Source organism: Ammodytes marinus (assembly GCF_949987685.1).
Source record: "Ammodytes marinus genome assembly, chromosome: 11".
NCBI classification, from domain to species: domain Eukaryota; kingdom Metazoa; phylum Chordata; class Actinopteri; order Uranoscopiformes; family Ammodytidae; genus Ammodytes; species Ammodytes marinus.
The window spans coordinates 14,739,524-14,805,243 of record NC_137215.1 but is presented as its reverse complement, the minus strand read 5'-3'; the positions used below and the strand labels follow the sequence as shown (position 1 = coordinate 14,805,243).

Sequence of the window (65,720 nt, the reverse complement as noted above, 5' to 3'; positions counted from 1 at the left end):
ACACATGGTGTCAGAGAGCATAACCTCCTATATTTATATTTCTAATAAGTGAATATGTTTTAATAGTGTTATAGTTTTCCTATTTGTAAAATGACTCATTCTGCAAAAGCAATATCTGGGCTGCTGAATGTACGCTCAAACGCACACACGTCCCCATCGTGTCTCCACTGTTCACACATTGGAGAATATTTTGTGAGGTTGTGGAATCTCTCCAAGATTCAGCAGCATTTTCTCAACTCCCAGCTGAGCTGTTTCAGATTAGGCTGCAGTGTGCAGAGATTTGGCCTTCGGCTTTAATGCTTACAGCTTCCTCTGGACTCCGAAGAGTTATGGGCCTAATAAAACTCGCTCTCTCTCTTTCCCCCATTCCCATTTTCTCCCTCTCTCTTGCAGGCGCTCGCACTCACGCACACACGCACGCGCGTTGATGTATATTATAGCTGATGAGAAATCCTGATGCTGATGTTATTTCCGTTTCATTAACCCTTAATAAATTAAAAACGGAATACTCCAGAAACACATTTATACAAAGGACACACACATAAAGACCCACACTAAGTGTCTGCATTTGAAAGTGCTTTTAAATCTTAATCTAAACACATAGCTTTTCCCTGAATGTTGTTATTTTGAAACGGATTGCTGACGAGCTTTCAGTGACAATATGTATGTGTTGTTATGCACAACATGAGAATATGTCTAATATATATGTAGGCCTAGCTGTTATTCAATGAGATGCCCCCCACCCCCTTGCAGTGTGGCAAAAGTAAATATGTTTGATACATTAAAACTCACAGAGACTGTGAGAAATAAAACACATCCGTTCATCCGTCTAGTATCGTCTGGTTGCGATCCATCTGTTTGTCTTGCAGTCTTATTTTTGTTAATTTCAAACCTCGAACATGCGTTCATGGCCGTGGTGCGGCTGTTATCAACTGATAAATATTCAGTCCCATGGTTTCACATTATAGGTATCGATATTGCCTCCACGTGGGCCTATATGTATTTCCAGGAAGGTTGATAGGCCTCAAGCTTGCCACCATTTGGATGTTTGCATCTCTTTTATTGACAGAGTGGACTGCACATGGTTAAAAGACACGTTCGTTTGGAGGGTGAAGACAATTCTTGGAGTTGACGCTGTCTTTCAAAATAGACGACACCTGCTTCGGGACGAATACATGCGGATTGGAAGCACGCTGCTCTGTAGAAGTTCGGCCTTTCAAACATCCACCTCCATTATTCTGTTGGTCTCAGTGGAAGTAACTTGTCTATGTATCTGCTCAGTTCACATTCAATCACTATTGGAACTAGGCCTATGTTTTTAATCATTTAGTGTCAGGTTCCCGTCCTTTTCTTTCTTTGCTCTCTTCAGTTTGTGTAGGTCGATGTCAACATTAACTAATTACAAAACTTATAGGCACGCTATATCAATATAGCCATTCATCTTTAATTACAAGTACTTTTTTGACTTGCACTTTTACTAAATGTAACGCTGCAGAAAAATGTTTTACATATAAGTAAATATTTGCAGTAGGCCTTAGGCCTAGGCCTATATGCTTTTTTTTCACCACAGGCCCTTACATAATGGGCCTGCAATGAAAGAAAATACTGCAAATATAGTCTATGTAAAACATTCTTCTTCGAGCTAAACAAGGTTAAGGAGAAGAAGAAAAACATGACAAAACAAAAAACAATAGTCTCTGGAAGGACGGATTCGTATTAAATTATTTGCACATTAAATAGCCTAATTATTTACGGGATAGCGGTTAGTGACGGTGGTATAGGCTAATTTAAAACAATTATTTTAATTAATAACTATAATATTTAACCTTGAAAAAATCCCCTCGAGCTGCAGGATTTCAGTTTGAGCGTGCCCTCTTCTTTATTGGTCAATATTAAGTTTTCCTGCTTCCGACCTGAGCCCCCATGTTATCTATGTATTGTTTTATTCATAAGAGGTCTTTGATGGTTTGATTGTGTGGTTTCTTATTAAGATTAACAAAGGACAGTCATCTTCGTTTCGACGTTTACAATGGTGAAAGCCGGAAATGATGCCACCTGAACGCCATCTCGGGCTAAACCCGGGTTGTTCATCCAATGAGATCCGCTAAAGCAACAGGAAGAAGCCCATTTCACTTTTAAAAAAATAATTCATTCATTCATTTGCTAATTCGTTCATTGCGCTATCGTTGCCATGTGGCATACAAAGGCCCAAAGCTATAAGGTAAACCATGAGCGCACATGACATTGGCTTTAGGCTGTGTGATGTGGAGGGATGCTTAATCGGTCTCCTTCAAACGAATATGTTTACTGGAGGCCGTAACATGTGCTCTGGGATGGTAAATAATACAGAGACGGTAATGCCCTCCAGTAGTTTATATATAACACGTCCATTATAGCTTAGCATACTGTATAATAAAAAAAAATTAAAACAAGAAAGAGAAGACATAAGGAGCATGTCCTGATACAGATGCCTTGGTGCTGGGCATTAAATAGCCAAAGGCTTTTAATTAGACATATTTACTATGCAATAAATGTGAAATCCCTGTATAGCACTAGGCTATTTACTGTATATTGGTACAGGACTTAGGGGGTTCCAGTGCAGCCTGTTTCAGCTTCTTTTAAGGAGTTCCATCTGCTATGTGATGATGCAAATACAGCCAAATGCACACTTTAGGTCAACATCTGGGTTGTCTATAGACTTGGGTTAAGTATGAAATTACTTGTAATAAATGTTACATAGAAAAATTGACTGGCTGCAACTTCCCTGAATCTGTCACTGTAAAGCAAAGCCTATCTGGAGGCATCAGAGTACACCTCTTTAGTGAGAGAAACGGGCCTATCAAATATTGGAACAATGATGGTAATGTGTCAGGTGCAGCAGCCCAGTGAGCCATCCAAGACAGTGTATGTAGGCAATATTAAAACTATAAACACTATTTAACAAACTGTTTGGCAAACAAGAACTATTGGTATCATTCATAACAGACATGTCATAGTTGGGGTATGAAAAAAACACCAAACATTAAGAATGACTTAAGACAGAGAGACAGCACGAACAATGAAAGGACCCTGAAACTAAATCAGCTGAATGAAATTCAACCATTTTATTATTTAAAACTGTGCTTTCCCTACTGTGGAATATCAAAATGTCCTTTGTGGAAAAAGCCTCGGGAAACATTAGTTATTTATACCGTATAACCTATAAACTATTGTGCAAAACTTACACAATTTACAATTTGCATTAAGTTTCACAACCATGGTGTGTACTGGTTCACTCACCAACAAAAGGCCACTCCGCCATGATTTACATCTACTACATACTCAAGGCCTCGCCTGTCCACAGTCACTCTTACATGTATTCCCTTTATCTCCCTTAAGCCTGTTATGAAGTCATGAACCTGAGATTAGGTCCACAGGCTTGAGGGTGGAAAAGAGAGAGAGCAAGAGACCCCATCTCTCCATGAACACAAAGAGTTTGTTACATTGTAGCTCATATACTTAACTTTCATCTTGACGGTATTGTGTTTAAAGGTTTTGCTGTGGGCCAGTTATTAAAGTTAAAAGTTGCTATGGTACTTTAAGGCCTGGTTGTTTATTGTCCTTTGCCACATCTTCTCCAAAACTTCAAACTGGCTTTTCTTCAAATTCTTAAGTTTGAATCCTGTATTAATAAAATACTCAAGGAATGCATTGTTAGTTTGTGTGTTAAGAGGCCTTTGTGAACCTCTACGACACATCATTTCCTGTGTGACAGTAAATCTCATTTGACATGCATATGTAGGCTACTCAGCAACACTTACTATCAACAGCACCTATTGAACACATTATATGGCCTGCCTATATAAGAAGCATCATAAGAATATCTTCGACCTCGTACATCAGAACAACACTGTGTGTTTCAGTGAGATGTCTTCTTGATGACTGAATTCACGGCGCAGGAGAGGTCTTAGACACATACATTTATTGAGCAGTAAACTAAATGGGAAAATACCCTAACAAGACAAGGTTTGTCTTATACTTCACAAGGAAACGGACGGTCAAGATTTAACCTGAGGACTCACGCTCGACTAATAGTACTGCTGCAGGCTGACAGCATGTTCTACCAAAAGCATTGGTTATCCTATAGCTTCTTACTTCCAGATATATGAGTACTACTCTCACTAGCCAGTCATTATCAATAGAATGTGAGTGATTGTTAAACAGTTGTAGGGAAATTGCTGTGCAACTTGTGTTGCTGTATCTAATGCTATTCCCACTTTAACTCTAGCTTGCTATTGCCAGTAATATATTCATAATGATCCATACCAGATATATTGATACTTCCCTTAGAATTCTTTTTTTTTTGTAACAATTCTCACAATTGTAATGATAGGCCTATAAAATAACCGACTCTTGCATACAGATGTTGAACACCATCCTTATTAGTAAATGAGCCTCATAAATTAAATCATTATCATAAATTAAAATGTATTATTTTCCCTTTAATCACAAGGCGTTTGACATAAATCTATATATGAAGAAACGTTATTTGATGTTAATGTATGCTACACAAAGTATGTGTTACTAAAGAGTGGATACATTGTTGCAATGTGTGAATATAATTGGGGTGTGCTGCTGCCCTGAGAACAATCACTAAACCACAATGTATCAGTAAAAAAACAAAGATGAGGGAAAAAAACAGACACCAAGTAGCATTCATTCTCCCATCTCAGATGAATTGCTGAGGGGTTTTAATTTAATTGGACACAGCCTGGGCACATAGTGACACAACACAATGGATAATAACCGAGAATAAAAAAACTATCTTTCTTTCTGCCTTAACACATTTTACATAAACGTAGCCTCCCTCATAAATGTCCAACATGGTCTTTGAAGCCTTGCAAGACTTATTTGTGCTCCTTCTATTGAAGATATGAATAAATACACTTTGAACATCTGGTGTTGTTTAACAGTTCAGAAATATTCAAGAAGTCTCATTACCAGCTGACAAGCATGGAGGATAAACATAAGATGAATGTGTTTTGTATTTGTGCTTAAAAAACGAATTTATACATAGCAGTAGTCCTACTGTAAGGTTTGTTTTTTACAATGTAGGCCTAGGTTTTATTCAGAATTTCCATAAGGTGTGTGTGTGTGTGTGTGTGTGTGTGTGTGTGTGTGTGTGTGTTTGTGTGTATGTATGTATGTATGTATGTGTGTGTGTGTGTGTGCGTGCGTGCATAATGTGAGAGTGCGTGTGGGGCTGGCCTGGATTTGATACGGTCTGAAAAACGTGCAGCCCAGCCTTTACTGTAGGTTTACTTAATTGTACTCAGCAGACCCAATCTGGGCAGGATCAAGGTCAAAAACTGTTTTCCTCAGTTTCCAAAGGACGTTTTAGAGGTGGTCTTGCCGTGTGCTTGGGGTACAATGAACAGATTTGGAGGCTTATTATTTATATCGAATTTGATGTTTCTTGTGGTAAATTTCAGGGCTTAGGCCACGACACAGCTAGGTTTCGATTACGTTTTTAATTGATTTTAATTGCCACATTTGAGGCTATAGGGTAACAACTTATTTGCTGTGAACCATGTAGCCTACTTAAAAGAGGGTATTACCCTGTGTATTTCAATTTGCAGGTTTCGTTAGGTCATTGGCCAAATCACAGCCGGTGTAAAATAGCAAGTATTTTAATTGTCCATGTATTTACCGAGCTGCACCTATCCGTCAAAGTCTGACTTTGACTCCCTCGCTTCACCTTTTCTAACGGAGAACAGCTCATCTCTGCTGGACCATAGCGCCGCGTCAGCGAGGAGACTGTCAGAGTACCGGGGACACTACTTCCAGGAGCCCCGGCGTGAGTATCATCCTCCACCGTGGAAATGGACCCTCTACCAGACGAACCATGCCATGCCCTCTTCGCCGCCACACGGCTTCAACTTGCCCGGGGAAACCGTTTATCACAACTGCCAGGGCTTACCATCCCCGCCAGATTCGATATTCAACACTGGCAAGGACTGCTTTCTGTATGGTGGAGCGGTTTACGGCGCATCTGATCCCCGTTTCCACGTGCAGGCGTTCGCCGGAGACGCGCAGAATTTCCGCGACCGATACACGGCGTTCAATCGGGACTCACAGCTCCTCTTCCCGGCAGAGCGGATCATAGAGCGGCACCGTAGCATCCTGCCCCCAGTCTTCGACCAGTTTATGAAAAGTGCAAAAGAAGCAGCGGATCCGAAAGAGGAGAGCTGCACACCTGCAGGGAGCCAACGGGAGAAAGAGACGAATGTGACCGAGTGGACGAGCTGTCACAGCGGGGAGAGCAACGAGGTGAGGACGGGCTCAGAGTCATCGCAGGCTGGGAAGGAGGACGAGGATGATGCACCCTTATCCAGCGGCAGTGGAGAAGACTTCAGTCATGCCCAGAGTAAGTGGACGTCAATATCCTTCTATAAAATTAGAGTTAGGCTAATTGGATAAGGGCTATTTCACGACGAAACCTTTGCAAAATCAGACGGAAGTTCGGCTCTTTTGATGTGCGCACAGTGTCACGAGAGGTGCATACAACTGCGCTATGCCTATCCTACATATTTCAATACATATAGGCCTAGCCAACATGTAAACTTAGCCTATATAGATATTAACCTTATATCCCAGGGACCCCCTCCAGTTTAAAGTAGAGTAGGGTCTACACAAAGAACAACGAATTAACTGTTGGCAATACAATGCTGTTGGGATCCAGAACAGGCCCAAACTGGGCATCCAATAGTATAGCCCAATTTATAAACCTCTGTCTGTGCTAAAGATATAGGCTTCTGAAAGCCTACTGAACATTGGTATTTATTTGATGTAGTCCATGGTCGCTTCACCGTATTTATTCAGTCTAAAATATTATATTAGACCTTCTACTTTTTCGCGGATGCAGGACTGACTAGGAGCGCATAGGCCCATACGTTGTTGTGTGCATGTCTAATATCTATATAGCATATACTTGCATCAATACAATATAATTGGTTTTGAAGGCTTTATTATAGGATATACACATGGCGTCGTGCTGATTCTTTTAAGTTTGAAAAAACTCTACTTTATTTATGTATTTATCATTTGACCATGTTCCGTATGGGTCTGTTTTATATAGGCTATGAATTAAGCCTTACACTGGACTGTGGCACTGATTAGCATCGCCATATAGGGCCTAAAGGTGGTTACTTATTTACAATTTAGGCTACACAATGCAATTACTTAATGTTGCAATTTTCTCCTCATTTGTTTTTTAAATTGCACGCCCAGCTGTTTGTAGTTTGCATGTTGACGTAGCAAACAGTCACATGTCTGTACTAACCACGCACGTGCAGCTTAAATAAGCACGGGTGTGCCTTTAATGTAATGGCTGACATACACTTGCAAACAAACAACCTAACCTGGAGACTTTGTAAGGAGAGCATTAATTAGTCTCATTAAAACAGCAGCACAGCATGGAGGATCATGTCAACTTCTTGAACCTATACGGTTTGGATTTAGACCTTGACATTCAAATTCAAACAATAAAATACATTTAAATGAAATTCAATGCAAACTGATTCAAAGGAGCTCTGTCCGAAGGCCTCCCCTGACCATTAAAACTTGGCATCTTGGGTTATGGTTGTCATGGGCTTATTTAACTGGATGTATTTCTTGAACTTTAGTGTCACACATTATTGTAACATTACATTAGGGATATCATTCTACTTTGCATCAGACACACTGGCCATTATAATGAATTGTATTACAATTCACTTGTATTGTTCTCTTCTATTTTTAGTTGAAGGTTACTCTCTGTTTCATCTATCTATCTATCTATCTATCTATCTATCTATCTATCTATCTATCTATCTATCTATCTATCTATCTATCTATCTATCTATCTATCTATCTATCTATCTATCTATCTATCTATCTATCTATCTATCTATCTATCTATCTATCTATCTATCTATCTATAAATATATCCATCCGCCCATCCATATATCTATCACAGTATCACTATGTTTGTTATCATTTCATGTTTGATCTTTTTGCCCCTCTCTTGAGCAGTGAAGAGGAAGAAGCGTTGTCCGTACTCGAAGCAGCAGATCAGACAGCTGGAGAGGGAGTTTCTGTTCAACATTTACATCAACAAGGACAGACGCGTGCAGCTGTCCCGCCTCCTGTGCCTAACAGAACGGTGTGTGCATGGCATGATATGATGCCAAACATCTATTGAATTCAATTTCATCTGAATAAAAGTTATATATTGCATTGGAAGGAAAATAATGAGGCCAGGGTGGACTGGACCTCAGTTTGCAGATTCACTGACTCACATACTGAAAGAGCTGCAGTCAACAAGCTGGAGCACACAGTTACACCTGGGAAGAGGAACCCATTCAACCTTGCTCCATTTGGGGGTGAGATCAGGGTAAATTGGGGTCAGGGTTATAGGCTGATTGTTACTACACCAGGTGTTATTCATCCTGCAGTGAAGTACCTCCATTAGTAAATGCTACGGAGAAAGGCAGTTACCACACTGGTGTGCCACACCGATTTTTGGCAGAGTGCTACTGAACCTATGGAAGTAGGATTAGCATGCATATGCAATAGTTTTGTTTACCATGAGGGCAGCCTATGTGTTTTCTTAGTTTGTTTGTTTGTATGGCTTTTATTATCTCATATAGATAGACCTACAACAATTAGTCAATGAATCGGTACATTTATTGACAGGAAATGAATCAGCAACTATTTTGTTAGGCATTCAATTGTTCACTCATTCTGTGGTTGTAGTTTCTTAATGGTGTGTAAGATGTGTTGTAATACATTTTTCAGTTTTGGAGGACACGTTTTATTTATTTTTTTACATTTAAATGTGTCACAATGGGCTTGGGGAATTTTCTGCCTTTTAGTAGACAAAACGATTAATGATCACAGATTAATTGCAGCCTCGTTAATAAGAATAATGTTGTTATAGCATAATATATATGTATTATATGTGATGTTGCTGAGAGGCGGCGAGTGTAGTGAGAAGTCAATGGCAAATGTCCCTTTTACACTATTCAACCCTGGGCTGACATCTGTCTCTGAAACGTTGTACACTGGGTAGTTTAAGAGAACTGGTGATGTTTTATTTATGAGTAAATATTTTTTTATTTTTAAACCTCACTGACTGTAACCAAATGTATTTGGCACAGGCAAATGCTATAGGCATTACGGTTCAATAAAATGTCGGTGAAGGCTGTCATGCAATCACATTCCTCAGGATTTTCTGCCGGCATTTTTTTTCCACTGTTCATTTTCAATCTTTTGTGTTCTATTTTTCAACTCAAAATCAAAATCACGTTTTAAAAAAATAACATCTATTCTTTGCCAATCCAGACAGGTGAAAATCTGGTTCCAGAACAGAAGAATGAAAGAGAAGAAATTGAAAACAGAGAGACTGCATTACTTCACAGGATTCAACCTGTTCTGATGGACATATGAGGGAGAAAGGAGTAGGTGTCAAACTGGGTGACATGCTCCGCAAACCTGGTCACAGCACTGTATATTATTCCAACCATAGGGAGGTTAACAGAGACAGAGAGGACAACTTAAACATTGAACTAATACATAAATAAACCCAGGTCCTTTCTGCCATCTAAGGAGAACTCCATGGCTCCCATTTAGGCCCCATGTCTGTCTCGAGTAAAGTAACAACTTGTTCTACTCTTATTCACTTTACTTAAAGAAAAATACATTGAGAAGGCTTCTCATGCCTCATTTGAATCTAACCTCCCTTTGAAGTCATGTGGACCCTGAAGAAGTCAACCCTCCTTCTGCTGCAGGCCTGTATAACCTATAAAAACGAAGGAATTAGGACATATATCATTTTCATTAAGAAATTGTTTAAAATAAAAAAAAGGACGAATCAAACACAGATGTACAGTAGCTCGTTATATGCTTGGCCGTGGAGCCTGATGTTTGGACACATTTCTGAGAAAATTTGATTAATTTCTTTTAATGTGTGTGTTTTGATGTTGACTTGCACTGCTGACAATCTAATAATTTAACCTATGTGTACAGCTTTTATAACAGATTTATTCCGTATCGATGTTACTATTGAAGCTACTTTTTTGTCACAAATGATGTTGCTGTTCATGTGAATTTGTTTATAACTGACATACCTTTTTAAGGTTAATAAAAGGCGATATCATTTTACTTTGTAAGTTCAAATTTTCTATTTAGCATTCACATATAATCATTTAAGGCAAGCAAATCATATTGCTTGGTTTACTTTGATGTTATACTTTGTGATAAGTTACATGTGATTACATATTGAATGATGTACATCTACCAATGAGTCATTATTATTATCTTCTTTTGTGTCAAATTTGTTCTCACATTTCTTTCAACATTACCCAAATTAGATTACAATATATTCATGTGATATATTTTAGCTTGTCTAAACTTCACATTACAATATTTGACAATATCTCTATTTCTTGTTTGTTTTGAAAGGGATATACATGACTATATAAACCTTGATATGGTTTAAAACAAACCTTGAATACATTTATTTTTGAATTATTTCTTGGTCGACACCTTTGTTTAATCTGTCTGTAAAATGATGAATGTAAAGTGTTCAAATACCGCCTTGTTAAGTCATTTTTCAAATATAGGCCTATGTACAGTATTTGTTTAAATATTGAAACAAACTACATTAACAGCGTTATTTTACAAGCATGTTGAAGCGTTGTCTGAGGCCGTATCCAATGTGTTTTTATTTAAGTGTTTTTACATAGTAATAAAATGAAATGGATGCCATGTGTGACATTCTCTTTTGCAACACAAAAGTATACCCAGAAGCACAATTAAAAAGTTTCCAAACACAACTATACTGACAGAAAAAGCAGGATATTAAGCAAGTCATTTCAGCCCCAGATTACTCTAATGTAACTCCTTACACCCAGAAGTCAAGATAAGAAGTGTTAAACTACAAAAGCAAATTTGTAAATAGCTTATCTGTTATGTGTTCTTTCCAGTTCTGACCCAGACTTTGAACGACACCGGACCAGACGGCAGAAACACACAGGGAGTCCAAGGCTGTATATGAACCTTGAACCGCAACCAAGCCACAACACACCACCCTCACACACACCATTGCCTCAACTTAAAGGACTTTTATTGGGGCAATACAGACAGTCTGCTGTGTCCCTCTTTCTCTGTCTCTCACACACACACTCACTCAGCCTGTGTGTGTATATATTTATGTGTGACGTAAAAAAAAATAAAAAAGGTGAGGGGGATGAAAGGGGAGATTGTGTTTCGGGATGGAACTAAAGGCACTCAACCTAATGGCCTACAATAAACTGGACCACAAGCCTGCTGTGCCTTCTTCTTCTTTTTCTTTACGCAGGACACATTTTAAACTTAACTGTGTTTGTATTTGATTTTATTATTGCTAAGCATTGTCCTGTTTTTATTTCCTAAATAATTTAATAATGTCAGAGGTATAGAACTACTAGCAGAAGCAGTAGAAGTAACACATAGGTTAATGTAGTGCAGATAGTAATAATAGTGGTTGTTACGACAGTAGTAGGTATTAGCTGTAACAGTAGACTAATAGTGATATGTGTTGCACCATAATTATTGTCAGATTGTGAATACGTGGCAGGAGTATATTGCAGTATTCTGTATTATGATTACCAGCAGTAATACATGTGGCAGCAGCAGCAGTTAGCATATATTTGAATAAACATATGTTGGAGAACAGCTGTAATAATAGCAGTATAAAAAATAGGAATAGCCAATACAGAGAAAAGGTGCTTTTAGCAAAAATAAAAAAATATATTATCAACATGTAATACATGATTTAAACCCCACTATAATGTAGTTTCATGTGGATATAGGATAAGTGTTTATTGATGTAGTTGTTAACAGCTGAAACTCCTGTTTTGGACACTGGTGTTTTAAGAAACACTCAGTAAAATTAAGTTGTAATTATATGAAACATATTTTCAGTTATAACTGTTGACAAATGCTTTAGCCTACATTAATACATTATATATATTGTATAGTGGGTTATAAACCATTTATTCAGTGTGTTTGTATACTGCTTATACATTTAAGGGGGAGGTAAGGTTTTCTTTCCTGGCAACAGAATTCGAATAGCTAATAGAGTAAATGCAATAGTAAAGTAAAACATGTCTTACTTGCTCACATTGCTCACCCTCTAAAACCGTTCACATCTTGCTTGTAGTAACGTAATGTGGGCCACGCTGCCTGTATCTTTCTATTACTTTCGTTTAGTCTGTCATATAAAAAGTTTGTCAGCCTACGTGACTCATTACACAGCTAGCACTCCGGATCCTTCGACAGCAGGTTGAGCTTCAAAGCACCTGCCACCTAGAGGAAGGTTCCGCAAGAACAGCCTCAAGGGTTCGACCAACCTGAACAATAAACGCTGATTAGTGTGTTTCTATTGTATCACTGGGACCAGTTGACACTGCTCATACTTTGGTGAAAATGAAAAAAATGCGCTTTTTTAAATAGCTGAAATAAGCGAAAAGTGTTCAGGGTTGGCTGCTTTAATAATGCCATGAATTATTTTTACAGACTTGCTCAGGTGGTTTCAGGGAATCTACAACACTATTTGCTACTGTGTTGTTTTGTGTTTAATGTTTGAGGATTGTTTGGGATTCTGAAGGATTTGACCCTCCATCTTGTTGGAATACACTCGCTTAAAGTCAGTCTGGAGTTGTGTTTGTTAACAATAATTTCACATTATTTCTCAAACAGGTGCACATCCTATCAAATGCAGTATGTCCTGTAATGTAGACACGTTAGTGCTTTCTTTAATTATGTAGTTTGGGAAGCCCTCCTGTTTTTTTCAGCCAGCAGATGGCGCTAGGAGTGCACGGACATGAGATATAGATCAAGGTCTATGTTAGGGGGTTGTGAGAAATATTTCCAAAAACGAAAATAGTTGGTTTGGTGTCCATACGCCGCGAGTCCATCCGGCTCTTTGTCATCCTCTCCATTCAACGGATTTTATTTTACTTTCACACACAAACACTGGCAAAATGACGGCGAAGGGAGAACACAAGTATTTATATTAGGCTAATTGGCATAGGGCCAAATATATTTATTGAACAGTAAAGCTCTCTGCATGTTTAAATAATATAGATATATAATAAAGCCACTAGTTTGTTTGACCAAATGATCTCAAAACTGCCAATTAGGCTATTCATAACAAAAACTATAATTGTGGAATAATCCAACGGGGTGTTAAATTATAATGTAGGCATAAGTAATTAGTTTAATGCAAACTTAAAGGCAAAAAACAAACAAATACAAAACTCACCAACATTGGAGATAGATTCACATGACATAGACGGGTCACATCTGCAAAACATCCAAAGACACTAAACTAGTTTTTTCGAATTTTGAAACTAAGCGTCTTTGCGCAAGTCATTAAATTGATGTTGGCATAGTCAATAACTTGCTATTTAGGTGAATCCAGCAAGTAAGTAAATTAGTAGGCTACATAAAAACAAATACACCTTACAATTTTGATTAGGCAACAGCCGCAACGGAGCGATAAAACCAATCCTAATCCAATTGAAGACAATAAGGCTATACTGTGATTTGGGGGTGGCATCAGTAAAGACACCACAGCTCCATCCAACATGAACTTCGTCTCCATTTTACAAGAAATATGCCCACACAATATTTGAATTCAAAACCTCAAGATCAAGGAAACCACTTGTCCGGACAAAGAAAAGCCAAAGCCCACCTCCGCTCTGTTCATCTCAATAACGATACACTTGGGGGCGACACACACACACACACACACACACACACACACACACACACACACACACACACACACACACACACACACACACACACACACACACACACACACACACACACACACACACACACACACACACAGTGTGAGATTGTAAACGACTCCCTGCTTGTAAAACAGTGTTTCAAGCACAGAGCTTTAAAAAACTAAACCTTTATGCCACATTCAGGCCCATCTGGCAGCAGGCGCATAGGCCCACTATCACGTTTCGCAGCAAAAAGAAACCTTAGATTGATTTCCTATACTGGATAAATACAGTCCAACCATGTGATCCAGAACACGACCAATGGGCAGCCGAGAAGAAGGTAAGGGCAGGAAAAAAAATTACTACCATTTTAGGGGAGGATGTAAGCCACTATACCAGCCCATCTAACGTTTTACAGTCGCACTTAAGTGTCTTTTTATTGAAATAATAAAATAAACATGTCGCTAACGAATTATTATTCCATGATGGGGCTCCAGACCGAAGAGCCGTACGGTGCACATTTCATCCCGGGTGGCTTGCAGGGTTCGACGGCCGGCTGCGCAAAGCCAGGCCGGGGAGCCGAGGAGGAGGAGGGGACCCCCGGCTCCCACATTCCGGATTTTTCACATTTTTCCAACAAACAAACGAGTTTGAACGGCTTTTCTCCCTGGACGAACACCTCCACTTCTTCCTCGTCCTCTTCTCCGCAGCTGCAGTCCGCCCCCGGCGCCTCCATCCCCGGCCTTTTTCATCCACATCACCTTCTGAGCCACCACCACCCGTACTACGGCCCGCAGACGCAGACCCACGCCGAGCACCTCGCGTCCACGGCGGCTTCCGAGGGCAGATTCGTCCGCTGCTGGGAGGGGGCGACTCCCACCTCGGAGACCTCTCTGTCACACGCGCCGGCCGCATATCCCGGGTGTCTCCCCGCTCAGGGTGACCTCTCCGATCCGAGCCCGAGGTATGAGGCGGTCAAACCCGAGAACTCACCACCACCGCCGCCACCACCGCCGCCGCCGCACGATAGCCCCGGCGATTCCAGCTTCGCCAGTCCGGCTGAGGTGGTCCTCGAGCGGCTTGGTACCGTGGAGGAGCTGGGGAGAAAGCTGGAGCCCAAAAAAGAGGACGAAGAGAGAAAAACACAGCAGCGTGAACCGGGTAAAGCGATAACTGAGTAATGTTTATTAGCATGTGCATACACACAGGTGTGTGTATGTGTGGGTGTCTGTGTGTGTGTGTGTGTGTGTGTGTGTGTGTGTGTGTGTGTGTGTGTGTGTGTGTGTGTGTGTGTGTGTGGGTGTGTGTGTGCTTTGTGTTAGAACATGGCCTAAGTAAGTGTGTGTGTGACTTTTATTGCCCTATAAATGTCTTGTAAACGGTCAAATATAAAACTTTATTGTCCATTAAAATAATTAAGGTGCTATTGCTGTTATTTAACAATTTGTCACCAGAGGCAGGTACAGGCTCGCGCTGCGTTTTCTGATCGGATATGAGCTGACAGTGGACTAACGAGTTTTCTCGAAATTGGTGCTGGAAGGTACTTTGGCCAAATACAAAGAAAAAAGAGCCTAGCATAAATACGCAAAAACAATAAGTGCTAGGCGTTTTACTGTTCATAGGAACATGCATGCAGCATTCCCACTAACATGTTGTATTATATTTTTTTCCCTTTTAATCTTACAATCCACAAAAGTAGCTTATTTCTAAATAGTCTGAATCAAAAAGTAATTACTGCAAAACTGGTTGGGACACAAAACAAATGATTTGGACTTATATAATTATAATCCTTTTAATAATTATAACAACAACAATAATAATACTAATAATACTAATAATAATAATACTAATAATACTAATAATAATAATAATAATAATAATAATAATAATAATAATAATAATAATAATAATAATAATAATAATAATAATAATAACAATAATAATGCATTGTATTGGCTGCTACAGATGTTTAAAAAATATAAAAAAATATTATAATATTATTTATTTTGTCCTGACATTACATTTTCCATGAATATGCTAAATTGTGTTACACCATAATAAATAGGCAACCAACCAACCAACCTCTTAGCTTTTATTAGGTCAGAAATTAAGTTTAAAACATTTCAAGGTAAGATTCATCCAAGAGTTTCAAGTCAAGTTTTGTTTTAGGTCATCTTTGCCAACCTGAAGTCCAGCCCATAACATAAATAATTAATACATTGAAGCTAAGCTTTCCTGTGTGTGGTGTGACAATATCAACCAAAAATACTTGTTGCTACTTGTTCCTGGTGCCTGTCTGTGTAGCTATCATTTCACAACACTCTCTGGCTCCTTAACTTTTTAAAAAGTGGCCAATAAAGTATTTCATTTCAGTCAAAGGGTTCAAACCCCTCCCCCTCCCCGACTGCCGTTTAATAATTCTGAAAATGAGGCTCTGCTTGGCTGCATATCAACTGCACTCAGACGTTTAAACCATCTTTATTGGGTACAGTCTGCTGTATTTATTGCCGCTAGCTGTCCTCCCAAAAAACATTTTCCGCCTAAAGGATACATCAGAAACCACAGGCTTAATTTTTCCAGGTGACATTATGTAAACTTATTGAAATGAAGGAAGGCTGTATAGGGGGTAAACAACCCCAATGCAATTTGTGAAAGGAGCAACATCAAAAAAGTAACAAAGTAAATAAAACACTGAATGTAACTGTGTTTTGAGTGTACAGGCACATAAAGCTTGTACCTGAGAATTACATTTTGTTTTTATTTTTATGCAAGTCATTAAACTCCCTGACACACACACACACACACACACACACACACACACACACACACACACACACACACACACACACACACACACACACTCACACACACACACACACACACACACACACACACACACACACACACACACACACACACACACACACACCCCAAAGTAAATATACTGCTCTGTGGTTGAAGTCAAAATCAATGCCCCCCTATTGTCTCTCCTTCTGCAGAAAATCCTGCAGCTAGTTGGATCTATGCCAAGTCTACCCGGAAGAAGCGCTGTCCGTACACCAAACACCAGACCCTGGAGCTGGAGAAAGAGTTCCTCTACAACATGTATCTGACCAGGGACCGGCGCCTTGAGGTGGCAGGACTCTTAAATCTGACAGAGCGACAGGTCAAAATCTGGTTCCAGAACAGACGGATGAAGATGAAGAAGCTGATGACTCGGGATAGGAGGGGCATGCATGATTGAATGACGGATTTTCGGAGGAGAAGGCTCAGCTTTTTATTTGTTTTTCTGTGAGGAGCAGGAGGTGAGGTAATAGCATGTGAAAGTGCTCTTAAGATGCCCTAACATCTTTGACCCCTCAACTTTCACGATCAGCTGTTACTATAAGCAAAAGGACTGTGGAGCGAAACATGGCTGCCTTGGACAACTGCAGAGAGTGGTGAAATTCTGCAGAGGGTGGGGGGGGGGGGGGGGGGGGCAGGATGTGTTGTAACACTTATAAGAAAAAAATATATATATATATAAATATTCCTTTTACTGTCTTCTGGTCTTTTCATGTTGGATCTTTTGAACTCTTGTGTAGAAGAAGTCTTCCATCTGCATGTTACAAAATGAAGACAGCCAACCTATAACCCGGGGTAGTTGTAAATAATGCTCAGAATGATATGTGGCAGATCCTAAAAAGTGAATCAAAAAAACATACCAGTTGATATCCAATACTTTGCTCGTTTTATTTTTGGGGTTTTTAAACACATCTGTTTTTGATAAGGTTGTATATCTCACACGTCTAAGATACTGAAACTACTGGACAGACACACACTTGACTTCACATAAATCGCCTGTGCTTTCTTCCAAAAAGGTGAATCGTGGTTTATGATTTAATGCTAAAACTATTGTCCTCGTAAAAACTGCTCCCAGTGTGCCTGGACGGCGGGACAGCATCACCTGAGGCAACTATCCAAGATAAATCACACCTGTCTGTTGTGGCCTGAACAAATGTTCCAAAGTGTTTGTTTTGATAGTAAAGTAAGATATTTGTGGAGAAGAAACAGAAGCTGGACACTGACTGGGGATGAAGTAGTTTTTCAAAAGAAACGAGAGACTGAGTGAGACAAAAATGAGGGAGGAATCTTTTGATATTCTTGGTTTTAAAATATTGGAATTCTTAAGTATTTTGCATGTTGTTATTTGACCTTGAGACACAAACATGTATAGTGTGGTTGGATTGTGGTCAGTGTGCTGCTTCTCAGCCTCATCCTTTCTGGCTTACAGAGTCATCACATTTTAGACAAATTTGAATGTGTGCCTACCACATGTCAAGCCTTCACACATGATATTATGCTGGTAAGTTTAGATTCCATGTGTTAAAAACCCACGTTTCTAACACATAAAATGGTTTTGCCACATGCAATAGGGGAAAATGCGTTTCAAATGTGATGAATTCCCATTTGTTCCTTTGCACAGGGGGAGGTTTTTTCAAAAGCAGACTTGTCACAGATGGAAAATGTCTTAGATGCTGACGGAAACATCAAACATCACGCTGCTGCAGTGTATAAATTCACCGCTTAGGCAAAATACCTTACTAAAGATGGATATTTTCTTTCTTGCTACATGTTACAATATGCTTTGGCATATTGGCTGTGGATTTTAGTGCTGCATTAAATTTACATCTCTTCACCACAGACGACAACTACCTGCGGAGAGTTAAGGATTTCATCGTTGAGGGAGTTGCCATAGTCTTTTCTGTGGTGCAAAAAGGGCCAAAAATGTCAAAATATGTTTTAAATCAAATCAGGTTAGTTGCAACATGCTGAAATCTGTATTGTGTCTACCCACAGCTGAATAGTTTATAACACACTGTGCAATTAAAAAACCTCAGTGTAAAAGATTATCATTTGTTCTGGAACATAAAAGTTTGTTAAGTTTAACTGTAGAAAATGGACACAAAACAAACCAACAAAAAATCAGATTACTAAAAATAAATAGGCTACAATATAAAAAATGGAATATAAAAATAGTTGTATGTGATTTTTAGATGTGTCCAGGTGAGTAATACTGTCAGAGGCCCATACACACAATGGTGTTATTCCTTTTTTTTTTTTATCTAGCTGCTGTTTGGAGCGATTCTCTGTTACAATGAACCCCAGTCTCCCCTATAATAATAACAACCAGACTTTTGACATTTTGTTCCTGAAAACAGTAAAAAGGCTTCTTTGTTTTTTTATTACTTGTGCATGAAGCCCAATGGGCATATGTGTTGTTATCGTTATTGTAATTGTCATTGTTGCTATGTTGTTACTGTGGGTTTAATATGGTCATGCCTTTAAAGCTCTTTACGCACACACACACACACACACACACACACACACACACACACACACACACACACACACACACACACACACACACCAGTCATGGCTAAGCTATGGTGTTACAGCAGTCTGATGGTTATTTCTCTGTTCCGCTGTTACCTCCTGACAGCTGCAGTCCGTGTGAGCCGAGGACGACACATACAGAGACGACGCACAACCTACTTCCACTATAAAAATGTATAGGCTACGATACACATCACCTTTAGATATTAAAGGAATATTAAAAGGGATAATCAAACGTGCTTTTTCTCACGAGGATGAGATGGACTCAAACAAACACATACACACACAAACAGCACCTTCTCTATGTGGGAGAAGAGGGAACCCAACAGGCTATGTTAGCCTACAGCGGCAGGCCTGCGCTCTGACCGGCACAGTGAAGATGTGATGAAATGATGCCTTCATCCGCTCATTTAGGCTAAACATGCTGCTCGTGGTGATTTGTTTTTGTTTATTTTAAATTAAATTGAAAATGGTTTACACCATCATTGGAAATTGTATGCGATCTGTCTGTTGATTGTATTGATCTTGTCAGTTCATCGTTAGGTTTTTGTGCAGCGGGTTTAGGTCTTTATTTGATAGGCTATTTCCAACACAACTGTATCGAAGGCCTATTTCCTTACCGTCCAGTAGGCTACGGCGTTGTAATATTTAATTACGTAGCAGCCAATATGGTATACTGCTAATAATATTTCATGTATAGCCTTTAGTATATATAACACTAAAACCAGCATAATATTACAAAAACAATACACATAATATGCACTTATTATTTAGGAGCTTATATCACTATAATTTAGGCTATAATATTATATTGTTACTATACTTTTTATATGACATGATAATAATAGCACTACGACATTTCACCACACACACACACACACACACACACACACACACACACACACACACACACACACACACACACACACACACACACACACACACACACACACACACACACACACACACACATATTTAGTCTATACACATATATAAAGGCATACATACATATAGGCTATATTATACAGTCATATTTAAATAACAGACGTAGGCTATCATTAGGTCATTATACTATTTGCAATGAATATTTTGATGTTTTGAATTACAGAGAAAGAGAAAATCAAAAAAATACTACACTGTCGCATTACTATCATTACGACTTAACTACATGATAACATAATAATACAAAAGGACCTAATAATGTAACACGTTATTCTAATAGCAGCGTACAAGCCTATACATCATTATTGTGGTATGGTCCAAGAGAAAAAAACTACAATAGTGGTATTTCATGTTTGATGTTTCGGATCATCATAGACCAATAATAGGATTGCTGTAGTTTTTTTTTAATTATGATTACATTATGCCAACGTCAAGGTGTTTCACTGCTCACAGGTATTTAGTCCGAGTTTGAGTCCACAGAGAGAAATTGTCTGCCTCCTTGTTTTGTCAAAGTCAGTGCAGCGCCTCGTAGCTTCCCTCATTTATTGCGGCCATATAATCAGCTCAGCGCTCATCCTACTGCAGGGTCATAAAGCAACAGCATGCATTTGGAGAATAAACGTGACTTTCCCCACACTCAACACAGAGACACACACACCATGAGAGCTGCCATAAAGTAATTTAGGCCAGACAGTCATCGTGACTATATGGTTTTATTGGACACCCTTTCCTGCCTTCGAGCCTCAACTGTCCTTCTAAATGTTAAAGTCATTGTCTGCAGATGAGCCCAGACAGCTTCAATCCCTTTTCTTCAGACCACGACAGACAAAACAAAGGGAATTTCATTATACGGAAATAAAACAAAAGCCTGATAGCGTTTGGCTGTTTTATTTTTATTTTGTATCATTATTTCAAACCTCAGACCATTGGTGTCGCCTATAACAAACGAATGGTCCAAACTTTAAAAATAAATACTGATTCGTTTCGGTTGCAGATAATTTAACACTGCAGTGTATAGGAATCTAATTGATTTTATTTCTGTTCCTTATGAATAAGAAGTAGGAGAGAAGCTTCTCGTCTCATTTGCTAAATTAAAGTGTCAGTGCTTGAGCGCGCGCTGTGTGAGTTATTTCCAAATATTGACTGAACGCTATAGCTTTATAGGCTAGTATTAAAAAGAAACTACATGAAGGCTAATAAAGGCAAAACAGTGATAGTATAATTATATTTATTTTAACATATCGTAATAACAAAATAAAATAACCTAATAAACTACACAGTTTCACCCCACTGATATAAGCAAGTCAGTAAAAAAGGCAAAGAAGGATAAGCCAATATAATATGTCGTGTTGGAACATAGCACTGGAATAAGTTAAAGAGACCATTTAGACAATGTCTTAAATCAAAAATATCTATATTAATTAATGGAAATGCTCCAAATGAAAATGGTTTTGTTTTGAATTTGGGAGAATTTTTGTCAGTGTTCTATAGAAACAAAATGCTAATTTCACGGCAACACACACCTTTCTATAGTAAAACCATGGACACTGATCATTTGGTTCGTCTCTTAATTTTTCCCAAAACACACAAAAAAATGATAAGTTTTTACTCAATGTAGCTAAGACCGAACTAGAGATCAAATGAAAGTAGCAGCCGCATCCCGAGGGAACTATAACAAGAAATAGCCCCTAGTTCAGCTGCAAACATTAAATAGGACCGTAATTGTAATGTTCAAATTAACACTCCCTATTAAATGCTGCCGCCAACACAAAGTCAGCAATAACACTGCATTCATTCATAGTATACGACTAAAATAACATGAGTATGCGAAATTAAGATATTTAGGAGACAAAGTCCTGCAGCATTTAGGCCCTACCGAAGCATCGACTAGGTCTATTTTTAGGAGGAAATTGTAGGCTACTAGTACGCCTATTGTAGGCTATAGGCTGCTATACAGCCTAATAGGAATTCTCTTTTAATATAGTAGGATACTTTAATACATTATTTCAAGGTTTCGTTTCAAGAGGGATACAAATAAAATGTGTAGGCCTGATGAATTAAATTATGATAATAATTCGAAATTATTTTTGTCAATAAACTGACATTTTTAATTATGTTTTCTCAATGTGACGCGGCTGAATGACAACATTTAAAAGGTGTGACTTGACCACGTAGGTCAAAAACAAAAACAAACAACACCGAGAATCAGCAGTTAGGCATGTACTTGCGGACTCTGGCCGCTGGGTGGAGGCGTTGTTCTTTCTACATGGCACGTCTCCATGTATCGGTTCTATGGTGTAATGGTTAGCACTCTGGACTCTGAATCCAGCGATCCGAGTTCAAATCTCGGTAGGACCTGACTTTTCTACAGCTCTCGGTTCCTAGATCGACTAGGAAAATAGATTAGCCACAGTCAAAATAATTCCTTCTGAATTGCAGCACATGTACTGAGTTACATTCCACCAGTGCTGCTTCATCTGTCAATTTACACAAATGTTCAGTGCATTAACTGAAGTATAATAAGTTTAATTGTAAGTTTTTTCCACTGCATTTATCCATACAATATTTATACACTGAAATTCATCCAATTTCCCAGCTGTATTTGCTTAAAGACTTAAATTAGTGATACAATGGGTTAATACCAAGAGAGAAGTGATATTAAATGACAATTTGTGAATGGTTATGATGCTTAATTGAATCCATCCTGGTTTAAAACCCATCCTGGTTTAAAAGGGTATTTTCTCCAATTTTACATACTTCTATAAAAACCTATTTTAAATGTGCAAGAAGATATATTATACCAAAGTGTTTCATATGGAAATGTTCAGAACACATTAGGCCTTTGTTTTCTGAGGTCTACTTATGTCCTAGACCATTGTGTATATAAATAATTGGCTGAAATGCTGAAAAATGAATTGCGATTTTTGAAAAACCTGGAAATTTGTATGAAAGAAGAACCTTTAGTCATCCTGTTGAATTGTTTTGGCTCTTGAAATTGCTTCTCCTGAGCTTCAAAAATGCAGTGGACATTTTCCAACACACAGTAGGGAAGTGCACACAACATGACTAATATGAAATTTAGTCCAGACGCTTTTTGGTAGAAATGTTGTCTCTACTTTCAAAAAACATTAGGAAATTAGACTGAATGAAGACTTTGAACCAAATATAATGATTCATGTGATGTATACTAATAAAAAAGGAAGCATCACAAAACATTTTTCAAACAAACTATTAGGTAAATATAAAAACAATAATAACAAACTACTTTCATACTATGTATATACTCTATGCACTATTTCCAAGCTAAGTGGTAGCTGGGGAGCTTCTGGGTCTTGCTTCTCGCGGTGTTTTCTAAGCCTGTAAGGGACTGACAGTATCACAAGAACATTCTCCGGAAACAGGAGGACCTCTAGTTTGAGATGATGTTTTCATTTTATTTTTTAGCTATATCTTCAGGGAGATATTAATCAAAATATGTGTGCACGCGCGTACGCCCCGGCGCGGCCGTAGACCCCAGAGGGAAACAAATCCTGTTCTACAATGGTGTATTGCATCTGGAATCAGCTGTATTAATACCTCCACTTTATTTTTAATCTTCAAGATAAAACCAACACCTTAAAGGGATAGTTCACAACTTGTATGGGTTGTATGGGGTACTTTGGCATAGTTAGTGTGTTACCTTATGGAGATGGGGGTCAGCACAATCATTTTAAGGAGTTTGAGGGAGGCGTCACTGTAGCATTAGTCAGCCTTGTACTGTTGCAGAGGGGGCCAGAAGAAAAACGTTTTTCCTCGACATATGTGAATGCTAACCAAAAATCTAAATACAAATTCAATTGTACGCTATACAGAGCATTTTTCTACAGCTTTAGTTAGCGTTAGTCTAGAGGCTGTTTGTCTGAGTGATACAAAGGGCTGTCTTGCGGAAACTTAAGCTGTGGAAAAAATCGCAGTGTAGCATACAATTGAATGGATATTTAAGTTTTACGTTAGCATTTATACATGTGGAGGAAAAACCTTTTTCTTTTAGCCCCCTCTGCAACATTAAAAGGCTGACTTCTGCTACAGCAAAGTCTCCCCCAAATTACCTATAGTGACTGTGCTGACTGCCATCTCCATAAGGTAACACACTAACTATGCCTAAGTACCCCATACAACCCCACTTCAAAAATACTTAGCTACCCTTTAAGGTCTCTGTAGGGCAAGCACATTGACCAATAGTTGGAAAAACAGAATAAAAAACATCAGCTATGGCTGAGAATTGTCCCCCGTCTTCTTTCATAGTATTTAAATATCCATTTTATTTTGAGCTAATTACTTTAAGATGAAAAAGTGTTGTAAAGCAGTAACACAATGCAAACAAATCATAAATGCTCTAATCATGTAAAAGGGCCATTCTCTGTATAACATTTGTAATGGAGGGCTGTATGCTTGTTGGTTAGATAGTTTGTGACCACTGCGGTGCATCGGTAAGAATGCAAAAGGAACGAGGATTATCTCTTCACGGATTTATTTAACAGTTCGCAAGCACGTACAGCGTTTGTGTGTGTGTGTGTGTGTGTGTGTGTGTGTGTGTGTGTGGTTCTGAAACAGAAACATAAAATAATACAATCAGTCTAAATAATATACATTATTATTATGAACAGGAGTTAAATGCTCTGGCATACATTATGTACAGATTAACCAATATGTACTAATTCCTATGTTAATCAGATGTGAACACAATTACAGTGAATCCTAAATAATACATAAGATGGCCCCAATAAGTTCTATAAAACTTAACAGTAAACATATGCATCTAATTAACACATATAAAATACTGGCCATTACGTACACGGTAAACTCAAATAACTGCTCTCACATTAAACAATCCAGAGCATGCAGACAAATGACAATATACACAATACAATATGAACTTGCAACCATGTAAATAATACTCACGGTTCTATGGACGCACACATAGCCATTAATGTCGAGCAAACACACTTTAACTGTATATTTCTCAATAAACTACAACAGCACTCTTCCAACAGCGTCTCTCTCCGTCTCATATGTCTGTTACTTTCGGACTAACGTTTCCCGCCGTAACATTCTAAGGAGACTCGAATCTGCCTGGCAACCGGATGCGCATTTGTGATTGGCTGATGGAAGTTACCGGGCGGATTAATAACTTCGGATGCCCGAACTGACCGTCCTTCTTTACAACATTAATTACCTTTTTTAAAAGGGCCATTCTCTGTATAACATTAATTACCTTTTTAATTCATGTAGGAAGTTAAATGTTGTAAAAATATGTGTCTGCTCATTTTCTCAGAAAGTAGACATGAAAAGAGAAAGCTCAACTAAAATGGTAGCGAAGCACAGGTGGATGGTAGTATTTCACCCCCTAAAATGAAATGTCAACAATTGTAATGAATAAAAACAAGAATGTTTTATGGCAGCTATACTTTCACTTGTATAAGGGAGGAAGAGTGGGGAAAAGCACTTAAGAAAGTTGGAAATGATCAAATATAAAAAGAGACATTGTAAATGCACCATATAAGAACTAAATGAAAGATTGTTTAAATTAGCCCATTCTGGAATGATGAATGAGACTCACTGAGCAGCACGCTCTGATAATGATGAGCAAAGTTTTTTTAGGATTCAGTGGCCATTAAAATGCCCTCACACATTTTCTTTTACAGCTTATTTAAGTCTTTCAGGCAGTTATTTCAGTTGAAATTTAATATGGTTAAATAATTAAGACCTTAAACACACCACTTTTGTTGCAGCAAAAGTCTTCCCTTGCAGAAATAATGAGTGGGAGTGAATATATTATTTCACTTTGTTGAATTAGGGAGACATTTGTGACTTATTTTAAAGAATGAAAATTATGAAGCAGTAAACTGGACAGGTGAGATTAATAACCCTTTTATTTATATTGGGCTATGTCCAATATACTATTTCATTATGAGTTTTACGTTTATGTTTGGCCTGACCATGACTTGAATGGTTTTGATCTTGTTTGTATATTCTCATCGTTTTTAAATGTAAGCATGCACTGCAATGTAAAAATGCACAGGTGTTGAGGGCAGTCCACTCAACAGCTGTGCCTATGGCCTTAGCTAATTGGGATCCCAATAAATCAAATAAAAAATGTCAGAGGCAAAATGATAATAATTTTGAAAAAGACAGCCTATGTAGCAAATTTGCCTAGGCATTTTTTGTTCAGCATTTAATAGAGGACACTAATATAAACCGCACACATGCAATGTCCATCAGATATTTTGGTTGAGTCTTGCCGCTCTCATAGCTCATTTTAAGCAGCAAAACTATATATGTTCAGTACCAGATGGGCAGTCAGGCTTAGGTTTTTCAGGTGGCCAGAACGATTATGTTGCTACATAACTACTGGATATGTAGAAATGCAACAGTCTGACGTAAAATCACCTTTTATGGCAGTGTGGTGTTCACAACTTGATTCTGCTGCCCCCAAGTGGCAAAACAATCTGTTCTCGTAGGTTTAAATACGTTACCTGTAAGACATTGTGATAATAATATTCCAACATCATTGCAAGAATATAACATTCATATTTTGCAATACAATTTTGCAATAAAATATAAGCATCTTAATTTAATTATTTTGCTGGGAAAATTCCCCTGACAAATAATATACAGAACATTTCTGATTCCTTTTTTTCGTGTAAATCATAATATTCATCGTGTGACAGAGAAATTGAACAGTGAATCTGATCTCAGGGGAAATTGTCTATTTGTATTTTTGTTTAATTGCTGCACAAACACTCAACCTGGACAGCTGAATGTAACAAGGACGCTACAGGACTGAACAGAGCAGATACTTCATGGAGAAACTTAGACCATTTAATGTGTACCACAGGATGAAGCATCTATTTGATCACATAAAATACAAGGAAGGCTGGCTCTGTGCCGCTCTGGAGCCGATGCACAAGTTGCTGAAGATAGAGAACAACTACACAGCCTACTGGACGGACAGCAGGGTGTTTTAATGGGAGATTCCTTCAGCTCTCCTGCCATAAAGAGCCATACTGGAGGTCATACTGTCCACCCCAATATACATCCACAATGACTTCCCTCTGTGCTGGGAGAGGAAACTCCTCCTCTGAGTGTCATTTCATTTAGCACATTTAAAGTGATCTTAGTGATGTAATATTTTTTTCTGAAAATTTGAGTCATGATTGCACGGTATTAAACTTATCTAGTTTAGTAGTTTTTGTAAATATAGTTTGTGTTTTTTTACAGCTGAAATGGCCATTGCAAAAAAATGTTAATTCAATAGTTTTGTTTTGTTTTTGTTTTAGGAACGATTACATATTCACATTCGTTATAGCCATGTCCGCTATCCATATCCCATTATGCATTAATGGACATTTTTAAATTTAATGAATTTGGGGTAAGATTAGGCTACATTGCAGTATTGCTTCATGTTGGTGTATTTGGGTTTCCTGTTTCCAGGCTTAAATATCATTCACATGACATTTTCTTTCCTTTAATTTTTTTTAAAATACTATAGGCCTAATTGTCTTAATCCGCCTTGTCTACAATACATGTAACATAATTGCAACGTAGATTGGCTCAAAGACAAATGTATTTAAAAAGGGTTTAGGCTGATTTTACCTGATTTTATATTTTTTAAGGTTGGTGCGTGCTTGTTTTTATTTTATTTATTTAGACATGCTCTCGAATGCAGCTGTCACACATTGCCCATTCTTTCTGCATGATTCTATCTCTCTCTCTCTCTCTCTCTCTCTCTCACTCCCACACACACACACACACACACACACACACACACACACACACACGCACAGGTCATAAAGCCGTCTTTACGAGCCAACACTGGCCGCCATTGGCCGCTAACTGTCATGTGTGCGCGTGCAGTGAGCCCTCACCTCCAGCCTTGCCTCGCGCGCTCTCGGTAGCACAGAACTGCTGCTCGGAACCCGCGCGCCTCCATGGAAGGTTTCTCCACATTCTTTTTTTCTTCTCTGCAGTAGGCCTACTTCCCCCACCCAAGACTATATAGATTTGTCGATTTTATTCGTTAAATGTTATTGTAAAGGTCCCGTGTTTACACACATCAGACACCAAATAACGTTCATTACCGAGAGGCTGATGTGAAAACAACTGGCAGAAGAAAAAATGCGTACGTAGATCATCTCTTGCACATTTCCTCTCCTGTCTAGTCGAAATCTTCCAAACTCTCTGAAAAAACAACAACAAACAAACAAACGAATTTCGACTGCTTTCTTTTATTGTGGTATGGTTTTTATTCGTTTTTAAATGTTTTTGTTTGTTCTGTTGATCTCAGGATGCTGCAGTGGAAAATGGAGTCCAGCAGACTGTTCACATCAGGTACGAACAACGAGCTTTGACAATTGAACTGCAATTTAACACTGACGAGCATGCTCCACTAGATGCTTGTTCGAATAGGCCTACAGTAATTATGTTGAGCTCCGGATTTCTTACGTAATCAAAGTTCATGAATCAATATGCTCTCATGTTGCATAATTGATACATTTATCCAATTAAGCAATGGAATGCAGAATATTACAGAATAGCCTACCCAATTTGTTTGAATGGTAATCATACATCAGGCTCTATTGTGTCTGCAGACTGGTACTAGGGTCAATGACGTGACGCCCATTTTTTTGTGTCCGTAAGGTTAAATTAAATTTGAAAATGTGGAAACAAAAAAAAAGCTTACACATTACTTTAACACATTCATTTCTAGAGACCCTATTCAAAAGTTTTTGGTTTTATTAAATTTTGAGAGAATATTTGGAGATAAAAGGCAAAAATGTCTAAGTGGTGTAACCGTCAAAACTTCGTACCACAAAATGTAACTTGCTTAAATACAGTGAATTTCTCAATATAACATCCTATAAACTATTTTGGCATTATCCTAAAATGGAGGTCATTGTGAGTATATAAATTATATTTAGATATAACTTTCATATTTGTTCTAATAATTTGGGGAGCGAGCGAGTGTCCTGAATTGTCAAGTGGTGTAACCATCATTCAAGGTGCCATTTCGTTCAAATCTTTAAGAACAGTAAAGGACCCCTGATGAACATGACTGCTGCATTCCAAAGTTAAGAGCTCTCCAAGAAATATAAGATATTTGCACTTTTAGGGTATGTCAAGTATCATTTGGGTTACATGTCAAATGGTGTAACCCAAATAAAACGTTGAAAAAATATTTTTTACATAAATAGTATTATTTGTTTTAAGAATTATATTTGATTTATTCACACCAAGACCATGTCCTCAGATATGAGTCCATGATAATGCCTGTCAAAATAGATTTTTAGTCGAAATGTCAAATGGTGTAACCGGTTACACCATTTGACTAATTTGACAAACATCTCGGTTTTTGTCAATTTTTTTCAAAATTCACTAGTTTATGATACTGGTTTAAAATGAAATATGAGCTCAATTACTTTTTTAAACCAGTTTTAGGTTATTATTGTTTGTATCTTCTAAAATAGTTGGTATTTCCACAATTTTATCACCAAAGCTAGGTACGGCTAGGATGAAATCATAAAGTGGCATGATTTTGTGATTTTTTAATTCATGCTTAGCTTCAATGCATATTTTTATATCATTCCTTTTCATTTTAATGTCACATAATTTCATAATACATGAATAAATTATATAAATGAAGCATATGAACAGTGACACCTAATGTGGAAGGATGAACAGCAGCTTTAAATACCTAGAACTCCAACAATTTGTGAATAGTAGAAAATGTTAATCAAATTTAGGCTGCAGAATTGAGCAACTTTCTCTACAATAGATGACACATTCAAAAGAGGAAACAAGCCAATTACCTTGCAAAAAGAGGACAGGAAAGGTAGTTTTCATGAACAGAAACAAGCGTGCACTCACACTCACATGTGCTGCTGCAAGCTTTTTTCTTAAATGTAATCAGATCACAAGGCATACCGTCAACCAAATAATACCTTGCTTTCAGATTGATATAACTAGATATGAATTCACTGTTTAAAAGGGAATGCAGGAGCAGGACCCTTAACATACATGAATCTCCTAGTCTCTTCTACCCATCCACCTAGCTCTTTCTCACAAACAAACATAGACACACTTAAACGCACAAATACACAATTTGTTAAGACATTTTGTTGTTGATTGAATTTTTTCCATAAATACAATCAAATGAGTTTGACCCTAGAACATTTTTGTCATCCATGGAGATCTTTATTTAAGAGTGTTTTTTCTTTAGGTTTAAGAGCATATAATTACAAAATCTGAATGTGAAAACAATACGGCATGCTCTTGAACCAGAAGACCACGCTCGTGAATAAAGATAGATAATTACTCCATAGTCACCTTAATGGTATTTGTTGACCAATGTTTTAAGTACATGAAAACAAAATCCAATGGCAAGTCCAAACACAGTAACTATCTTGACTGTAGTGCCTGATTTCAGTGTTGTTTTTTCAACTTTTTGGCTGTAGAAGCAACACCGTCAAGTGGTGTAACTGGCTTGTGTCAAATGGTGTACCCAGTATTTTTCCTAAAAAAATCAAAATGTACATGTAAATTAATGTAGGCCAGAATTGATTACTCTTCTTAAATGTATTAAATCATTTTTAACACTTTTAACATGATTGGTCAACAATTATTTAGAAAACAAGATGTTTCCAGCTAACGTCCTGCTCAAAATTGCAAAAACGCATAAAATTTAGATTTAGGGGTTATCCAAATAAAATCTTTTTTCATGTGATATTTTGAAATGGAAGTTATTATTCTTATGAGTTACACTCATATTACACTATGGTGGACAAAATAATGAATATTTCTTATTCTTTTGTGGTTACACCATTTGACATTGTCAGGTCCATTTGGGCCTACTTTTAGTAGAAAATTGTGTAAATCCCATTTCCCATGAAATAAAACTAACAGAAACACAAAATGTATATTTTAAATTGATTCAAGGATGCTTTTAAAATATATTTTTGAAAGATTTTCAAAAAACCATCATGACGACCCTTATTCGTCATTGACCCACTAGCTAAATATAATAATACTAATTCCTTTAGGACTCAACTGCATATGTGGAGATACAAGAAATAATTGTTGTAAGACCAGCCAGGTTGCACTGGAAATGGTTGTGAATGCAAGAAAGAACACTTATGATAAAAGAAAATTGCACTCCTTTGCAATTCCCAAACTTTAAATTATATCCAAGTGTGTACATGTTTGTGTACATACCACTAGATATTTCAGTGAAGGGTCATAAATGCATGCAAGAAAAGTATACTAAGAATATAAATACATATTGTTTGGATGTATAATGCAGATACAGAGACAGTTTTTTAAAGTGCAGTCTTGCACCTAAATTTGATCATGAGACCCACTTCATAAGTGTTAAAATGCTGATTTATTTTATATATATATATATATAGACATGCATGCGTTTCATCACAAATCAAAAAACTAAAATTGGGTTATTTTAATGCAAACAGAAATAAATGAGATTTTAGGTGCCATGAACACGTTTTCTGTTTCTCATCTGATCTTATGCCCTGACAGCAGACACACAATGTTGTCTTTCTTTCATTTGTTATCCTTTTCCTCTGGTTATCTTTCTTCATAGTGGTTTTATATGAAATATGTTGGGGCCTCTGTAAAATAAATTGAATTTATCCTCCATGAATGCACTTGCACAGATGGACAGAAGGAATCCTTTTCTACGTGTTTTTTTTTTGTTTTCATTGACGTACTCCTTTTTTTTATGAGGGCAGACTATGTGTCCAACAGACAGAGACAGTATTTTACTCCCCCTTTTTTTCTTTTTTTTTTGTAATTTTGCATTTCATCTTTTTTTCATGAGGGCAGAAGGCGGGGTGTGAGAGATAGAAAGAAACAAAGACAGTATTTCACTGGTGCTGCTCAGTGAAGCTCAGCTGACACTTGATATTTACAACCTACTGCAATGCAGCAGGGAATCTGTGCGTGTGTGTGTGCACGCGCGTTTATGTGTCAATGTGTGGGAGAGAGAGAAACAAAGAGACAAAAGGAGACAGGGAAGACTGTGACGCAGAGAAAGACAAACATTAAATTACGATGAGACAGAAAGACACAAGACAGGCAGAAAGAAAAGTAGCCTGAGAGAGACAGAGACAGAATGATGAAGGTATAAACCCACACCTAGAGATGTGTTTGTGTCGTCTGTCACTACAATACAAGAAACACGCCCGTCTCTCTGTCTGTGCAGGATGCTGCAAAGACTTCAGATTCAGCTTGGACGTTTACAAGGAGAAAAAACACCTGCAGGTTCGTCCCCACGGCCTGATTTTTACTGAACAAGCCAAACAACCGCACAACGGATCATGTGGGATAATGTTACATTACTTCTGAATACAAAATACCTTTCTGTCATGACTTGTCTTCGATGTTTCACCACCACTGACTTTATTCTTTTAAGAAGCTCATTCTTATGCATGTCACTGATCATGTGTTTCTGATATTCCTTCATCTTTCAGGTTCAAGTCATACTGAGCAGATGACCTGAAGTGGTGCAGTGAGCCATTTTCATCGGAAGCAGGTAACAAACAAACACAGCAAAAAGACATGTGTTAACACAGAACAATTAAATTTTTTATATTCTGTTTCTCAGTTTTTTTCCTATTCTCACTTGATATTTCTATGGTATTTCTTATTCAGATGTGTCTGTTCTACATGTGTTAGATGAATAATATACTGGATTAAACATATAGATTATAACAGATATAACTGTGTGAGATGTAACAAGTAGTAATTTTATTTTGTGGCTTTGAATTTAAAGTGGGACTTTGGTTTAAACTGTTGATGGACATTCAGGTTGATTTTTAGGCAGTTTAGACAAGAGTGCTGTTGTTATTATCAGCCACTAGGGGGAACTATCAGTCAATAAATAGAGGCTACACTATGCAGTGCAGAGAGGACACAAAACGCAAATCCCTCCATCAAAGCTGCATATTTCTCAACAAAATGGAATTGGAATAATATTGTTTAAAATGCTTGACATTAACTACCAAACTGAGCGACGTATATAACTGTAAAAAATGTATTCCAATGCTACGAAATTAGATAAATGTAGGCAACAGAAAACAAAGAAGAAAAAGCCCAAAAACGTTTAAGATGAGACTTCTTCTGCACTTTAGATGTGCGTCCGCATCCTCGCGCTGTTGTGTATCTTTTAACACTAGATGGCGCTACAAATTCAACGATGAAACTGTCTCTGCGGGTTTTCATCATGTCATTTCAGACTCAGGTAACGATACCACAGTCCCGGAGGTCATGGCAGTTATTTTCTCCCAGTTACCTTGAATGCACCTCTAGAAGGGCGTACTGAAGTTCCTTGGACCTTTATTTTTTGGGGGGCTTCTCTGGATGTGATGTTACGTTACGGCAGCTGGGAGGCGTTGTTAGGCAATTCGCCAGAGCTCGCACTCTATAAATCACAGATTCTACTGGGTTGTGGTTTAAAAAACGGTGACACTCTGTTAATTAAAGGAAAGATTAAGAAAACGGTTTATTTCGCAATGCATTTCTTGAACAAAACATCTTGTCCGCTTAACTACATTTGTGATAATCAGTTTAAGCATGAGCATTAATTATTTATTTAATTACGCAGATGCTGACCATTATGGGGATATTTTGCATTATATATAGCCATTTTAATAGTTATAGAAATCGATAAAAATGAAAAAAACTAAAAACAAGTTGCAAAACGAACATACAAATAATGTTTTGTGCTAAACATGACTCAAAATAAATGAAATTAATGTTATTTAAGTGTTTCTGCAGACAGCTTACCGAATGAATGCCGTGCCCGTGATAGGCACATTCTAAACTTGTTTGGGCATTATTATTATTTATATTAGTATTATTCACATAGGCTATATTGAGTAATTTCAAGTAGGACTTTCTTTGAAGCTTCGTTGCAACTTTTGGTCTAATGTATTGTTTTGACACTTCGACCCTGTGGCTGCTGAGGACACAGCCACACACAGCCTGTCTGTTTACACAGAGCCACTTTATGGTTTTATTGCTCCCCATTTACGGAAATCAAAGCAGGAAACAAATGTTCCAAACAGCATTCCAGAAACATCCGGAAAAGTGCCAACAGCGTTTAGTCTGTGCTTGTTGTGGAGGAAAGGACTGCAGTGCAAAACCACACGGGGGTCTGCAGGCAGACTCTCCGTTTTTACGCACAGGGGACATCACTTTTACGCACGGATGTAACCCACTTTTCACCACAATTTCAGCAGAGATCATGTGTAGCCCTCCATTATCCGATCCCCCAAAATGTCCCCAAAAGGCTATCATATAGAAAGCGATAATTATATTGAACCTCAGCAAAATAAAATAAAGTTTTCTTTGGCAAGCTATATTCTAAAAATAAAAGAAGAAAAAACCCCGATTTTTTTTTCCAAAAATAGGCAATATTCAATCGAAAATAGAAAAAAAGGCAAGTTTACAACCAATCAGAACACGTTAGAATCACCACAAACCCCCTATTTTTTAATCTCCAAACGCGCAAAACCCCAGAGATTAAAGGCTATACCCCCTCCCTTTGGCGCCATTATCGAATAAAGTGGCTCTCGGTGCAGGGCCTAATAATTTATGAACCCGCGTGGGAGCAGGAAAAGAACTGAGCACGTGACAGTAATAAAGTGTGTTTTATTGCCGGCGTTTGACAAGCCCCAAAATATAACTCAGAGAGAATAGCCGACAGGCGGCCAGATGGGATTGGTAGCCGATATTTGTCCGAAATCAACAGAATGCTCTTTGTGTCGCTGAGAGAAACATCGGAGACGGTTGAAATTATCAGATTGGATCCCTTCCAGCGGGATTTTACTGTAACGAACATTCGTATTTTAACGCGAGATCAGAGCAGAACAAGTAAGTGTGTCTTGTTTTCATATTTGGCACAGATATGAAGTTATGACTGGGGGAAGGTGGGCAGAGATGGTGGAGGTGGGGATGTTAAAGCTGTGGTCCGGGGAGCCCCCAAGGGTCCAGAGATCCACCTGTAGTCCAACATATAGCCTAATCTAATTAACTCACAGCAGTGGTTATCGGTTTGGCTGAAAGAACATTCGGACATCAAATTCAATCTTTCAGGGCTTTGTTTTGGTGAAATTTCAGTGGTAAGACTTGGCATTTGTTGAATTTAGATATTATTGTTGAAGTTTGTTATCTAGAGCTTTTCAAATAAAATTAGTGTTTGTAAAATGTAATGCTACATCAACAGAAGAAATCACTCCAGGATAAAAATAGTCAGGGAAGCTGGTTTCTGAAATACGTTCGGTTTTAAGTTTTAGTGTCGTTTTAGTAGGCCTACGCTAAAAATATGTCAGTTATTCGTTTTTAAAACTTGTTTGAATCATTTGTAAGTAGTCTCCCTAAAAGGCCCGTGGAAAAAAATGTTTTCCCATTTATTTTTCAAATGAGGACTATACTATTATAGGATCATAGCTTTAATAATTCTAAATGCCCACACATCCCATTACAGAGAAAATAATTAGGCTATATCAAATATAATCTCCTTTTGATTATGTTCAGATCTCTGATATTTCTGCGTCTGTGTTTTTTCTTGTTTCTTAGGAAACATGACACAGCGATCGCCTTTGTGGCGCACACTTCACGCAGCAAATATGTTCTTAAGTGGGTGTACAGTATTTATTTTATTTTACTTTCTGAAGCTGCATTAACCTTGTTCCATATATTGAGGATTATCCGGATTAGGTATTTGACATCACAATCCCTCATTTAGAAAGAACAAAATATGAACATTTATAACAACCAAAATTAGGTTATTAAAAAGGCCAAATGCGTAGAAATATCTGAACAATTCAGAAGAAATTCACGGAAACAAAGGCTCGAAAATAACTTTATAGGATTATGACCGGGGAGCCATGGTGTTGTTGCAGCTTTCAAAATGATTTCGTCTCCTTGCCGTATAGGCTACTGGCTGTTTGATATGTGTAAACACAGTTATCGGGAGTTATGGCACTTTCTTCAGATGTTACATTTTACGAGTATCTCTGCTCACAGCAAGCCTCACTCGTATACAGGCTATAAAACAGAAGCGAGAAGGGAACTATACACCAGCAGTTTACGACGAGGAGAACATTTTGATTATAGTCACAGCTGGTGACCCTGATGACAGGCAAAAAAAATACAAGACAACGGCGACATTAATCTTTTAAACAAGCGTTGACCAAATAATGTTTAGGGTTTAAGAACACTGTTGGTGACTTAAATTAGCTTCAACACGTGCGGAATTGACTACATTACTTTATTGGATTGTTCACAAACGTAGTTTTGTAATGTTCTATTTTTAATTTTGTATTTTACGTGAATTAATTTAATAGTATTATTATGGAAGAATCTTATAATTCTATGCAGCCTGGTTTGATGAATTCAGATTCATTTATAGTGCCCAAACTGGCTGTATGCATATTGAAATAGCCAAGCGTATAGGCCTAATTGGTTTGTCATTAGGCTACTTAGTGCAATGTCTTTATCTCTCTATTGTCTCTTTTTTAGACAAGTCTAACATATTTTTGGAAAATAGGCTATAGGCCCACATTTAAAAAATAATAATAATCATCCTACTGGACATTTAATAACGAGGCTATTATAATGTAACGATGAGGTTTCATTTAGAGTCATCACATTGTGATCAGGATTCGCTCATGATTGAAGCAACGTTTTGTGCTGCAACTGGAGGCTAAGTAAATCCTGCCAATTCTACCGTTTGGAGTCAGTGTTTGTGTCCCATTTGATTCGAGTTAAAATGCACTCAGTGTCTCAGCTGTCTATAATTTACAGTCACATCTTTTTCCTTTTCGGCATCATAGCCTACTCTCTTTGCACCGGTCAGTCCGAGACTGTACACGCGGTTCCCAGGGCTGGAGGTCGCAGTTAATGTCTAAACCGGGTTAAAGCTGCTCTCAGCTCGGCTTTGACCCGGCAGAGGGCCGGGGGCGGAGGGGTGAGCCGGCGGTCAGCCTGTCTAAGATGAAAAAGTGAAACGACCCCCAGAAAGAAAAGCCACATCTGAATGGCTTTATATCGAAGAGCTAAAATATAAGAATATATTTAGGAGGTCCCAGACCTCCGCAGATAGAAATGTTCATATGGGAAGCTGCAAATAGACTTACTGAGCTGTCTGTGGTTACAGTCGGTCTGAAAATTTATTAATGCGACAATCTTATAATAGTCTAGCCCAAGAAAGATATATTTATAAATACCGCACATTAGTTTAGACAATAGACGAAGAGTAGCCTAAATTCATATTCGTCGTAGTGGAATAGGCTATCCTACGGTTCGACGTCAATCAATAGCCTACCAATAATCAGATCAAGAATGATTAAAAGGCATCTACAGCAATAGTAGATTTAGGCCTGGCTGAAAAAAAATCTATTTAATTTGTGATAATCTCATCTAGCCTATTAAAGTAAAAATCAGTGGGCAATATTTATTTTTTAACCATCACCCTTTCTAAAACGTTAACCCTTTAATTTCATCATTGCTTTTGCACAACAATAATCAAGAGAGGGAGAGAGAGAGAAACCAGTGAGACAATGGGCTCGCGACTCCCGCAGGCCGCGTGAACTCTGGATGGTCCCCAGCGCGAGCCCCTGCCTGGCCCTGTCCAGCGCGAGGACTAATGAAACGGTGAAGCAGCGGTCAACGATTCTGATTGACCCTCTCCCGACCTGACGGCAGCTAGGCTACATTCTTAAAGAAGAATGCTCTTTCAAAAACCGAAACATCACTCCCGTTGTTGTTGTGGCCTCTAAAAAGGAGTCCGCCAAAGTTCAGAGCTAGGGTACCCCATTCAAAAGGTGCAAGCTAATGATTCCAGGTCTCAGAGCCCCATTCAGCATGAGAGTTTAGCCTGGAATAACTGTGAAAAATGAAAGTTTTAGGTCAAAGTCCTTTTTTTTCCAGTCAAGGCGTGGATTAATTGTCCTAAATTGAAAAGATTTGCAACCATTTGTGCTTTCTACATCTACAGATGGGCACTCTAAAGTCTGCACTATCATTATTCACCCACAGTCATTAGAATCAATGTTTAGTTCGGCATTAAAACTCTTTTTGTGTTTACCTTTCCACACTGCTACACAAGAAACTAAACTCACTTTACATCAGGAGTTTGCTATTCCTCTTGCTCCGTGCAACCCAAGCTTTTTGTTTAAGCAACAAATGGTTGGGACCAGAGTTTTCACCAGCCCCTCATTCAAACCGCCATGGGAATGTAGTGAATGTAAACAGCAAAAATGAGTCCCTGGCAGAACTCAGAGAATTGCCCAAAGCAAGGAGTGGAAACAGAGTCTCTGAGGTATTTCGAGCAAATCTTACAATAAGTACACATGTGCAACACCTCCTTTATCATTCATATAACATGTTGCAAGTCAGTCCCATAATACATTATACTGTGCAAAGTTAGAGACATGATGTATTGTGTGGTAATGGAAAAAGAGTCAAATGGAAAAAAGAGTGGAATAAAAATACGCATTTAAACATCTCTGGAAAAATTACAAGACCACTTCAAACCATCAGTCAGTGCGTTTCCATGGCACAACTAGATTGGATTAAGACATATACCGAACTAGACACTCGAACGGACCGTGTTACTTGTCTGAGTATACATGGCCCTTCAGTAATCGGATAAATGTCCGATGCATGGCTGTCTCCACTATGCTAGGTGGCGCTGTAGCCCTTTCAACAAGTGGTTAAGAGCCACGTCCGGTTCCCTTCCGGCAATATTTTTTATATATATATATATATTTATAAATATAAATTATTATATATATAAATATTTATTTATATTTATATACTATCTATGCAATAACCCTACTATTTTTTTACGTTGTCTCCTTCTCGAGCAGGCGCAGAAGCAAACTCCGATATGTGATGTCCGATTGCTGTATACATGCAGAGAGAATGCCGACTATGAACGAGTTATCTAGGTGTTCTTATCCGACTTCTCTTGTCCGTTATTGTGCCGATGTGTGTGCGAAGTAGATCGGATAAAGGTGTTTACATGCAGTTTAAAAGTTCTGTTGAAGTCTTATTCGTTTAGTTACCGATTATGAGTCTGAGAGTGTCTCTGGTTTCACTATTTATATTTTTGAGTGAAATTAAAAATGTTGCTTTCTTCTATAGCCGACAACATTTTCCCCAAATACCAACCCCCCTCCTCCTAACGTTTTCATTTAGGCCATTTCAACATTTGGAGTGGGGTCTTTATTTTTCCCAGAACTTTATACCCTTTATTTAATATTGGTTGAATAAAAAAAGACAATATAATCTCATATCAGTATAGACGATATAATTTGACTCAAACATCCCTAGATTAAACCTCTAGAGCTTGCAACATCCAACTGACAACATATGTTGAATTTTAAACATCTATAGGGGAGTGGGGACGATCATAAATGGGTTTACGCAGGATGTTAATGAGAGATTTAGACTTGCCTTCAGGGCTATGTACTTTTCAAGCAATTGTAATGTAGCCCAGGCTGGAAGTCCAGACCAAAGTTTGGAAATTGCCATTAGCAACCATCTCGATGCCGCTCACGTTTGCACTGCGGCTGGTGGCTTGTATACAGGCTGGTGGCTTCTTTACCAGCTTTGGCAAGTGACCAACAGTCATTACTCTGTCCTTATGACCCACATGGGATGAGAGTGTGAACACATTTGGACTTTTCTTACTGCTGATCACACAGATTGTTATCAGATGTCCAGAATAACAAAAGGCCAGTTCAACCAAGCATAACAAATTGTTAATTTCACAGTTTCAACATTCTTATTTACACTTTTTGCACTTGTACGAATGTACAAGCATATATTTCAATGAAGAGCTTGACTCACTGGGAGAGCTGAAGGTTAAACATAATTAGAAAAATGATCTTGCAGTGCTGATCTGAATGATGTATTATGACAGAGACGGTCAAACATCGATACACGATTTCTAAGTGTTTCAGTTACCATTGTTCTGTTTAATTACTTTAAAGGCACAGCAGCGTGGCAAGGACAAGGTGCCTGACAAATCTTATCTACAGGGGTTGTTAATGCTGGGGTTTATCACTTTATTCTTCCATTGGCGTTTCACTTGTTACATCATGTGCCTTTTGATAAGCACTAAGCTCTCTTTACATTGGAAGAGCAGCTATAGGCCTATACCCTTCCTGCTATTCTGTTCAGGTAATCACTCTCCCCCCATGTGCACTACAAGACATATGTCATGCAGAATCCCCCAACACAGTGCACTGTTTAGGTTGCTAGAGGATGCTCCCGCTTGCTAAGAGTAATTACATGCATGCATTAGAATTTATGTGGTGTCCCTTAATGAGTTATCGATGTCAAAAAGCTACATGCTACAGGACAATTAATGGTTCCATTACATTATACACTGACACTGATAAATCCTGTGTTAAACAATGGAAATGTGCAAATGGTGAAACAAAATGAAGGCAAGGGTTGAATGGTTTTAACTGTAGAGTTATAGTAAAACAACGAGGGAAAAAAATCTCTAGGTGTAAATCACTGTCAAGTACAAAAAGGAGTCATCAGCAGCCAGCTGAGAAGTCAACCCTTCGCCCATACATACCCTGTAGAACCGAATGTGTGTGGAGCTGTCTCAGTCACAGATTGGGTTCTAGGGGAGTCTATGGGCGACGACTAACCATCGATCAAGATCTAGGGGAAGAGAATGAAAAACTGATGACCGCTATGGACCTGTTTCCTATTAGATTCTACAATTCACACATTTCCTGCGGGCTACTTATGGAAACTGTCCATGTTAAGCAGCAAGCAGCTCCAATTAGGTGATGGGGAAGTGAGACTGAGCTTTGTCATGTCATCCTTTGCTATTTGTGCCTTAACTGATCATACATTTTAAAAGGTGGAATCAGCGATTATGGAGAATGCTTGTGGTCAAAATCACTTTTTGTCTAAACCAGTGAATATCTCTGATTGCAAATATCTTGTTTGTAATCATTCCCATAGCCATATATGCGGCTTTATCTTCTCTTCATGTTTCTAAATATATTCAATTCCCCTTAAGTACCTTATAAGTACATTATACACAAACGTGTATATGTAAACTTTCTCATCATGAAATATGTAGCGCTCTACTCAAATGTAAGTGGAAGATGCTGAGGCATGGGACCACCCAGATCTCATGTTAAGAGGCTTTGCTTCTGACTGCGATGACATTTCAACCAAATGCCCATGAAACAAAGGGGAAAATTGTTCAAGCTGACATAAAAAGAATAGAGATTTGGTCACTTTATTTCTACCCATCTGATAGCTCATTTTCAGCCATTCATGGAGAGCAAATTCTGCACAAATGACTCATTAAGATCAGATAGATTAAGCCCATATAATCTTTAGTTCACTTGTGCTCGGTCAGCCATGCCAACAATCTTTAAAACCATTACACCCTCCGTATGAGCTCCTTTGATGCCGCAGCCCAGAAAAAAAACATCTCCTTCCCCCTCTCTTCATTAGAGTAGTGTCAGGCTATATAATAGCACATCTCAGGACATATTAACGGCTTTTTGGCTGAGCATCAGACCGTCAGCATCCTTAGAGAGCAGTTGCAGCAGCCAAAGAAGAAATCCTGCAGGGTATTACACGGATTTATGGTCTACTCCTCCTGCAGGGCTGATTTCTTTACGCTTTTGATTTAGTAGTTTGGACAGAAAACGAGCTCCATTTTAGCGAAAGGCCCAATATTCACGCATGCACTGCGCACGGAATAAAAGGCACCCTCATTATGTGACGTTTTTATTCGTGGGAGGGCTTCAATTTAACATATTCCCACTTATCTCCTTCACTTTTTTCGATAAAAAAAAATCCATTCTAATTCGCTTTCATTTTTCAGCCCTGTCGCATTTTCTCTCTCGTTCAGATGTCTTTGGCGTCATTTTTTAAGCCGAGCGATGCATTTTTGTATCATCCTTTAAACCGAGTTGGTGTTGAGCGGGACACCTCGGGCTGACCCCCGGCCTAACAAAGCCAACTACTAGTCACTGTCTGGGAACCTTTTATCTCATTCTTGTATTGGAGCCCTTTCTGACCGGTCATGTTTTGTTGTCCACCCTTTGACTCGCCACAAGGCCAAATACGGCCCAGCCGTCCTTCAATATGGGCGAGATTAATTTTTCAGCTCGGGCCATCTGTGTGGGGGTGAAAGTCTTTCAGCTAAAAGTCATAAATCTACTGTCCGTGCGTCCTCAATAGGTGCTGTATATGGGAGGGGGTGGGGAGTGGACAGATGAGGGGATGATGAAGGGATTTAGATAGATAGATAGATAGATAGATAGATAGATAGATAGATAGATAGATAGATAGATAGATAGATAGATAGATAGATAGATAGATAGATAGATAGATAGATAGATAGATAGATAGATAGATAGATAGATAGATAGATAGATAGATAGACGACTACATTCACATTTATTTTTGAGAAAGGCTATATTACTGAACTCTAATTCATATTTTAGTGATACTTGTTTTAAAGAGTCTTTCAGTCCACAAACAAATATTCTTAACCATTTCTCCACGCTTGCAAAACGTCATTACTCCTATAACGAACATTTTTTCCCCTCTCCAAATTATCCCATTAGCCTACGTCTGACATAAACAAGCCCAAGTGCCGCCTCTCATTGGCTGGCCCCAGGGTCACGTGACCCGCGCGGCCGTCCGTCTATTTGACAGCCGCAGGATGGCTTGATGCCAGAGGGGGAAAAAGAGACAGAGGGGAGAGAAAGAAAAATTAGTATTCTCCTACCAGCCTCGCTATAAATCAATCATGGAGTCGTACGTGGTGAGCTGTAAATATGCTGAGCCGCAGTTCCCGCCGTGTGAAGAAGATTACAGTAATTTTAGTGAACAAGGGGGGTATTACAACAACCCTCAGGACAGTGGTAGTTATGTACGTGGCTATCAGCCTCCTCCGCCTCCATACACACCACAACAAACCGGCTATCACTCTTTGCAGGGGCGCCACCGGGAGGATGGAGAGGACCACTCGCAGCACCAAAGTGCGCCCTTCCCCGGATACAGAGATTCGGACACAACCGGCAAGGAGAGGTTCCCCGTGGGTGACCTGCAGTGCCAGGCCTGGATGACCTGTGCAAAATCCGCTCAGGTGCAGAGGAAAACGGCCTGCCAGGGAAAAGACAAGCCGCCTATTGTTGTCTACCCATGGATGAAGAAAGTGCACATCAATCAGGGTGAGACAGGAGATTTTCATCTTTCTATTCCTATACTTTAAAGTCTCCCGTTTCATTTCGGTTTGTTTGATTCCCTTGGTGTTGTTTTTTTTTATCTGCAGGCACAATCTCGCTCTTCTTAAGCCCTCTCCCTTTCTCCCTTTCTTTCTAGTGTTTTGTCCATTTGTGAGCAGCGTTTTTTTGTTGTCGAGTTATTTATGATCTCAGTGAGAGTCAGGGAGAATTACAACCCCTATAAAGTTTTATGGCCCTGCCACAGCATGCGTGCGTGTGTGTGTGTGTGTGTGTGTGTGTGTGTGTGTGTGTGTGTGTGTGTGTGTGTGCGTGCGTGCGTAGGAGAGCTTGAAATTGTGTCTCTGGTGTGCAACGCTGTGGATGAACAAAAAGCTTCTTGGACCCTTTCCCAGTCAACCACAAATGAAGATTAACTAAAATGATAACATGATAACAATAATTTGTAAAGTTTTAATTCCAGTCTTGTTACTTTTATTGAGCTTAATTTAGTTTAAGTTATTGCTATACTGAGGCTACTACTACGAATACATTGACAATAAAATAGCCTAGTAAAATAAGCTAAAGTTTTTAACTAAAATAGCCTAGAAAAATTTTAAATAAAAACATAAAGATAGATGGATACATACTAAAATAAATAGGCCTAAAATCTCGTTCTAATCGTCTCTCCTCATTTAATCTGTTTTAAACAGTGAATCCAAACCACATGGGCCCGGAACCAAAGCGGCTACGGACGGCCTACACACGCCAGCAGGCTCTGGAGCTTGAGAAGGAGTTCCACTTCAGCCGTTACCTCACGCGCCGAAGACGCGTGGAGGTGGCCCACACGCTCTGTTTGTCAGAGCGACAGGTGAAGGTGTGGTTCCAGAACCGGCGCATGCGCTGGAAGAAAGACAACAAGCTGCCCAACACAAAGGGAAGGAGCAAAAACAAGAAAACTGCGGACAGCAAGAACAACTGCGACAGCAACGCGAACAAAGCGGCGATAACCGTCTGAACACTCGATGGCAGGACGCCGTGAGAGGCACCCATGTTAGCACCTTCACTTCACCAAACTGATGTTGCTTAATTGATCCGGGGTGACTGCAGTCCTGAAACTGCTTTAAAATAATAGGCTAACCATCTTTACGCCTAAATAAGGCTGTATAAAATCGTAATTTGCCTTATATTTTAATTTTCGTTTTGAAATGTATTTTTAAAACCTGTTGTTTAGAAGGTAACATCCAATTTTAGTCTGATATTTAATAAATGATGAATGTGTTCGAGTCTTATATTTAGGTAAACTTGAAGGTTGTATAGGGGAAATTAGGGTTTCATATTTAGGCCTAGACCTCCGCAATTAAAAAAGCCTATTGATCGCAACTGGCCAAGCTCAACGGGGAGCCAGTAGACTGTCTTTTGGAGAAAACAGGGTTTTATTTTCACAGGGTAAACACAATACAGGGTTTTTCATAAAAGCTACATAAAAGATGAAATAGCCTGACTTATGAATATGCACATTACCAAAATGTTGTTCCCACAACCTGCGCTTAAGAGGCAGAACGAGAAACAGGAGAGCAGAAACGCCAGAACTGCTCGGTGGCTGCCTTGCAGAGTGGTTGGACAAATAATGTTTAATCTTTTATTTTGTAGCAATATAGAGGGGACATTAAAAGAAGGAGAATAAAAGGCATATTTAGTAGGACGAGTAGCCATATCGTGCAGATTGTTTTATATCTCCAAAAAGGTTTTCAATAAGTTAGGGAGAAAGTCTTTATTTTCGCACTTGGGAATAAATAAAGAATAACAAAACGGCCAAAGCTGAGGTACAGGTTCTTGATGCACGACGCTAACTGTAAATCCAGCTTATTTTCTCAGGGTTACAGGGTTTTAACGAACAGAACTTTTTGATACGTTTGTTGTTTTCATTCAGCACCGAGAGGTTTTTAAATAATTATCTCTAAAACAGCATAGGCTAATGTTGCATTTTAAAGAATATTTTCTTTCTTGTATTCCAGTTTATTATGCTATTGATTCCATTAGCCATACGCCAGTACTTATTTGTGTTTGTATTATACGCATATCTTTGTAGAAAGCATCATCCGTTCTTTATTTTCTTATGTTCATCTTTGAAAAACAACGAGAAAAACTCTTTGTTTAAGAATTTTATATTGTGCACATTTTTTGATAAAATAATTGGATGATAAAAAATAAAAATGGTTTGAAACTAAAATCAACTGAGAATATTATTTATCTCTCTCTCTCACACACACACACACACACACACACACACACACACACACACACACACACACACACACACACACACACACACACACACACACACACACACACACACACACACACACACACACACACACACACACACACACACACACACACACACACACACACACACACACACACACACCATCTGTTGTGACCGTATACGCGAAGGATAGAGGACTTTGTCTGATGGATGGCGACGGGGTGGTGAGAGAGAGCATCAGCAGCGGAAGTGACGGAGAACTTACACGCGGCATGGTTTATGAATGAAATAGCCTAATAAATTCATAATCTTCATCCTTGGCCCAGACAAGGAATACACCTGTTCAGCATAAATATGAACTCCCATCATTGTCAGAATATGAACATATGGGGAATACTGTTTTCTTAAAATCCAAGCTTTAACAGAGCGATCCCTATACAATACACGATCTTTGTTATTAAGTTCACAATTCAACGGAGCGTCAAGCCACAGGAGGGAAGCCAAGTAAAATATCCAGTGAGTGAAATGTGAGGATTTTCTCCCGGGGGAGGATGTAAAATCTTACACGGATAAAAGATGATCCCTAACGTTTAATCATCAGAGAGACAGTTCGCTTGACTGCTGTCTTAAGCCAGGACAGAGATGTTGGCAAAGAAGCAACAAAACACTTCGCTGTTGTATGATAAAACATCACAACGTTTCTGTAAAGTTAAAATATCTAAATCGCGAGTAATAGGCTACATGAAGCTTAAATGTATAACATTTTGAAATTCTAATATAATCCAGAGGACTAGCCTATATTATATTATTAACAGGCCTATCGCTTAAAATGTTTTTGGGCAGACAGATAGCCTATTATATCGGCTATCAGTGTCTATACGTTTTAATATTGTAAATCCTAAAAGGATCTTGGCTTTTTACGCATTGCTTACGCACAACGCAGGGCGGACAAGGGCTGCTTCAGGTGAAATATATAATACTTTTTGGTTTTATACGGGTCTACGGGTCTGGGTCTGCGTGTGTGTGTGTGTGTGTGTGTGTGTGTGATGTTAAAAGGAAATGAGAGGCATTAATTGGCGGCTTCCGGTCGAGACGCAGTGAAATGTGCAGGAAAAGGGGCTGACATATGAGCATGTGGAATATCTACGCTAGAAGTCCAACACATGGACAAATAGCTTCGACACAGATCTTCATGTCTGCAATCCGAGACAGAGAAACGAAGGCTACGTTAGTTGTTTTCCTCTGCCATGGAAAATGTAGTTCACCATAACACAAATACAGACCTGGCATTTGGATCCGATGTTGCGCTTTTACTTGGTTGATAATATATGTTGTGATCATCATCCATTGCAAAAAAAAAAGTAAAAAAAAACAAAGAATATATCCACAAATGCTAGTCCATATTGACATGCTATTGTAAAATGACAAAGATCTAGCCTATAACAAATACACTTGATTGCTATACTGTATCTAATGAATATTATTAAAAATACAAAGCATGTTGTCCCATTAAATGTAAACGGTTTTGTTGTTGTTGTCTCAGGATTGTAAACACCTCCAATCATGTCTTGTAATACACGTGTTTGCGCTTGGTGCACTTTATGCGTGATAGGCGAGTGTGTGGGCTACACAACACCAACTTGCCTTTCTGCAGTTTGACTCTGGTGAAGCAGGAGCGTCCCCGTCTGGCTACACTAAGTACTGCAGTCTGAAAGAGAATTTGACAAAACCCATGTAAGAAAAGCATACTGATTATCATTTGGGTCAGACAACAACACAACAACACAAACAAAAAAACCAACAATAACACCACCACCACCACCACCACCACCAACAACAACAACAACAACAATAATAATAATAATAATAATAATAATAATAATAATTATTATTATTATCATTATCATAATGAAAATATTAAAAATAACAATGATGATTATTAAAAAAATATATACAGTATATATATATATATATATATATATATATGAAAGGGGGAAATTAATATAGTATGTGTACAGTTGTACATGATCAGATTTGATTTAAAATTTAAATAGATTGAAACATGTCAGGAAGTGACAATAAAAGGAATGTATGTACTTATTCAAACAAACGAGCAATGCACAATACAGTTTGTAAAGAGTAAAGAGCTGCAGTTGTGATTTAAAATAATTTATTATTTTAAGGCTACAATTGGCAGTGGCATTTAAAAAAAAAATTCAGCTGTATACATTGTCAGCACAGATGCTGATGCTGCAGATAAACCTACATATGTGTGTGTATATTATGATAGAGACGTAGACATTTATCTACCGATATTGCACCATGGTCAAGTTCTATGTAATTGGCTCAAATACCTCAGCACATTGCCATTATGTTTACATCTGTTAATATATCATGTATTCAATATGTGTATACTGTACACGTCTATATTGACACAACCTGTTAATATCAGTGTGTTCTAATTATAACGGCTCCTATTCATTTATTGGCCCACACAACCTGTTCATAGTGTTTTTTTCATCTGTTTATACAACATCTGCTCAGACTTAAAATACCACCAGTTCATAACATTATATTTCTCAGACTTATAGTCAAATTCGCATTTTAAAAGTGTTGCACCATTATGTCTCTTTGCATTATTGGTTCATTTACAATAGATTCTCTTGTGGGTTCTTCCCTATTATGTTCTTGTCTGTATAAGGCTTGTTGGAAGGAGCCGGAGATTTAATATTTGTAAAGGCAACGCCTGTATTTGTTGTGCACACGACAAATAAAGAAACTTGAACACAGTGTTTAGCAGCAGACAGAATAGAATAATTATTATGTCTGGATGTCATCCCCAGCCCGAGCGTAAAGCGGAACTACTCCCCGGGACATTAATCGCAGGCGGACCACTCGGTGACTGCAGAACAGGCACTTGCCCTTAAAATTGCATGCACTGGAATTGACCGCATATCTCATTGTATTTATCGCATATTAGACGGACATTACATCTTCACAATGTCTCTGGCGGCGGAGGCGTTCGTGTCGCAGATGGCAGGTAAGTCCTGACTTTGCGTCGTGCTTCTATTATTGTTTAGTATTTGGCTTTAGCCATGTAGCATCAGCTAACGTTTACAGTCATGCAGCCTTTTACAAACTCGAATCAATACATATAATACAGTATTGCCGTTAAACACAACAGGACTGCTAAGTTAAAGCTGTCAAATTGTCTGTCCTTGTTCATGTTTCTCTGTTTCTGTGGCAACGATTACCTCGGCTAGCCTAGCTGTCATAAAGGTCTGTCACTCTGACTTCATGTCCCGTATGAGCTAGGTGTAGCCCCTACTTTCAGCTTATAACGCTGATAAAGTTGGGATTTGGATAAATGTGAGAAATACAAACCTAAGGGAGGACAGCGGAATCAAGCTGGAGAAGTTCGGCTGGTTTCACGTAGTTGAAAGCCTTACGTAGAGCTAAAAAAACACGACTTGCTGCATTGAAGTTTGGCTAAATTATATAAAAATGTAACCCCCAAAAGATGGCGTCTGACTTCTTCATCGTTTCAGCTAGAGTGCTGCTCGGCACTAAGCTGCTCACAGCTGCCACCGGTGGCTGGAAGCGGAATTGCAACAATACTAGTGTGTTGAACCGCAGGCTGTTATAACCACTTTTATACAGTCTAAAAACAGACTGCCCCCTCGCCAGAGTCGCCACTTAGTGGAAAGATAAAATTAATAATAATTATAAGAATACAATAAGTATCACCTTGTACACAAGGAATGCAGCTCAATGTATTGTACAATATGACAATGACATGCAGAGCCCTTTAAAATATTAATGTTAAAGATAATTTACGTTACAATAGAAATGCAATTAACATTAAAACAGAGGGAATTACATAAAGGAACAAAACATTTTACTGCAATGCTGTCAATTTCAGACTTAATAAGTGAAAATTCAGAAAGTTATTTGCCTTGCGTATGTAATTTACAATCAGGGCCTAAGCCTCTCCATGAAGCTATGATAACAGAGATCAGATAAGTCATTATGTGCCATATTGGATTTTTGTAATGAATAGTTTAGGAACAAACTCAACAATTTGTGTGATTCCATGTATGTTAGCAATAATTTACACAATTAAAGTCAAACATACATGAGTTACATGAATTGTGTAGAGTTTAATAACATCCTTAACTGTTGCTGAGAAGTTGTCCTGCCTCCCTAAGGGTTTGCATGTTCAGCAAGTTTACAATGAGCACATTCAATGTCTGAACTAGATCTGCATCTAAAGCTGAGCTGAACAAGGGGGGACTTACACTTTGGTGGCAGTGCATCTATGGGGGTGTGTCTGTTAGCACACACTCAAAGTTTAAATAGACGTGACATTGACTTAACTTTAAATGTATTACACGATTAAACAAAATATTATTTAAAAGTTACGTACTAGTTTGATAAGCCAACGTATCACCTTGTCTCTTTTCATGTCTTGTTTCTGACACTGACAGCTGCTGAGCCTTGGCCTGAAACTGCAACCTTGTACCAACCGCTGAGGGGTAAGTGTGTTTTAATGAAGTGTACAAACAATATAGAGTGTAATGGCTGTGAGTGTTGTTATTTATACGTTACTTGTACTTGTTTTTTATAGAGGATCAAATTCTGCTGTCAGACTGCGCCTCATCTCTTGCTGTTCAGGTGATGTTTTGTTAATGTGTGCAAATATATATGCATGTCTATATCTTGTGTGTGGACATCTGTTTCTGCACATTTCTCTCTATTATTTTGAAGATAACTTAAAAGACTAACAGATCAAACATTTTTTTCATTACACTGATTTCCTCAATTAGTTGTTTCTCTCCCGCACAGGCTTACCTCAGGATGTGTGGTCTCCCGGTGCAGGTGGTTTGCAAGGCAAATGCTGAATACATGTCACCTTCCGGTTAGTACTTGTGTGTGTGTGTGTGTGTGTGGTGTGAGAGAAGCTGGGTCTTCTATTGTAGTCGTAAGTGGTTTTATCGTAAGTTCACTGTTATAACTTAAATGTTATTCTCAGTCGTTATGCCCTGGTCTGTCCCACTTCTTTGTATCCAGACAGTGTCTAGATAGGAGTTTTGATCTAAGGAGACTACAGGTTTTGTGATATAGATATAGATGCTTGGGTTGCTCCTTTTAAAAGTGATTACCTTGATATTTAATGCTCTGCCCTCTTCTCTCTGTTGCTCTGTATTTGTCTGTGTAGGTAAGATTCCCTTTATCCATGTAGGGAACCAGGTGGTGTCAGAACTGGCGCCGATAGTGCAGTTCACCAAAGCTAAGGTTTGTAACATAGAAAGTTGTTGATTATTTGCCACTGCTTGCTTAACGCTCAGAGACACGTTAAGACATTTTCTCACCTGCAATTGTCATTGATGTTTTTTTCTTTGAATATATCCCGTATTAGAAAGTCACTTGGTCCTTATTCTGTTAATTAGCTAGTAGAAAAATAAGATTAATATAAGACAGGGATTTGGGTTTTTCCTTCTCAGGGTCATTCTCTGAGCGATGGCTTAGATGATGTTCAGAGAGCTGAAATGAAAGCATACATGGAACTGGTCAACAACATGCTGCTTACTGCTGAGGTACACACACACACACACTCACACCACACACCACAAACACACGCACGCACGCACGCACACACACACACGCACAGGCACTATAACATCAACAAACTGTCACACATCAATTGTTCTGGGTAATATGTTCCCACTCTAATCTCCTCTCCTCTCTACAGTTATATGTTCAGTGGTGTGATGACGCTACAGCTACTGAGGTGTGTATACTTGTCTTTATATTCATACAAAGGAAATGTGTGGCAGTGATAATTCATTGCCTTTTTAATCGCATACATTTGATTTTGTGTAGATCTCCCGTCCCAGATATAGCAGTCCTTACTCGTGGCCTCTCAGTAACATCCTGGCCTATCAGAAGCAGTGGGAGATCCGCAGGAAGATGAACGCCATTGGCTGGGGAGGGAAAACCCTGGAGCAGGTTAGCATAGTAACCATCAGGCTATGGATGTCGGATGTACATAATATATATATAGCAGTCCCAGAATATTGGCTTACATTTACAAAAACATAAAAACCTTTTTATGTCCTGTGATGTGTTTTTAGGTTTATGAGGATGTGAGCCAGTGCTGCCAGGCTCTGTCCCAGAGGCTGGGGACGCAACCGTTCTTCTTTAATAAACAGTATGTATCTCTCTGAATTACAAAACAGCAAAAGAGTGGCATAAGGGGGGTATACATTTTGAGCAAGCTGAGCCCCTGCAGATTCTGCTCTGTAGGGATCTCAACCAAAAAAGATGCATGTGTTTGGAAGCATCTGGGAACTTTTTCTTTAGCACCAACTTGTGGTTTTATAAAGTAATGACCTCCTTATCAACTGAAACTAGAACTCTCTTCTCTGCATCCTTAGAACATCTAGTATTTATAAATGCCAGTTTATGTAGAGTTATGATGTTAATGTCATGGATTATTTGAACCTTTCCGTTCTGACTTGTAATTACATCAGAGTGAAAGAAGTTTATAATTATTGATAGAAGCAAGTTTCCCAGTATAAACAGTGATGTTAAGTCACTGGCACATGTTTGAATATAATTCAAGACACCAACATGTTGATTGCAAATATTTTTTGTGTATTGTAGCAACTTGGAAATATAATTACTTAGTTGGAAATATTCAACTTTCCAACACATCTTTTTTCAGTTATTGATAACAATAGCAAACTAAGTGTGTGTGTGTGTGTGTGTGTGTGTGTATTAGACCTACAGAGCTGGATGCGTTGGTGTTCGGTCACCTCTTCACAATACTGACCACCAGGCTGACCAGCACGGAGCTTGCGGAGAGGATCAAGAGCTACAGCAACCTGCTGTCCTTCTGCAGACGCATCGAACAGACCTACTTTGAAGACAAGAGCTCATGAAGGACTGAAAATAACCTTATGTCCCTTCTTCTCTCATTCCCTCACTGTAGCACTGAGAGGCTAAAAACTGCTTTTATCCACACACAGGTCTCCTCGTGATTCTTGCTTCCCTTCTCCCCTTCCTTCCGTCGTCCTTGTACATTGTTGCATGCTGCTGGTAGACTTCCAGAGGAGCCAGTTCTTTTTAGGGATTAAGATGTGTCCAGGAAATTAGTTTATGACTATAATCAAGTAGTATAGTATTAACGGCACGTTTTTCCAACTTAAACACAGTATGATTTTTATTTGTATTTTTCTTCTTTCTTTTTTTACAAGAACATACACCATATGTGCTGGTCAATCTAATCTGCATACCAACATTTATCTGACGCCACCAACTGAGTTTTCAACAGCCCATGCAGCATATGCATTTCCAGCATTATGGGAATCAGATGAAATGATTAGTGATAGTTATGCAACCCTGTACAGATCTCAGGAGGTGCTCAGATGTTGAGGCTAGCTACAGAGGAAGTGACATGTATTCATGTCATTTCAGCAGGATGAATGCTTTCCCAACATATATGCATACACTTATTTATATGCTCTTCTTCTTCGCTGTTTACTCTTAACATGTATCACAGGTCATTTACAGATACCCTTGGGCTCTCAGAGAGGTCGGGTAGGGATTTCACAGCTGTGTGAAGTAGCTGCCTTTCAAAAGGCAAAGAACAACTACTTGGTTTTAGGTGAAATGTCTTGCTGATTTTTAATTTATTTTCCATCCAGGATCTTGTAAGAAATGTGAAGCAGTGTCGGCATACTTTCTTTTCTTCTGTACGAAAAAAAAAACCCACATGAACATAATGATGAAGAGGATATGACTCATTCTTTAGTTTTTCCACCATTTTTTTTTCATTGTGTGAATTGAAAGTGCCTCCAAATTAAAATTAAATGTCATCAAATGTAACACACTAAGGTTATTTTTTTCCTCCAGTATATAGCTTTAATTGGAGAATGGAAGTTCATTCTTTGAGCTTTCATGTTTTTATATTGTTGGACTATAACACGAAACAGTTATTTAAAAATGACTAATTGTAAAGGGAAGTATTTATCCAGCAGTTGATGTTTTATGTGTAATCAGAATCAGAAAAGGTTAATTGCCAATTGTGTCCAGTATAAGCAGAGATGTTAAATCATTGGCACATGTTTGAACATACCAACATAGAACACAAAATTAAAAGCAAGTCAAAGAATATTAATAGAAATTTTACAATTAAAATATGGTAAAAAAAACATGCTATTATTTGTTCTTTAGAAAGAAGAGCTGTTCACTTTGATGTAGTGAGCAGTTATGTTTTATTAATACATTATGATAGAAATGCCGGCAAGCAACAAGCATACATCACCTGAACTCATACTTAAAATGGAGCCACACACTCATGACTATGATAATTATTTGAAAATTGAGTGCTGCTGAAACATCATCACCATCTGAGATATTATCACAATTAATAAGGGTTAGAAAATACTGCAAAATCCAACGTAACGAACAGACAGAACAACTTTTAATTAAGGAAAGAGTGGAACGGTTTCAGTCCCAATGGGAAAAATCCCTCCAAATCTATTTTTAGGTTGTGCGTATCTGTGTTTCTGCCTCCAGGTCTCAGACGAACTCAGTGGTAACGTCTGATCACCTCTGATTGCCCTCCTGTTGAGCTGTGTGTGTGTGTCTGTCTCTGTCTTCCTGTGAGTTCAGAGCATGACCTTTGAACTTCCAGGAGCTGTGACATCATGATTGATGACACACAGTGGCCCGGACACAGCACAGTTAGAGGTCATCAGACAGGCCAAATTAACAGAAAGGTTCATCTCATTGAAGAGGTTCAGAAAAAGTCCACAGCCATTCGTCTTGTTATTGGTTTTCTGACCTTTTGCGGTTGCCTTCATCATGTAACTACAACATTGTCTGCTGTAATGTCCTTCATGTTCTGCTCCAAAATGTTGTGTTAATAAATTAAGATTATCAACTGGCCAAAGCAGGCAGTTACAAGCCACTGCAGGTTCAAGCTTCAAAATGTGGGTAACTAGTTTAAGGTATTTTTTTGATTCATTGCAAATTAATTTCTTAGTACTGTATCGCTCAATAAAATCAAAATCAAAAACAGAATATAGTTCTTGAGGTAAAATCTGCACTTTTACCTTATCTTGACGTAGAGCAATCCTGATTTCAAATCTGGCTTCAAGGACTTCAGTCAAAGTAGTCAAACTAATATTTCAGTTATTGGTGCATTTATCCCAAAGGAAATTCTTTAATCGTTCTTTAACAAAAAGCCCTTTGTGGTCAGTGAATATTACGTAAACTAATAGCTAACTAATAAATCCACCGAGCAGGGAAATGTGAGAACCACAAAGAGAAACTCTATTCCTTCATAATGTCATTAATCTTTTTGAAACAGTCCACTGAGGCTGAGCACAGACAGGTTTACTCCGGGCAACAGATTGTAACGATGAGTATCTTCCAGGAGGGGGCAGCATGAGGATAGGAAATCCTCCACTGCTTTGAACATTTAGTGGCAGCAAAATCCTAAAAGAATCATCTTAAGAAAACAGAAAAAAGAAACAACACTAAAGTGACAAAAGTTGGACAAAGTGACATAAGATGTGACACTCCAAAGCAGATTGGGCGCCTGCTGTTTTTATTATGCTGCTGTTGTTCTTGTTAGTTTCATGTCTGTTTGCATTGCATCACTGACCAGTACAAAGCAGGGCTGGTTGCGCTGGTTATCATTCTGTCTCTTGATGCATGCTGGGCTGTGATGCAACAAAATGCAAAAAAAACATTGAAGAACTAAGAAGTGCCAGAGCCAATGCTGAGTCTGATTGCAAAATAATTTATGTTTCTCCATGCTGTGCATTTTGTGTGGTGACACGTAACACATACACGCACAGAGTTTCCACTTATTCTTTAGATTACTCTGATTTTCTTTCTTTCCACTTGACCGTTCAGACTTCATCATTATAGAGAACATTTGAAATGTTTTTAAAATACATAACAAGAGATGAGTTCTCATTTATTTGAAGGTGTATATGTACGGTGTGCTGTGATGTGAAGTGTCAGAATAGAAAAATACGACCGCAAGCTGATATTTACATGATCAGAGTGACTCATGATATATAATCTAGACTTTGTGAGAGAGATAAGACAGCAAGAGAAGGTCATTTTAATTGTATTTGGCATGTGATGTGTGGGTGTATATACAGTACATTAGGCTTTGTCTATGCATATGGTGTATATTTCTTAGTTTGATATTGAAAAAACATTGCAATAAATCAGTGCAGGAGCAGTGTTGAAGGGATGCGTGCCAGGGCTGTTATGGATCATGGTAGAAGAGAAACTGGCATAAAGCCTGGTCCAGTATATAAGGAACATCTGTGTCTTTAGGAAACCTACACACTTACATGTATACTCAAAGCTAAATCTGCAGTGCTAATGTAGGGACACTAATGTGCACTGGCACAAAATATCAATTGTTCACTTCTTTTAAATCTTAGAGGTAAACGTGAATAGTGCTAAATATATCACCTTGTTTCTTTGTTTCATTGATAATGTGGAAGTATTTCTGCAATGTTGAATGTGTTGTGTTGTATATTTTAGACCCAGGAAGAATAGTTGTTACTATGATACTAACTAAATGGGATCCAAAAAAAAAAGAAAATATCTGGTGCTGTGAGCCAGAGTATCTCTAATTCACTTAAACAGGATCAGCACAACGGCTCAGGTGTCAAAGCAAAGGGACAGTTTGTGTGTGTGTGTGTGTGTGTGTGTGTGTGTGTGTGTGTGTGTGTTAGCATGCACTAAACATAAAACCAGTGGATTGGAACAGCTTGTGCAATTGTGGACAAAAGTCGTGTCTGTGGTTAGGTTTAGGCAAGTACTGGTTATGGGTACGACTAGTCTACAGGCAATGAATGTATATTTCTTTGTAAAGTTCCCCAAAGTGGCCAAAGACAAAATGTTTAGATGTGTATTTAGACCTAGGAAAAAAACATTTTCAGTAAAGCTCAGCATCTGACTTTGCAAAATACAGCATGACACAATCCCCCTACATGTACTGAGATTTACCGCCATCCTGCCAAGGCTCGGCACAGTGAGAGCGCTGCAGGAAACCCTGCCCTTCTCTACCTCACATTACACACTCAGCCAAGAAGAGAAAAAACTATTTGCATGCCGCTCTTTACAGTCAATAAAGTCAAATGAGTCTTCTTGCTGAAGAGTTGTGAATGCTTGCTAAATGCCCTTCACTCAAGGAAATGTTAAAACTGTTTAAAATGACACACGTTTACATTTTGTGAGACGCATGCCAAATTAATCACACTAGCAAATTTAATGACTTCATTAGAAGAACCGACTGCATTTGAGGGTTTGTTACGAAGCCCTTAAAATAACATGTGTTTATGTTTTCCCGATGAGCAGTCTCTTGTGGTTATGATAATGACGGGCTTGCATAATTAGCAGTGTCAGAATAAGCATGATGTCATTATATTGCAGACTCCTATTGAAGGCGCTCTGAGGAACTTTCAGTTTGTGTCAACTTTGGACAAAAGTGGTAGTGTTTTTACAACGCCAGCTGTTCCTGGGTGAGCGTACCCATGACAGAGGCATTAAAAAAAACTATATAAAAATAGCATTCTTTGCACTGATGGTATCGTTTATTTTTTGCATGTCATTTATGATCATCAGGTGAAAAATTAGACAATCTCAGAAATGTTTAAAAGTTCCTCGTTGCTACTTTAAAGTGGGTTCAGCTAATTCTCAATATAACTTTTTTCTTTTTGACTATAAAGCTAAAGAGAAACTCCAATGATTTTTACATGTGGAGTTCATGAGGGAAACTACTTAGCCTGTTCAAACATTTGAAAGACGTCTCCTGTGGTTCTGGAGTGAGCTTTCCAAAGCCATTACCGGGTATTCTGTCATTGTGGGGGAATTCTGACCCATTCAAGGCACTGAAATCAGTTCACCTCTTTCTCTTCAAATATGTACCTTGAAAGAGTCCTTACTTTATGGAAGTGCAACACTGAACCCCTGAATTACCTTTTTAAAGTAAACTAATAGTTCTGGATACATGAATATTTTCTCTTTGTGGCTCAAATTAGGCTTTATATGTATGCATAAGGTAGCATGGCAACAGCTTATGTCTCTACAGTCACACTGGACATTTTCTTTACCTACTCCCTGAACGCGCCTTTACATTGGTTCAATGAAACATTATACTGACATCTGAGAACACAATATAAAGTTTTTTTCTTTCTTTTACTGTAACTGTGACAGCGAACAACCTTAACCATGAAGGTAAAAGGAAACGTTCACTACACTGTCTCTAGTCAAGTGGACGGAATTTGTGTCTTAAGCACAAAATAAGAGAACAGCAAACTTGGTTCTGCAGGAACACCAACAGCGTAAGCCAAACGTTTGCATGTATTTTTGTGGTCTACTCATGCATACTGTGTGTGTGTGTGTGTGTAGTGTGTGCAAGGATATTTTTTAGGCAATGTAGATTTGAGTGGAATAAAGAGATTAGCTCTGTGTCGATAATCCTCTCCTCTTCTCACAGTCCGTGCCCTCACGCTTAAAAACACACATACACATGCACTCACGCACACACAAACACATGCACACGCACGCACACACTTGAACATTTTGACTCCCTCATGATTTTTCACATATTAATTGACCGTGTTCCTTCACAGTTTACGTTGATAAACTTAAGTTAAAATTTAAATTTTTTGAAAAACAGAAGTCTTATTTGTTCTCATGAACGGTGACTTTAGTTTTTTTTATAGTTTTTTACTCTAAACGTTTTCCAGTAAACATTTAAAGGTTTCAGACTCTCATATTCTTCTACTTTGCTTGTATCGATTCACAAATTGACTCACAGATCACCTGGTGGTTTATTCTCAGTCTTGTGCACCAGGCAAAATATATTAAGTCTAAATACTAAATGTTCTCTGCTTCCATATGAGTCATACATGGAGGGGCTATAATGTATCTCACTGCTTTTAAGGTGCATTCAGCCAGATAGGAATGCAGCAATTGGTCCAGTCAGGTGTAGGATGGGATCATAATGATGTCTCAGAGAGAGACAGTGTATGAGTGTCCATTCCATCAAACATAATACGATTGTGAGCCAATATAGGCTGCACATACCAGCTTGCGCCCACTTACCAGAACATAAATGTCCGGCAAGAAATTTGGGACAAGAAAAGTTGGATTTGAGCCGAAAGTCCTTGCTGGAAATGTTGCACCAAGAGCTGAATAGCTTCATTCCGAAACACTTTAAAGCTGAAGTAAGCGATTTATTCATACAGTGATCACTTACATGATGTGCGCGTAACATAAAGCCGATCTCTCAGTCACCCGCTCTGCATGTAATCGTCAAATAAACTTTTCGGGGATCCCACTGCTGATAACCAATCAGAAGAGAGAACGTTACAAACCGGCAACCGGCTCACTGCCAGTGCACTTGCAGAGCGACAGATGGGTGAATGTGTATGCGCCTACAATGGCGGAGCAGGTAAAAATCCTTCCCAATGTCTGTTTTGATGGTTTTTATCATGTTTTATCACACTTATGGATCTGAGATGATGCTAGATAACTCACTGTTTGAAGACCACAGTGCATTAATGTGGTGACGTGGGGATGAGGGAGGGGACTGCTAACTGCAGTCACTCACAGGAAGTTAGCTAAACTGACCATTACGCTTACTGAACCTTTACATTTAGTTAGTAAGCTGCTATCTGCTGCGTAGTCAAGACAGCAATTATTTTGCTCAAATCTCGGTGTCCTTTCCTTTTCGAGTCAACATGGGCCATTTACATCTGTCTGTGTTTAGTTTACAGTACAATCAGCGACTGGGCTAGGGTCCTGCTTGTAAACTGAGATGAAGCAGTGAATTTAGCATAATTTGAGCAGAAATATGACTGTTTACAACAAACTGGGTATACAGAGGGATACAGCTGAGGAGAGGATTATGCCGTATGAGTGGATTTGATACTTTCACCACCATGAAAGCTTGTTATTATCGGAATCGGAATTTAAACCACCGTCCACTAAAACGGATCCTAGGAGCCTCCAGGTTTATTGAAGGAGCTTCAAACTATATACAGCCACAGCAGTGGTTGTAGTTCATTGTTAAATGTTTTGGGTGGTGGAGCATCATTTTAATGAAAACTAGGTTTTAATGAAAAAATATGGATTTATTTGAGAGACAGTAACTGCTGAGTGGACCAGCATGGTGAAATATGTCTTGCCAATTGTTTTAAAATGGTTCTCACAGAAACAGCCCTGTGATTTAGTGTGGGAAACCCACCAGAACTTACTGTTCTCCGCTCTTGATCTTATGCTACAGCATTAGGATCTAGAGACTCATAGATGTGTTACAAATTCTAGGTTTCTGGAAATTGATTCAAGAAAAGAAGCCAAACATGATTTAAAATCCTTTCGGGGGTATACTTTGTGTTTGTTTTGAACCCTTCAGAGTTTGTCGTTTCCCTGTATCAATGCAGTAAGTATAAAAAAAAGATGCTGTAGCAGACAGTAGACAAATGAGAAATGAGCATGATCGTCTGCCTACTAGTCATTCAACATAGTAAAGCAGCCATAACCACTACTTTACCCATAGAGAATATATGCTGTGTCCCTCTTTAGGGTAAAATAACTTTTTTATCCTTCAGTTCAAACCCTGCATGGGTGTGACAGTAAATTCCGTGAGGCAACATAATATTTTAAAGATGATTTCCTGGCGGAGAGCTCCTCCTGTGATGTTGGGTGAGTGACAGCGAGCCAAAGAGTAACTCGATGCAAGTGTTGATATGAACAAGAAACTTGTGTTCCATAACTCTGAAACTTGATTTTCATATTAAACAGCAGCAGATGGCTTCTTCCAAAGGGAGGAAAATAAGCTTTGGTATCTCTATGCCGACTGCATGCAGACAGACACCGTCAGAGAAGAATGTGAAGGAGAGGAAAAACTACAAGATTGGCACAAATGAGAATAAAATGAGAATAAAATCACGGCGTAGTATTCAACATGTAGAGAAAGTTTCTGGGCGTCCTTCAAGGGCCTTTTTCACACTCTGCTGTTTGTGTTTAAAGCGGTCGACAGAAGAGGGAACGGTTTCAATCAAGAAAACACACGGAGCGAGTCATGCGAAAGCCACATGTTTTAAATGTTAGTTCATGTTGTTTGACCGTAATCTGAGGTGTGTTTCATTTCCTGGAGCTGTCACTCTCCCTCCAATGACCTCACTGCAAGTGTGTGTGTACATGTGTACGTGTGTGTGTGTGTGTGTGTGTGTGTGTGTGTGTGTGTGTGTGTGTGTGTGTGTGTATGTGTGGAGGCCCTCCATGACCGTCGGGCTTAGGTGGCCCCAAAGACCCCAGCTCTATGTAAACACACACACACACACACACACACACACACACACACACACACACACACACACACACACACACACACACACACCTTGAAACTTAATGATCATGTGAAACATAGAGAATGTGTGTCTGTGACACAGTAAATGCGTGTGTGTGCAGACTAAACACTGACCTACATTGCTATTTTTACTGATTAGAGGTTTTTCATAATGAGACCTATTAACATCAGACCTTAAATGCACATACACACACGCACGCACACGCACACACACACACACACACACACACACGCAAGCGCACACGCACACACACACACACACACACGCACACACACACACACACACACACACACGATGGTCCATCAATGCATCAGATATGCACAAAGCAAAACATACTATTTGTCAGGCCAGGCGCAGTGGTTGATACTTTCGTGGCAGTTTATTAGAAAGGTAAGTTCATTTAGTTAATTTTCTTTTTTCTTTCTGTCATCTTGATTTTGGTCTCTTCAAACCTATTCACCTAAGAAACATACACTCATAGACACACACTCATGTACACAAAATCCTGTATTATCTTTGAGTTCCAAGTGGAGAAATCAGGGACAATCAATCCATTATGTGAGTTAAAAAAGCAAGATTATGATCTTGTCTGGTTCTTGCTGTGTTTTTTCTTGCATGTTGGCAAATCAAATGTTTCGATTTACATCCTGATAAGATCGGACACTTTATCTGGTCTTTCATTTCTGGTTTCTGGCTTTTGTAGATGCAGTGTAACACAAATATTAAAGTTGTACCGAAGCACTGCCCCGTAGTTTAGAGGAAATAGATGCTTCGCCTCATTTGTGTGTGTGTGTGTGTGTGTGTGTGTGTGTGTGTGTGTGTGTGTGTGTGTGTGTGTGTGTGTGTGTGTGTGTGTGTGTGCGCGTATGCACGTGTGCGTGTGTGTATGTGTGTATGTGTGTGTGAGAGTGGTTTACTGGAAACATCGAAGCAGAAAGTCTAAGAGTGTGTGCTGGGGTGAGGAAGAATGTGTTTCTCATGTACTTGTCATGTCCATGTACTGCACAGTACACTGACGTCTGTGTGTTTAAGTGCTCCTTACTTTTCTCTCGTCTCTCCCTTCCCTTTCTCACTCCTTCAGTTTTCATTCGCCACAACACGTTTGCTGTCAGTGATGTGCTTTGCATTGTTGGGTGCATTGTGTCATTTAGGGTGGTGTGAATTTCTTATTCCCACAGATAACTGGATTAAAGGGAATGATGTAATGTTATATTGACATTTATCCACTGCCGCTATGCTAGGGGGGTTGTATTTATTTTATTCAGTCTTCTAAAATAACAGATGTCAGGTTTAAGTGTCAGTCAATCAAATTCAAAGAGGAAAAGCTTTTTCTGGAGCTGCCATTTTGCAGAGAGAGAGAGAGAGAGAGAGAGAGAGAGAGAGAGAGAGAGAGAGAGAGAGAGAGAGAGAGAGAGAGAGAGAGAGAGAGAGAGAGGGTAGGGGAGAACGGGGTAAGTAGGCACACTTTTTACTCTAGTGAGAATTGCTTATCACCTAAACATCTTTCAATAGTCATTCCTACATTAAATTGAAGCTTAATGTGTTGGCTTGAAATGTGTACCCCTCACTTCTATCTTATTGTAATAAAGAAGAAATTAATCATCAAAGACACCCTTACACATTGTGACAACCAACCCCATCAAGGGGTCGGTTGTCACACACTATGGGGTTGTCACAATGTTATCTTAATGGGAATAATCTTAAAAAGAAGGCAAGAAAACTAAATTTGAAAGTTTAATTGCATTGTCAAGTTGACAAATAGGCCTACATAACTTACTGTAGCCTTGGCAGCTGGTCTAGTTTGGGATGCACTGGGTTGTTTTGATTGTGTTGCCCTTTTTTCTTTTGCATGCTAGCTGCCTTTTCCTGCTCTATTCTTTCCTTCTCTGGGGTGTCAGTGAGGATACAGCTTGACAATTTCTTTCGTTATTGGATTCCTTTTCTGGCTGCAGCCTTTGGATAACATGTGACAACCAACCCCCCAAAAAATGTGACGACCAACCCCAACTTGAATTTCTTGCTAGCATCAAGGCCAACAACCATCTGACAACTAATTAGCTTGCTAACCACAATCTAAACTATAGTTTACCCTTCACACTTTTTATGGGTAACAAGTGTTTTGTTATAAACCCATTGTGTAAAAGCCTAGAAGAAAAATACTGAGGAGCTAGATATTTTCAATTTGACATGAAAAACACAAACAGTCCTCTCACCTCAAATTCAGCAGTTTAACTCCAAGGAAGACTATGTAGGTGACCTCTGATCCCAATTCTGGATATTTACATACCAAAATATCACAGACAGCGCCTTGTGGTTCCGAGATATAACGATCGTGACAACCAACGTGTGACATATAACCCCGTTCTCCCCTACAGTAGATACATATCCACTGCCAGGACAACATGTTTGGCGAGACATGAATTCAGTTGTCAAACATCCTGTGTACTAAAATAAATGATCACAGCTCCACCAGAAACTGTCTTAAAAGTAAGTAGGAAGTGAAGTAAATTTGATGACCCTGCATCAGGGAGACAAACTATATTGATTTGGTACAAAACCAAGCAGGTAGCATGTGAGGATCTGAAAGCATGAAAAGCTCCCCACATGGAGATATTTGGTGTTTCATTTGAAATCGCACACAGCCAGATGTCCGTACCCGTCAAGTTCCATAGGTCTGGATTCACTCATGTGTGAATGTTTGTTAGAAACAGGACTACACCCAATGGGCTGGCCATAATATGTGAACCAACACACTACAGGGAGAAGTTGTCTGTAACTTGAACAGAAAACAAAGAAAACAGAGGGGCTGCACACAAACCAAACTTGACCCAAAAGCTGAACACAGAGGGCAAGAAGTCAGAGAAAGGGTATGAAGTCAGCAACAGGTAAGAAGTCTGTGAAAAGCCAACAAGTCCAAAAACAGAGCAGGCAAGTGAGTCAAACCCAAAAGTTAGCTTGGATCATAAGCAGGTACGACTCAGAAGCACAATATGAAATATTAACATAACATTTAAGAATAAAACACATGCCCTCACTTTCCCAATATAGAGTCAAAAAAACAAATTGAATTTCCCACAAAGAATACACACACACACACACACTCACACACACACACACACAGACTCGCACACACGCACACACACAGACTCGCACACACGCACACACACACACACACACACACACACACACACACACACACACACACACACACACATACAACATAACTGACCGCATGTACAACTCACTTTGCTTTAACAAGTTCGAAATAGCTTGTTAAATTAAATTATGCCCGTATAATTTTTTAATACTGTGACATTAAATAGATTAATTCGTCGGATGGTTTGAAATTATCCATGAAAGATCATTAAAACTGACATTGAACCAGTGCTTACAGAACTAACTCCACTCATTTTGATGCTGCAGTAAAACATAGTTTTATCACATTTGATCAATTTCGAATAATTTGATTGACATTTGGTACATTGACCTTTTACTCTTTACTGTCCGAACGACTTAAACGGCTGGCTTATCAGAGAAACTTTTCTCTCACACGCACACACACACACACACACACACACACACACACACACACACACACACACACACACACACACACACACACACACACACACACACACACACACACACACACACACGCACACACACACACACACACACACAGTGGCCAGTGGCCAGTGGTCGAAATAAACCAAAATTATGCTTACTCTCCAGATCCTCTTAATGATGCTAATGTCATTATTTATATGGAAGATTAATGGGTGCTATGTATAGCTCATTAATCCATATTGAGTAGGACTACACATAATTTGTTAATCATGCATCAAATAAGACTGCTGCCCCCAGCCACTGACTAAAGTCTTATCCCTTTGGATGTGTGCGTATGTGTGTGTGTGTGTATGTGTGTGTGTGCGTGCAACATACATCCCAAACTCCCTCCTGTTGTTTCTTTTCTTCTCACTTTTTTTTCTTTTTTTCTTTTTTCGCCTACCTTCACATCATGGCTGACTGATCGTCTCCTGTGTCCGATTAGCCTTTAGCCAAGAGCCACTTGCCCACAGACACTGTGCCTCGCTCGGAGCTGAAATCCAATCCTTCCGCCTCTGTTGCGATCCGCTTTGCCACAAATAGCAACTAGGTGCACTTTGTCGTCAACCTTTCATGTACATGTAGTAGATCTTTTGGCCTCTGTGCCTCTACACGCTCTGCTAGCTCTGTTTTTGTTTGTCGACAACCTTTATGTATTTTACTAAGCAGCATGCAGGCTCTTTTGTCAGCATTGCTTCACAGAAAAGTGTTTGGTGGTGGTAAAAAAAAACTGCCTTTAATATATTTTAAATTTAAGTAAGTGTGTTATGATGTAACGTGTACAGGGTCACCACATGTTTTAAAATTTGTATCTGCTGAAGAATTAACTTTATAAAAAGATATGTCCAGTCTACATATGGGTGCTTGATCAAGGGAATTTGTTGCATTATACAAAGCCTTTTCTATTTTTGTGTTTTTTAATGTGCTTTCTTATCCTCTCAGACCTTCTATAGTTTTATGAATCCCTTGTTCATTGATGATGAAAAACAGAGCAGGTCTTACAGCTGGTGCAGCACTTTATTATAAT

The 65,720-nt window shown here is 38.7% G+C and overlaps 4 protein-coding genes across 4 annotated transcripts; all 4 read left to right on the top strand.

Annotated features, from left to right (window-relative positions):
• Positions 1-5,679: 5,679 nt before the first annotated feature.
• LOC307257618 (homeobox protein Hox-D11b-like) lies at positions 5,680-9,457 on the top strand (the record flags this gene model as incomplete). The annotated part of the gene is made up of 3 exons (XM_080036876.1): positions 5,680-6,406; positions 8,053-8,182; positions 9,364-9,457. The coding sequence occupies 3 exons, from the start codon at positions 5,680-5,682 to the stop codon at positions 9,455-9,457; spliced, it is 951 nt and encodes a 316-aa protein (XP_079893002.1).
• Positions 9,458-14,260: 4,803 nt separating this feature from the next.
• LOC307257112 (homeobox protein Hox-D9b-like) lies at positions 14,261-17,046 on the top strand (the record flags this gene model as incomplete). Its single annotated transcript, XM_080036249.1, has 2 exons — positions 14,261-14,963; positions 16,802-17,046. 2 exons carry the CDS (start codon positions 14,261-14,263, stop codon positions 17,044-17,046), a joined length of 948 nt encoding a protein of 315 aa, XP_079892375.1.
• A 25,859-nt stretch (positions 17,047-42,905) lies between these two features.
• LOC307257617 (homeobox protein Hox-D4b-like) lies at positions 42,906-44,417 on the top strand (the record flags this gene model as incomplete). Its single annotated transcript, XM_080036875.1, is given in 3 exon segments — positions 42,906-42,922; positions 42,924-43,408; positions 44,113-44,417. Coding segments are annotated over 3 exon segments (807 nt in total).
• Positions 44,418-48,568: 4,151 nt separating this feature from the next.
• mtx2 (metaxin 2) lies at positions 48,569-54,471 on the top strand. The gene is made up of 10 exons (XM_080037417.1): positions 48,569-48,708; positions 50,156-50,203; positions 50,296-50,342; positions 50,514-50,586; positions 50,887-50,963; positions 51,173-51,265; positions 51,421-51,459; positions 51,552-51,677; positions 51,803-51,879; positions 52,453-54,471. Exons 1-10 carry the CDS (start codon positions 48,669-48,671, stop codon positions 52,610-52,612), a joined length of 780 nt encoding a protein of 259 aa, XP_079893543.1. The 5' UTR covers positions 48,569-48,668; the 3' UTR covers positions 52,613-54,471.
• The last annotated feature ends 11,249 nt before the right edge of the window (positions 54,472-65,720 follow it).

What these genes read in the sequence shown, in the direction of transcription:
- mtx2 (XM_080037417.1), top strand. Translation starts at nt 48,669, where the DNA reads ATGTCTCTGGCGGCGGAGGCGTTCGTGTCGCAGATGGCAG. An exon ending in TGCAGTTCACCAAAGCTAAG is followed by an intron (nt 50,964 to 51,172) that starts GTTTGTAACATA and finishes TTTCCTTCTCAG; the next exon opens with GGTCATTCTCTGAGCGATGG. An exon ending in GAGGGAAAACCCTGGAGCAG is followed by an intron (nt 51,678 to 51,802) that starts GTTAGCATAGTA and finishes ATGTGTTTTTAG; the next exon opens with GTTTATGAGGATGTGAGCCA.